Source organism: Pteronotus mesoamericanus, unplaced genomic scaffold (assembly GCF_021234165.1).
Source record: "Pteronotus mesoamericanus isolate MK-2021 breed Mesoamerican mustached bat unplaced genomic scaffold, CSHL_Meso_final scaffold_174, whole genome shotgun sequence".
NCBI classification, from domain to species: Eukaryota; Metazoa; Chordata; class Mammalia; order Chiroptera; family Mormoopidae; genus Pteronotus; species Pteronotus mesoamericanus.
In genome coordinates this window covers 17,846,549-17,903,541 of record NW_026555309.1, presented here as the reverse complement: position 1 = coordinate 17,903,541, position 56,993 = coordinate 17,846,549, and the positions used below count along the sequence as shown (strand labels likewise).

The window sequence follows — 56,993 nt, the reverse complement described above, 5'->3', positions numbered from 1 at the left end:
AGAAGCCAAGTGCCTGACGTATGCTAAGTGCTCAACCATTATTTACCATGACCTGCTCCACTTTACAGTTAAGGAAACTGAGACTAAAGAAGTCAAGAAACTTGCCGGAGGGGTGAGCTGAGCTGTTATGCTCCCTGACTCCAGGCTCCACGTGGAAAGCACCTGGTGTGATTCCTGGTTCACAGTAGATACCCAGTGCCTGTAGTGCCGGTCACTGGTGGCGATCACAGCTTCCTTCTAGTTCAGGCAGCCACCCTGGCGGCTGTCGCCTGAGGGCTGAGGCAGACTCCACAGGAACGAGCCCCATCCCTGAGACCACGTCCACCTTTCTTAACTGTTGTCCTGCCCCATGTACCCGATTCCGGCTGCAACGTGCAGCTTCATAGCCCGGTGCTGATGTGGGGCTTCTCGTGGCCAAGGGAAGTTGAATGCTACAGCGTGCAGAGCGGCCACAGCGCGGTCCAGCCTCCTTCCCGACCTGTGCATGGACTTCCCTTCCAGAGTCAGCTGCAGTCCAGGCGAGCTCCCACTGCGTCTGTCTGTGCCCCCCTGGTCAGAGAGCTAAGTCCTGCCCACGGGCCACAGGCCTGGTCTGAGGACCCCTAACCACTCTCCACACACACACTCCCCCTACACACATCACACACTACACACAGAGGCACACACATGCACACACACAACATACCCTCTGTGGGATCTCTGACCTTGCTCTGTCCTGCAGCTATTAAAGCACGTGTGTTCTCTCTCCTGCCAAACTGCGTGCTCCCTGAGGGCAGAAACCAAGAGAACATTGTGTTCTGGGCAGGGGAGAGGTGTGAGGCTCCCACCAACCTCTCCAGGGATATTTATCAAACTGGGTTGACTTGCTGGCGTGAAAGCCAAAGCTCCCAGGGAATCTTTTCTCGCCTGAGTGGGGCCAGAGGTGCTGAGAGAAAGAATGTCTTTGTGTCCCAAACACCCTTTTCAGGCCTCCCCCAAGAGAGGGAAGGAGAGATCGATCAACAAGGAGGACTTAAAATCTTTGCTTTTCTTTTTATTTTTCCATTTAAGTTATGTTTATTGTTATAATTGGCCCAAATATTTTAAGTCCCACAAAGATGTGTCATCTCCAGTCTCTGTAATGTCAAAATGCCATCAGGTAGCCTTCCTGAAGTTGCTTTTAACCTCTGTGTCAGCCATCAACGCCCACACTGCGGGCGCAGCACAAAGCCAGCGAGGCAGTAGGTGTAGTCACCCCCTCTCCCTGCCTCTCCCGTTTCTATATATATATGCAAACTAGTTATAAGACATAAAACAACTGTCTGTGTGCTCAAGCAAAATCTTGCAAACATTCTGCCTTGCTGCTCCCTCTGTAAACCACCCGAGAACGATGTGTCTCCAGGACTCTATTATCCTCAGAAACAGAGGGAACATTACCATCTCCCTCTGTCATCTTTGCTGCTCTTCACATTTTCTCCCAAAACCATTTTTTTTTTTTAGTCCTAAGCATAATATTTTTAAATAATGGTGGGGGGTGGGAATCTTCTTTAGGAAATGCAGCCTTTTTAATTTCTCAGCATGTAGATTAGTTTACATGTCCTTTCACTTTGGACACATGCTGTTTTGCAGGCTTTGTGTCTATGTGGGTCACTCAATATTTAGTACTTGTGCTGGAGCATGAGTCATAGGCGTGTGCACTCGTGTATGTACAGAGGTGTGTGAATATGTGTGTATTTGTGTTGATGCGGATGTAAGTACACACGCTGTGGTCTCGTAGCAGATTTGATAGTGCTCCCAGATGTGCATGTGTTCCTCACCTCTCCTTGCCTTTAGATTGGGGCAACACAGCTAGTTTTGGCCAACGAATTGTGAACAGAAGTGACTTCTGGGCCAGGACAGACTATGTGCCCAGGTAGTGGCAGTTGTTAATGGACTGAATGCGTTCCCCCCCCCCCCGCCCCCGGTCTCCAAATTCACATGTTGAAGCCCTAACCCCCAATATGATCGTATTTAGAAATGGGGCCTTTGGGAGGTAATTAGGTTTAGATGAGGTCACAAGGGGGGGGGGCGCCCATGATGAAATCAGTGTCTGTATAAGAAAACAGAGACCAGAGTTTCTCTCTCTCTCTCTCCCTCCCCCCTCCCCCCCCTCTCTCTCAGCAAGAAAGTGGCCATCTGCAAGCCAGGGAGACATTCCTCACCAGAAACCAAATCTGCTGGCACCTTGATCTCAGACTTCCCATCCTCCAGATCTGTGAGAAAGAAATATCTAGGGTTTAAGCCACCCAGCCTCTGGTCCTTTGTTATAGCAGCCCAGCCTGACTAAAATAGCAGTCTTCAAGAGTATTCTAGATGACATAGCTTTGAGGTGGAAGAAGACCACCCACCGCACGTCACACTGTGAGGTGAGGTGTAAACTTCTGGTGTGTTAAGCCATTGAGATTTCAGGGTTTATCTCTTGCAACACATCCCTTTATCTATAAAATTATATAGTTAATCCCAAGCGCACAGGGTGTTGTTAGGATTAAATTAGGTAATAACTGCTAAAAATCCTGTGTGCCTTCTCTCTCAAGTAACCCATTTAAATTAAACAAGTGCTGCCCTCGCTGGTGTGGCTCAGTGGATTGAGTGCCAGCCTTTGAAGCAAAAGGTTGCTGGTTCAATTCCTAGTCAGCACACATGCCTGGGTTGTGGGCTAGGCCCCCAGTTGGGGGCATGCAAGAGCCAACTGATCCATGTATCTCTAGTTCATTGGTGTTTTTCTCCCTTCCTTCCCCTCTCTCTAAAAATAAATAAAATATTTTTAAAAAATAAAATTAAAAAGTGCCTAAAGAACACATTCCACCTACCTGGCAGTGACTCACTCTGCCCTTGTCTAGCCTGGCAGACCTGTAAACAGATTACTACCTTCCGTGGCAAATGTCCAATTATTAGAGAGTACACAATAGGGAGGAGGGAGTGGTTAATTCTGGAAGATTCAGGAAAGGTGACGGTGGACTTGTTCAGTGAGGAGGGCCCTTTACTGCCTTTAGATCCTTCACCTGAGCCCTAGGATTCCCAGGCGATTCGCAGGCTCCACTTTCTGTTGTGGATGGGTTGCCCCGGCGAGCAGGCAGGGATGGGTGAGGGTCTGAGGAAGCATGAAGTGCTCATTTGCTCTTGGTAAAGAAAATATGTTTTAATTTTTTTAAGGCCATGAAAAGCTGTCCTGCTTTCTTCCTATTCATTTTAAAGGGAGCACAGCGTCCCCTTCTGTACCCCCACCCCCCACCCCCACGTGGGCTGCTAGGGAACCCGGACAGCTGGTCATACATGCCCCGGCTTCCTCAAGCCTCCGGCCTGGTCTGTGGCTAGAGCTCCACAAACACCTGTGGACATAAACCTCCTCCGGTTCCCGGGCTGCAGCATGGAAGGAGAAAACCCAAAGCCCTTTCTGCGGCGGCCGCTCTCCTGAGTTTCTCAAAACTCCTACCGACGGAGACTCCTCACTCGGCCGGGACCTCTGAGAGCGCCTGCGCCGGTCCAGGACGCCACCGCGTGGCCGTATGTGGGAACTGCACCGTCGCGGGCCGGCAGGGAGGCCCCTCTCTCTGCCATCATGACCGCCGTCATTCCCATAGTTTTAGGGAAAATGGGTCCCGAGCTGGTTATCGTCAGCCCCACCTCCTTCCCCTGCGAAGTCTCTCGAGTGGACAGGCAATGCTTTGATCACATATATTTTGGCCTCTGTCTTCCAAGAGCCTATCAAAGGGAGGTCCCTGTGAGCACCCCGAAGTTTTGGTTAAGAATGCTCACAGGCGTGGGTTTGAGCACGCGCAGGGCCCTGGCCTCAGTGAGCCTCAGCTTCCCTCTCTTTAAAATGCAGATTATGAAGCTCACAGATTTGCTGTGAGGATCAAAAGACATAATCCCTATAAAATGAGCTAAGGGTCTGTTAATGGCATAGAACAGGTGCTCAACAAGTGTAAATACAGAGCGCTTCTGCTTCTGCACTTCACTTGAGTCTTGTTCCGGAGACTGAAGTGCACGCCCGTGTTATTTCCATTTTATGGAAAAGCATCCTGTGGGTCAGACTGTGCGTCAGTGGCCTGCCCAGGGCTGCTCAGCGGGGAAGGGCAGGACTTGAAGTCAAGCCTTCAGGAGACCTGGGTTCGGGTCCCAGCTCTGGGACACGGCAGCTGTGTCACTGGGTGACTTCGGATGTGTGCCTTCCCCTCTCTGGGGCTTGGTTTCCTCCTCAGCAAAAGGAAGGAGGAGGCCCCAGGCCTTTCAGCTCTCAACTTGTCACTCAGCAGGTGAGCCTTTCAGACGCTTGGCAGGAAAGCTGCTCAACAGCCACCCTGCACAAGTCCATGGAAGGGGGTTGTCACCGTTTGCCCCCAGAGGCCTCTGGATAGGAGGAGGAAAGGACACAGAACCCTGGCCTGAAGGGTGACAGATGGAAAGAATAACTCCTCACTCAATCGCATGAGCAGGAGATTAACACTAATCCTCGCTGGGACTGAAGACTGTGCCCCGAGGCCCACACGAGCGACGCAGGCTGGGGAGCCAGGCCCGCTGATTTATGGGCAAGATTAAAAGAATTAAATGAGAGGAGACTGCGAAGACCAAACTGGGCAGAGAAGGCAGAGACAGCAAGTGCTTCGTGACGCCGTCCCTGCGTTGAGGAGACTGCTGTGTGGTGTGCCCACTCCTTTCTGGGTGGAGGGGTGGCTGTCTGCTTTATTGTTTTGTTTTTGGCTGATGTTTTAAACACGAGAGGGCCAACTGGGAGACGTAATCATGGCTTTTCATAAATGCCTGGTGATGGCAAGACAAATGGTCTTGGGTTGTGCTCGAATGGTAAATAACAGCGGCATATCCGGGCATAATTAAACGAGAGAAAAGCAAATGAAATCAATCTACTGGGGCTCCAGGGCTGTCTTTCCTAGGAAAACAGCAGACCGAGAAAGGCTAGAGACCCATGCCAGACCGCACACCGAAGTCCCTCATCACTCTCCAAGGGGCAACAAAACAGTACGTTATTGACCTTGAACTGCCTAAGGACAAGTCCATGTTTGATCCATGTCTGTGCCTCACCCCTCTGGGCCTTGCGCAGAACAGCTGACACACTTCCGACGGCCTGACCGGATGGACGGCGGAAGCAGAAGCCCGGCGTGAGGTCGGCGAGCTCATCCAGTCCGCTGAGGCCCAAACCCCGAATCCATGTCTTTCCAGAAAATTACGGAAGGTCTCTGAACCTCAGGTTCCACGTCTGTGAAGTGAATACAACAGTGAGTGTGGTTGTAAATATGACACGTCACACCACACGGAAGCCCTGACGTGTGCTGAGTGCCCACAGTCCCCTCTTTATTATTACCAATGACCAAATGAAGTTGTTGGAAACTAAAATTCCACTCCACTGGCCAAAGTGACGGAACTCATTTTTTTTCACACCTCAGGAGAGATACGTGCTGAGGAACCTCTAGTGACTGTGATGAGGGTGTGTCATGCTGGGGTTTGGGGCTCCCCAGTTGTCCCAACTGCCAGCTTGACTCCATGTCACAAGGCTCCCCTCATCCGACTCTCCACTCCCCAGTCCTCAGACTTGGGAAGTGTCCAGAGATTCAGCCTGGGAACGGGGTGGACATGCAGCCCCCAGCCACCCTCACCTCCAGCCTCTGAGTAGGAAGGAGAGGGGCAGAGCCCTCTGTCTGTGGAAGGCTGGCCCAAGAACAATGAAACCCCACCCTCACTGGCCCCTGCTGAAGTCCAGCTCCCCCTTGTTGCCACTTCCTTCCTTGTGGGGGTACCTCTGCCTCACTGTATTCACCAGAATGAGTGGAAACCGTTTTGGGTGCAAAGCTCTGCACTTGGTAAGAAACCTTTCCTACCTCCTCTCCTCTCTCTTCCAAAGGGACAGCTCTACAGGCCACCAGCAGACAGAAGACAAACAACTACTCATAAAGGCATTTTCAAAGATGGGATATTTAGGCTTTGCATGAGAGCTCACGCTCCAGAAGGACCTTCTGGGGAAACCTTTTTTCGTTTGGTGCCTTCTGCCACCTTGTAAACCTCCCAGCCTGGCGGGGTGCCCTGTGGCCTTGGGCACTCAGCTTTCGTCCCCTCACAAGGATAGGGGCCTCCACCAACTCCCCAGCCAAGGTCCTGAGAACGAAGGACTGGAGTGGCTTTCCCGACGGCCTCTCAGGCTTGCATAGGCGTCATGTAGATGGACAAGACTGACCCAGAGACATCCATGATGCCTGGTGAGGCCAAATGCAAACAGACACTCTGACTTTTCTCTGTAGACGCTTTGGGTTCCATCTCCCAACAGCAACACCCCGGAGTCAGGACCTAGCACCTCAGACACATGCACTGAATGCCTAACGGCTGAGGGACAGAAGCAAAATGCCAGCCCAGGCGCCACCAGAGCATCGCCAAAGTATGAGGCTGTGGGTGCAATGCAGGGCCTGGCAAAGTGCCCATAGTTACTCAAAGGAACATCTATGAGATGTTGGAAGAAAAACCAGAATATTCAGCAACCAGAAAGTAGCCTTGTTTTTTAAAAGAAAAGCTTGGCCCCAATCATTCATGACAGCAAAAAGAGTAGCACTCAAATTTGTGAGAAGTCAGTGGTAATAATATCAGAATATTAGGGGGGAAATAAAATCCCAAAGATACCTATTCTGGTGATTCTCAGATGTGATGCTACGAATGGCCTGGGCTGGAATCACAAAGGGAGCTTAACAAAAATGGCAGGTTTCAGGGCCACACCCCAGATACTCAGAAATTTGTAGGTGGTTTTGTTTGTTTGTTTGTTTGTTTGTTTGCAAGCTCCCCAGATGCTTCAGATGATAACCAGGTTCAAAAACCACTGACTCAGTCCCCTGCTCCTCCAGCACCCCTGGAATACACGTCCCCTGGGACCTTGTTCAAATGCAGGCCCCTTTCAGGTCTGGGGTGCACCCGACACCCTGCTTCTCTAATGCTGGACCACAGGGTAAGTAGCAAGGCTGTTCTCCAACCTGTTCCACTAGACTGAGGAAAGAGGAACCGAGCTGCAGGCGAGAGGCAAGCCAAGAGGGGAACCTCTGAGCACCTGGGGCAGAAGATGTGAGGGTTGTGGGTGAACAGAAAGGAAGCTGGAAGCTAGTTGGGCAGGACTGATGGGAAAGCCAGCCCCAGAGCCTGCAGAACATGTCCACGGGGTTGTTTTCTGACCAGATAGCAGTCCTGGGACTTGTTTCCTCATGATGGTTACATGCATGCAGCGAGCTATGTTCTCAACTGTGCCAGTGCCTACAAAATGGAGGGAGACCCTCTGCACAGATGCCCAGGCCGGAGAGCTTGCTGGCTGGCTGGACCATAGCTTCTCCCCACGTCGGCAAGATCGACTTTACAGTCCACATGCCAATTGCTGGCATGCACTTCAGAGAGCTCATCGCGTGCCTCTGGCAACTCCTACAGCTCCTCCCACGCGCACGCGCACGCGCACGCGCACGCACCTCTTGGCTCTTCGAAAGCGGCAACAGGGAACAGGCACCCTGCCTCCTGCTGGCTCTGTGCTGGACATCTTTCCTCCCATTTCACATTCCCTCGGCACACGTTTGTTCGGCCCTGGCCACAGCAGCCTGTTGGGAATAGGTGTAGCCTACCGGGAGGTTGCCTTAGCTGCACCTCCCGTTTCCACCCTGAGGGCTTCTCAGCGGGTCTTCCCGGGGATCCCGCAGAACAGACTCCGCCATCCTAGCACCTGTGCAGTCCTGGAGGGGCGAGGCAATACATGCTCCCAGGCGCAACCCTCGGCCAGTGGAAGTGAGAGCTGGTAAACCCAGGCTTCCCTCTTCCAGCCCCACGTGGACAATTCGGAGGAGCATCCACTTGTCCCCACGGGTAGCCAGTTGAGTAATGCACACTCGGACTGGCTTTCACTTCTTTCGCAGTTCTCTCTGCCCCATCTCCGTGCTTCCACGTCCTTAGATAACTTCCTAAATAAACGACCTGCAAGGAAGCTGTCCCAGGTTCTGCTTTGGAGGAAGCCCAAGCTCACACCTGCTTAATGCAGGAGCAGCTAGATCCTGCAAGGGAGGAGGAGGCTGGAGACTTTAGAGGGCCCAGAATGTTCCAGGCTCTCATTAAGCCAGCAGCCCCTGCCCAAAGCTCATGAAGCTGTCGGAGGACAAATTATATCTTGTCTAAAAAATACTTTAAGGTCCTGTGTGAGAGGTCGGAAATAAGAGGAAAGCTAAAAGAAATGAAGTTTGTTTAGCCTGGAGAAGAGAAAAGCAAAAGGTTAATAACTGACTTCCTAAAAATAAAAGGCTACTTCTCTGTGTTGACTGACAGGGAAGGATGGAGCTGAAGAGGAAGTTCGTCCATCAGTATTCTCCCAAGGGCGAGATGGCATCTCCGGGTGAAGTAATGAGCTCCCTGTCATTGGAGGTATTCAGCACATGATCGGTGAGCAAACTTACTGGGGATAATGTGGATAGGATTCATTCATTGGACAGAAACTTTTAAAGTTGTTTCTTCCGTAGATCCCTGTTTAAAAATCACACAGCCTTTTCAAACTAGGATTTTGGTAGGATGGGTCTGCCCCAAAAGAGGGAATACTAACTGATATGTAACCTCATAAACTCTCCCATTCCAACAACATTCACAACTGAAGTCTATTGTAGTTCTGAGGTTTTTCCGGAGCTGTTTTTTTTTTTCTCACGGGGTCTTGGCGCCACCTAGTGGCTATTTTTTGCATTACAACATATGCCTGTGCTAAAATAGTCTATTGTACAGTTTAATACAAACACCAACAAATTTGATTAACGTAGCAACAAGAATATATTAAACACAAGTTATGGGTTAGGCAAAGCGCTAGAATCTGAGGAACAACAGTAATCAAATAAGACAGTCTCCTCTTCAGGAGGCTCACAGACTAATGGAGTAGGCAGTAAACAACAAAAAATCATTATTGTGATGCCATCAGGAAATAAGCCCCCGTTGATGGAAAATAATGGAGGCAGGAGGCAGCCTCTCTGAGAATCATAAATTTAAGCCCGGAAGGATGGGATGAGAGGGAACAGGAGGGCAGGAGGCTTGGGAGGCTGGGGCGAGAACGTTCCAGGGAGGCAGAGCACAACTCCTGCCAGGTGGTGCAGGCACCAACAGCTGGTCTATTGAGCCAAGGAACCGAAAGACCAGCGTGACCACCGCAGTGAGTAAGGCTGAGAGGGGGGCGATGAGGTGGAAAGGTTCCGCGTTTGCAGACAGTTTCTTTAGTGAAAGCACGCGGATGGTCATGGAGGGTTCTCCAGAACCGTACCTGACTAAAGGGTAGTTTTTAAAAAGAGAAGGGAAATGCCATCACGTAAACGTGGCTGTTTGCACAGTTCCAGCAGGACCCTATCCACGGACATCCATCAGTGACAGCTTTGTGCCCCAGTCAAGACAACCTATGTCTGCTCCTGCCCTGCGTGGCTCCCGTTACTAAGAGGTTTCGGGTCCTTGGCTCATGACAATGGAACTTCATATTAAAAGGATGAAATAGTGGTTCTCATCCCCGGCTACAAGTCACCTGGGAGCTCTTGAGAGCCCCAGTGCCCAGGCCACACCCCTGACCAATTAAATCAGCACCCCTGGGGGCGGGGCCTGGGCTCCCGGGCTGAGAAAGCTCCCCCGTGATTCCAGCGTGCAGCCGAGGTTACCAAGAGCTGATCTGGAAGGATGCTCCCTGAGAGAAAACAAATGAAAACGACCTCATTTTGTACCCTAAGAAGTCAAGGCCATGTGAGTCATGAGCCAGGCTGTTTTCGTGGTAAGACCAGGCCGCTTCCCCAGATGGAGGCCCCACCCGGACCACCCAGCCCTGGCCACCAGGCTCTCCTGGAATTCCCCCCGCCCCCCAGCTGCCCCACAACAGACCCTGTGAGCAGGGCCTGGTCACAGCACAAGAGCTGTACGTTTTCCCTGGCCTTGTTACTCACTCACGCTTTCCCAAGGTGCAGGGGATCCAAAGAGCCAGACTCCTAAAGCCGCAGTCCCCAGCCCAAGTCACACATCCGATGGCCTAGGAGCTCCTGAGAAATCCTGGTGCTTAGGCCTACCCCGAGACTGGGGCCAGGCTCGGGCTATCAGGTGATTCTCACATAGCACTGTTGTCAAAGTCTGCCCCTGGGGTCCTCCATGCTCTGGGGTGACCAGAATCGCTACTGTGTAACTGGGATTGCTGCTCCGGGTTACCTTCTATCATCTGCTAGACAGCCCAGTCCTGGGCCTGGCATCTGTGCTCCCCAGGCCTCGGATTGGCTGGCCACAAGCAGACCAGTTAAGGCCACTCGGGGGGTCCACCCAGCCATCGACTTTCCACCTCACCACCTCCCACTGGCTGGGAAGAAGAAACTCACCCTGGGCATGTAGTGTGCAAGACAGCAATGCTGCATGGAGTACCAGATACACCTGCTAGCTTCCTATTTCTGGTAAAAGGAACATGAACATTAGGATTCCTGCTAATCAAGCTTCATGAGGAATTGGCAACATGCACTCACACCGCTCATTGTATTGTATAGCTTTTTATGTGGGCGACTACGGATGCTGTTTTCCTTAAAAGGAAACTACAACACACATCTCAAAGCCTAGAAGGATGTGTACCACAAAGGTACAGCGGTTACCTCTGGGGGGTGAGAATCCAGGTGATTCAGTTGTCATTGTCACTTATCTGCATTTTCTAATCTTTCTATGATGAATATGTATTATTAATGGAAAAATATTACTTATGTAAGACAAAGCAGAGGATCATCACACAAGAAAGAATCAATGCTGTTTTGCGCACAGCTCAGGGGCAGAGCTAGTCTCTGGGCATTCCACTGCCGAGCCAGCATATTGCGCGCTCCCCGACTTCGGGAACTCCGCAGTCTGGCCCCCTTGACCAGCAGGCAGGGGACGCGGTGTACTGCCCGTGTCCTGATTAGCTCAGCAGGCATCCAGTAGGAGCAAAATAAACACATTCCAGTATGTTCCATGAAACTAGTGTTTTCTGAATAGCTACTATGCAAAAAAAAAAAAAAGGGCGGGGAGGGACATCTGAGAAGGACATCTCCTTCCTGCACATCTGCAAATCCTCGACTAGACCAGCAGTTGTTGAGGATACGGCATACAGCTTTCCCCAGAGTTAGTTACCGTGGAACACTTTTTTCCAGGAATACATTTTGGAAAACGCTAGTCTACCTTCTAGTGCACAGTTCTGACCCGCCACCTGGAGTAGGCATGGCCTGTCCCTTGCAGCAGGAGTGAGCAGCAGGCCCCAGGTCCGGGGGCCGCACAGGGCGCGGCTCAGGGACTCACAGCACACTCAGGCTCCTGTCACCAAGCGAGCTAGGCCACAGAGGAAGTGGCTTAGAGCCTAGAAAATAAACGAGGAATGCTCCAGTAAATAGTCACAACTGAACATCAGGTGACAATTTATTGTTTACAGACACCACTAGGTTCCGCTATTTTTTTCAGTCCCATTTGGGTTGGACACAAATACGTTCAGAGGCATGGTGCGAGGGAAAATACTGTATGATTTTAAAAACAACAAACAAAAAAGCCCACTCAAACCCTGCTAGGAATTTATGGCAGGAAAATAAGGGACTGAGGGTATGAGTGAGACATACACGGTGACTAAAAGTTTATGATCATCTCATTTCTCTGCAAGTAAAGAAAAGCCACAATGACCTCGCCCTTCCTGGGGAACAGGACGAGACCTGTCCTATATACGGCTCAAAATGTCAGGCGGACAACATGACTGTGTGAAACTTTAAAAACAGCCTGTCGTTTTAGTCGGCACTTTGCACAGGTATTGTACTCTATGGCCACATTTCCCAAAGAATGTTCCTAAGAATACTGCTCCTACAAGGTGCTCCTGGCAAAAGGAGTCTGGCATCAAAAAGATTTAGAAAATATTAAGAGACTATGGACTACCCGCTTCCTGGAGATTCACAAAGCACATTATCCCATGGAAGCTTCTAGAAGTCCTTTAAAAAGAAATGCTTAACTGTGTTTAACCCAGTTTCGCAAATCAATCTGACCTTGGAATCTCTTAGGGGCTGCGGGGGGGCGGGGGTTAACATAGTTCATAGAACGCATTTTTTAAATACTCCTCTATGGCTTTGAGAAATTCCCTGTAGAAACAAAAAGCTCAGAAAAATTAAGTAAGGCTGAGGACCATGTGTTGGTCAACAATGAAGAGGACAGGGGTGTAAAGAACAAGAGACCCCCATTGTAATTCCCCCCTCACGCTTTCCCCAAAAGCCAAGCCTGCCTGAAAGGGGGCAGCGGTAAATGCCCTGTGACTTCCTCCTTTATGGTGTCAAATGTGAGGCATGCTGATGACAGACAGAAACGAACATGGCTAGATGAGGGCCCATGTTTCATGTACAAAGGCCAGATGTTTACAGTCTTTCCCTTTTCTGTAACAATCAAATCATTAAACCACCATTGTTGCTTATCACATGACTACAAAGTTTTAAAACAGACTTGACAGCCCTTTGTTTCTAATTAAAAAAAAAGGGGGGGGGGACGAGAAAACATTATTCAGCAGGAATGACACAGACCAAGAAATCATAACAGAACAGCTTTTGGCTGTATATGCCAAATAATTTCAAAGTATCACAGTGAGAACAGAAAAAGATGGAAATCAATGAGATTACTAGAATGATGTAAACATTTCATCTATTTGCATAGTACATAATTTTTTATTCTTGTTTCCAAAGGATGTCACATGATATTTCAAAAGAAAGGACAGCTGAAACCAAACCCTCCAAATGGGGGACTTGGCAAACAGCTATCATCCATGCCCTGCAAGGATGCACACAGGCATTCACACCTCAATAGCTATCCTTGCAAATCGATACTGCAGCGAGGCGGGGGGCCTCAGTAACACCAGGCCCCTCTCCGCTGCCAGCTGCCCGTGCAGCATATCCAGCAAGCCCGTCAGGCTAACAAACCCCAGGGCTTCCCCACAGCCCACAGCCATGGAAAAGTCTCCCTGTGTGACAAAGCCCAGGAGGACCCTGGAGCAGTGGGAAGTCACATCGGGGAGCGGGCCTGCCCACAAGCCCGAGGTCAGAGCTGGGTGCCCCGCGGCAGGGTCCCCCGCCGTCAGGCCCTCAGACATAGCCTGCCCGCGGTTCGGCCTCTTTTCTCTTTTCTTCTTCTCTTTCTGCTTCCGGATCTGGCTCTTGAATGGGTCGCTGTGCTTGGCTTCCTGGGGCCCACGGTAGAGCGGATCCTGACAGAGCTGGAAGAGGTCCTCCTTGGCCGGGACGCAGATCATGCTGTGCGGCTCCGGGCTGCCCTTCCGGAGCAGGGCCAGGCTGACCCACACCAGGGCCCGCGGGAAGCGGTCCAGGATGGGCAGGCAGGCCTCAGGGGTCAGTTCTTGCTGCCCCCTGCTGGGCACTCGCCCGGCTGCCCGACGGCCCCCAGGACGGGGCGTGCACCAGGCTGACAGCTGCTTCAGTGACGTTCTGCTCCTTCACATGTGAGGACATTTTGTTCAAGGAGAAAATAAGCAATTAGGAGGTTAGGTATTGCTAGAGGTAATTTAATTATTTATCCTCTGTGGGAAAGGATCACCTTTTTAAAAAATTAAAAAGAAACATTGATGCACTTTTGTAATCATAATTTACTTTTTAGGTCTCCACTATTCTGCAAAAGAAAGTCTAAATGTTTAAGAAGTTGAAGGAAGAGAAAAATAAGACAGTGGGATAGAATCTGGCTGTAATCACGGTGAGAGCATTGAAGAGGAACTAATATTTTGATTAGAATAGAAACTGTAAGGGAGTTACATGAACTGTAAAAACAGCCATGAAATTATGAAGTTATTGTACAGAAAAAATAAGTATTAGGGATCAGGGATGAGCACTTTTAAAAAAATCAGAGCACAAAATATGTAAGCAAAATCGGAGCACAGAATATAGAGTAATGGACAGGCAAAATCTGATAGCCTGCATCTATATTGATAGTGGAACACATTTTACATGATAGCCTCTATATGACAATATTACACTAAACTGATACAAACTGGCCACAAATTTAGATCATTCAAAAGGAATGAGAAAAAAATCTAAGTCCGTGGCTTAAAGCAAAGAACGCTAGCTCAGAGTTTGCAGGGCCCTTCATTTCCCTGAGATACGCTTGGGAAGGCCATGCTTTGTGAGCAAAGACTAAAGGAAATAGGTTGTTTAACATAACATAACTGTCTTGATTTAGGCCTACTGACGACACTCTTTCAAATCATTTCGTCAGTATCATGCCCCAAATCCAATGTGATTTTAGCTGTTTCCATGGGCCCTCTATGAAAGTCCAAAGACACACTTGGGCTTTGCCTAAAGCAACAGGGGTAACTTTTACAACCGGTAGCCTGGTCAGTATTAAAAGAGACAACCCAAAACGTATCCAGGAGTCGTGTGCACTTACCTGAGAACGCAGACGCGGCTGCCAGTGGCATCCTGGCCCGATACCCCCTCAGTCTCCGCCTGGACTGGACACTCTGTGTCCATTACTCCTGCGGGCTCACTGGAGTCGTGTAGGGATGTGTCCACTTCATCAGACGCCTGACGAGTTTTTTCAGACGTGGGAACACAAGGCACGTCGTCTCCTCTCAAGTCACTCTCCTCACCTCTCGGGGAGGAAGCTACAGGTGACTCCTCCTGGGCCTGGACTCTCGCTTCCCAGTCTCGAGTCAGCTGCTCCCAGGGACAGCAGAAAGGGGCTAGAGTGCCCAGCTTAACATAGTTGGGCCGTTTTGCAGGGGGGCGTCTAATGAAAACCAAAGAGGAGAGCCAGTTTTGAATAATTTAGGACTGGACAATTAAAATAATTATGGGTGTTATACAATAAAACAAAAACACGTTCTACTATGAAACAAAAACAAACATACAAAAGAGAGTTTTCTAAGAAATATAATAACGAAAAATAACCAACTCTACTGGCCAAGCTTTTCTGCTGCCTTCCGTTTTTGTTTTCACAGATAGTGCACCCACAAAGTAGCCCCACGTGGCCACTGCCCAACTCCAGGGAGCGCCATTCCCAAAGTCTGAAAGAAAAGGGTGTCCCTTGTGCAACGACACCCAGGCACATTTATAAGGTTCTCTGTTCAAATGGTACAGAAGGTGCGACGGTCAAGTTCTTCTCTCTCTCCTGACCCCTAGTGGCCCAGCCGCCTTCCAGAGAGACAGTAATGTTTCTCAAATATGCTTCCAGAGACATTTTATACACCTAAAAGCAGATACATACATGCTTCTTTTATTTTTTTGCCCATTTTATACACAACGGTGTCATACCACATACAGTCTTTTTGCCTGACTTGACTTTTTTCACTTAACAAAATATCTTGGAGATCATGCATATCAATATATCGGGATTTGTTATTTTGTAAAAGGCTGCACTTCTTGCCCTCGTCTAAGCAGATAGTCCCCTGTTGCAGAACAATCTGGTTACTTTCAATCTTTTGCTTCTACAAACAGTTACAATGAATGGTCTTGAACACACACAACTCCTGGACACGCAGGTGCTAAGGCAGAGTATTAGCATTTGCAATTTTGACAGATGGTCCCAAGCCGCCCTCCACAGCGTGATGCCCATCGGCCTTTCCAGGAATGTCTGAGTGAGGGAGAGCCTCTGAGAGACACCTAAACCAGTGAGAACCGGGTCTGCTCTGGTTCTCACTGACTCCATGAGGCAGGGAGCAGCCCAGCTGCTGGCCGTTCTGGGCTGGAAGGCCTCCAGGGAGTCGCAGGCTGTGTCCTCAGACTGACGGGCTCCCCGGGACAGGCCCAGACATCCCCTCCCCCACATACTTCTCTCTGTGTGCCGTGCCCTGGGACCTCACGTGTGTTCCCACATCCCAAGAAGGACAGCTGGTGAGTAAGTCCCAGGGTACCTGTCTCACCTGGAGACCTTTAACACGCTTACAAAATATATCCAACTTCACTAGTAAGCAAGAAAACAGCCTTAGTGCGGGCCTCCTTTTTGGATAAAAACCAGAAATCTTGTTTATGGGATTTTGCCTAAGGTCTGTGCTTTCCTTCCCCTCGAGCAGTGGCCATTCCTTCTTCACGCCTCCTGGGCCTCGGCCTGGGCCGACGTCCTCCTGATGCCCCAGACCAGTTTTCCTCCCCTTCCTCTTCCAAGCCCCCCGCTCTCCGGGGACTCACAGCACCCGGACACCCGCTTGCATTGCCGCCCTGCCCTCCCGAACTCCATCGCGACTCCTGTCCTTCTCCGTGACTTCGGCACCTGCATACGCCGTTCTTTTCATACCCTGGCCTCCCAAAAATGTTGGTCCTCATTTTGCGTCCTTCACTTCGCCCCACCTCGACCACCCATACCGGCTCACCCCTTCATTTTGGTCCTTGCTAATGCTCTCCACCCCGAAAATCTCCGTTTCAATTATCTTCCACTCAGAGGGAGGCCTCCCGTTTGCCTGTCCTCTGCAACAGTTCCTCAACCACCGACCCCTCCTATCCGTTTCCTCTGCCCTGTCCTCACTGCACGCCCCTGTCCCCACATCTCTCTCCTGATAAGCCTAGATTCCTTGGGTCACGTGAGCGTCACTCCCCCACATATACCCTCAGTTCCCTCCACTCAGCAAAGCCAATCCTGGTTACTTCCAACCTCCATCTTGCCTATGCCAGCCCCTGATTGGCAGAACACAGCTGGGGAAGAACACGCAAGTCCTGAATGGTCTTACCATAAACACAGGTGGACTCATTCACATTTCTCCAGTCAATTGCATCTTCTACTCTCCCGGAAAACTGTTTACACTGATCCCACTCTCCTCAGACCTCCGACAGCCTCTCCCCTCTTCCTACTCCTAGCTTATAACCTTGCTTCTTTTTTCACTGAAAAAATGGGCAAAGCCAGGAGAGTACTGCCAAGTCTGTCTGCCAGAGTTAAACCTACCTCAGTCTGTGCTCACACTGCAGCGAGTCTTGCCGCCTATGAAACTAAGCCTGCTCCTATGGAGTGCCCCGCTTTGAAATGAATAGAAAGTAAGATGGACTGTAGGGTAGACTGAGGGATGAACAGCAAAACGTGCCCTGGATGCCGCTCCTCATCCCTACTCTAGGACTTTGCTCTTGGAATTTTACTCTCTGTCCCTGCCCCTGGATCCCTCCTGCCAGCCAGGAAGCACACACTTCCATCAAGACTATAAGCTCACTGCACAGTGAAGGAAACCATCAACAAGGTGAAAAGGCAGCCCCTGCTGAATGGGAGGAGATTACTGGCAAATGATATATCCAACAAGGGGTTAATATCTAAAATATGTAAAGAACTCATACAACTCAACATCAATAAAATAAACACTACAATTAAAAAATGGGCAGAGGATCTGAATAGACACTTCTCCAAACTGGACATAGAGATGACCGAGAGACACATGAAAAAATGCTCAACATCACTAATCATCTGAGGAAAGCAAATCAAAACCATATCACCTCACACCTGTCAGAATGGCTATCATCAATAATTCAACAAACAAGTGTGGGCGAGGGCGGGGATGTGGAGGAAAGGGATCCTTCAGGCACTGCTGGTGGGAACGCACTCCGGTGCAGCCACTGTGGCAAACAGTATGGCGGGTCCTCAAGAAATTAAAAATAGAACTACCATGTTACTCAGCAATTCCACTTCTACCTGAAGAAAGCAAAGACTCTAATTTGAAAAGATACATGCACCTCGCCTGGAGTGCTCAGTTGGTTGGGCATCATCCCGCAAAGCGAAAGGTCACCAGTCTGATTCCCAGTCAGGGCACGTGCCTGGGCTGCGGGCTTGGTCAGGGCGTGTGCGGGAGGCAACTGATTGATGCTTCTCTCTCACATTAATGTTTCTCTCCCTCTCTTACTCCCTCCCTTTCTCTCTCTCTAAAAGTAAGTAAAATCTTAAAAAAAAAAAAAAAAGATATATGCTCCCCTACGTTCATTGCAGTGTTATTTACAACAACCTAAGTGTCCGTTAATAGAAGAATGAATAAAGAAGATGTGGCACATATACTGGAATATCACTCAGCCAAAAAAAATGTAATCTCGCCATTTGCGACAACATGGATGGACCTGGAAGGTATTACGCTAAGCAAAACAAGTCCGACAGAGAAGGGCAAACATGGTATGATTTCACTTATTTGTGGAATCTAAAAAACAAAACGAGTGAACAAAAAAAACAAAACCAAAACAGAAACAGACCAACAGATACAGAGAAACAAGCTAACGGCTGACAGGAAAAGGGGTAGGAGGAAGGGTGAAAAAGCTGACGGGGCCTAAGACGTATAAACGTCCCGTTATAGAGTGACTGAGCCCGGGGGTATGATGCGCAGTGCAGGGGACACAGTCCGGAGCACCGCGAAGCTCTGCGCAGTGCCTCGTGGTCATCAGACTTACCGCGGTGACCACTCCGTTAAGTGCGTAAATGCTGTGCACCTGGAACTAGCACTGCATATTAACAATATTGTAATGAAAAATAAGCCCAGTGAGGGAAAAAACAGACTTTGCCTGCCTTCTCCTGCTGTAGCCCCAGTGCTTTGAAAGGTGTTTGACAAACAATAGGCTCGAAATAATGTAAAGATGCATGTGGATGGCAATTCACAGAAGCACGCAGCAAAAAACCAGACATTACCTAAAGAGTCACTGATGAATTATAGTACATCTATACTGGGGGCCTGAGCAGCCATTCAGTCATATTTGAGCAAGAGCTGGCTAACTATGACTCACAGGCTAAACCTGGCCCACAGTCGGCTTTTTATGACCCGTGAGCTGAGAATGGTTGTTACATTTTTAAAGAGTTGGAAACAAACAAAAGAATAATATTTTATGGCACATGAAAATTATATATGAAATTCAAACTTGAGTGTCCATAACGTGAGCAGGGAACACAGCCAAGCTCATTTGCTTGGGGGTCTCCTGGGGCCGCTTTTGCGCCACTAACGCCAAGCCAAGCAGTTGCCATGGAAACTAAAGGGCCCACACAACCAAAAATATTTAGCATCTGGCCCTTTCCAGAAAAGTTCACCAATACTTGCTTTAGAGTCATACTTACTCATATGGGAAAACTATCCACTATATAGCATTAAATTTAAAAAGCAAAATAGTATATACAACCTTTTTTAAATTTGTACCTATGAAAAATTTGTATGCGTAAAGAAGTCTACAGGGTAAGACATAAGTATTATTGCCAATCATTATTTAACTAACACACAGAAGACCCTCAGCTACCTACTACAGGGGGCGTGAGGACAAGCAAGGCATGGTCGCTGAGTGCTCGTAGGCCAGCAGGCCAGGAGCGCGCCCGCTTGTTCACTCAGGCAGGCCTTCGCCCGTCCAGCCCTCGGCAGTCTGGAAGCCGGGCACCTGCAGCAGCCAACAGGAAAGCACAATCCTGGAACTCGCAGTCCAGGAACTACATTCAATTCCTCACTCATCCATCGGCCCACAAGTAAGTTGCTAAGGCCACTGTGCGCCAGGCACCAGCTAGGGGCTGCAGATGCCACAACGAGCAAAGAGTTTCTGTGCTTCCATGGGCCTTCAGTTTTGTAGGAAATACAGGTTCCCAATGTTAGCATGTACTTCACAGTATAAAAGGAAATAAAGCTGTTCCCTGTCCATTTCCCTGGTGAAAAAAGAAAAAATGCCTAGCTGGATAGATCCTAAAATGCAAAGACAGTGCTTCCCTCTCTGAATGAAAGAAATACACCAGTTTATAAACTATTTTACGTTTCCATAGTTTCATTGAAATCTCATATGTATTGTCTCTATGACTCAGTTTCCTTTTGGAGGGGGCAGGGCTGGGAGTGGGGGTCTACTAATTAGCACCTGAAATTCATGGCCCCAGTTTAGGTGTACACCATTACTGATGTCAGCAAATGATCAAGGAAAAGGTTTGTAACTTGGATGGGCCTGTAAAAGCCAGAGACTTCATGATGCCTCGGTGATGCTGAACTCAAAGAAAAGTCTATGAAAACCCCACATTACACAGTAAGTTACCGAAGCCATTCCAGACATTATTGACCAGTGTAAGCACTTCTCCTTCTCTTAAGACGTTACCAAACCAGAAGCCACTTGCTTACCTTTTGTACTTTTCAAGAAGATTCCTGGCTTGTTCTTCAGCAAACAGAATCCCAGCAGAGCAGTCTGGGAAATCACCGGGGATGTAAGGTGACTTTTTATACTGAGAATGCACTCTAGCCTCTTTTAATCCTCCCGCTCTTGCACCTCGATAGATCTGGAAGAAAGGTCAAAGAGATTCTGTCAATATGAAATTGCTTAATTGTTTGTATGGGGTAAATGAGAAACAACCTAAATTGTCGTCTCAAGAGGAAAGTGGATATATAAATTGTGGGAAAACGCTATATTGAGTTGTATATATACAAGTAAAAACGAACAAAATAGAGCTTCATCAATCTATGTGGAAAATTCTCAATGTTGATTAAATATAGCAAGTTGTAAAAGCATATCTACAGTGAGGAATATAAAGTTTAAAAACATGTCAAATATAGTTATTTTATTTTGGGATACAAGCTTACTGGAAGGAGCTATAAAAACACGCAGGGTAGTGACAAGCACCAAAACCAGGACAGTGATTCTTTCAGGACCGAGGGCAATGGAACTGGGGAGGGATGCGGGCGCTGCCAACGACTCTGTGATGTTTCATTCCTGAGGCGGGATGGTTCACTGTGTCAGTATCTATACTCTTTTGTAAGCTTGAAGCATTTCATAACTTAAAAATTAGAATTATTTAAAAATATTCCCACTCCCCAACGATTAGCTGAGTATTCCTCGTACTAGGCATCATCAAATCACCTGCATGGCAGCCCTGGCTGCTTGGCTCAGTGGATTGAGCGCCGGCCTGAGAACCAAAGGGTCGCTGGTTCCCAGTCAGGGCCCATGCCTGGGTCGCAGGCCAGGTCCCTGGTAGGGGGCCTGCGAGAGGCAACCACACATTGACGTTGCTCTCTCTTTCTCCCTCCCTTCCCCTCTCTAAAAATAAATAAAAAAAAAAAAAATTCCTGCATGGCTCTAACAGTTACATGTCTTTTATACTCTCTAGCTCAAAGTGGTATGTAACCAGAAACACACACACACACACACACACAATTAAGTTTTAATAAAACTGTTTAGTTAATAAATAGGAATACGTGGTCAGCACTCTAAAATGTATTCTATACGTCTATAAAAATGAGAAAATTATACAAATTGCTTTCAAACTGTAAGTAATTTCTTCAAGTAAAAAAAATATATATATATATATATATATATATATATATATATATATATATATCAACATTCTGTTGTCGCTAGCATTCAAAAATCAGGCCACTCTTAACCGCAGAAATTCACAATACGTCAGCACGACTTTTATTAATACAACCCTGGCTGCGGGGACTTTTTGAAGTGTCCTGCATGTGAGCACAGCTGGGAGGGCAGAACAAGAGCGCTCTATTTCTAAGCAGTGCATCAAGCCGGGAACATTTTCAGCACTTGGTGTTTATTAGGAATGTATTTAAAGGGTTGCGCAGATCAAAAAGTAACTTACAAATGGAATCCAGAAAGCCATGCCCCAGCCCTTTGGGAGCAGGACATCCCAGCCACTTCCCCAGCCTCGCTGGTCGTCTCCAGTCACTTTTCCCGACTGTTGGATCAAAAGCAGAGGTATCTTGGATTCCTGGGGACCTAAAACAAGCTGTGACCCAGGCACCAGCAATTCACTTCTCTTCCGGTTTAAATCCTAAAGTGGAAGAAAATGATTCAAGACAAACAACCCTAGTCTTCTGGGAGATTCTACTGGGTCTCCCTAAAAGCCACATTAGAAAGTTACATGCTCTTTTAAAAAAGCAGGAAAAAAGTGTTCTCAATAAATAAATGTGAACTATTTTAAGTACAAGGTATCCCTCCTATACAATTTTCCTCTATAGAAGTGCTGCGGTGGAAAATGCCAAACTATCTTAAATTTGGGCAAGAATATACGACATGATTCAAAGTTATAAAATAGACATCCATTCCAATAATTTCTTATATCAGGATTAACTTTCTATCTTGATACTTTGTTCCTTCATTTATTTTTGTCATGAAGTAAAAAAGGTACAATTAACAACTTCTCCAGAGGAGCAAGTGGAAAAACACCCTGGGCTCTTGAGAAAACTTTTCACCCAGTCCTAAGGACTGAATATGGAAGATGCTCTACATTATTTAAGTGGACTGTAGGGGATAGATAACACTCTTGCAGACTTTTCTGGTCAGCTGCAAAAAGAGATGAGCAGGTAGGTAGGGGAGAAGCCGACCCCTCAATTGAGAAATATATCCAAGAGACTGCTCCAGGCTACCGTCTACCTGCCCTTCGAGCCATGACCAAGCCTGGTTCTCCTTTTTATTCCCACTACCATCTACATGTTGGAAATTCCAAAAACCTATCTCTTTTTGGAAAGAGAGGGAGGGAAAACCTCTCTCCCTGGACACCTGCTCCTGGGAGTCCCCAAATTCAGTTCATCCAGCATTAAACTCACTTCCCCGCTGTATTCGCTCGCTTCCTGTGCCCCCATCTTAGCTGAATGGTGCCACAATTCTCACAGTTCATTCCCTCGTTCAAGCATCCATTCAAGCATTTACTGTTCATTCATTTACTCGTTCATTCAAATAAACACTGAGCGCCTCTTACGTGCCGAATGCTTTTCTAGAACTTGGGAATACAGCTGTGACAAGTCAGATCTGGCCTTGGCTTTCTTTTAGCTGAGCTCCGAAACCCAAACGAGACTGACTATCAGGAGCTAATCGGCAAGTTTCCTCCTTTCTCTCCACCCATCTTCCAATCAAACACTGAGTGCTGTCAATTTTGCCCTCTGGGAACGTGCGTTAAACCACACTGCCGCACTCCGGATCCCCATCATGTCCTACATTATGGGCTATTCCCAGGGTCTCTTTTAAGACCATCCAACAAGTCCTCTCTCCAGCTGCTCCACCCAAATCGCCACCCCTACCCTCATCCACCCTCCACTGGCTGCTGGAGAGAAATGTGATTATGCATTGGCCCAGCTTAACACCTTCCAAGGTACCCACGCTACATCTTCAGTCCAGCTTCTTAAAATGCCCCAAGGTCTTTTATGCTCTGGTACCTATTTATCTCTTCAGTTTCATCTCCTGCTTCCCCCTTAACTCCAAGCTACTGATCTACGTGACGATTCCTGAACACATCATCCAGTGTTCGGCCTGGGCCTTTGCACACGCTCACGTGTAGCCATCCCTTCTCTACTGCAGCCTTGGCCCTGGCCCCCAAAACTCTGGTTAATCTAACTCCCCACCTAAGAGTCGGCTCAAATACCAGCTCCTCCATCCAGGAAGCTTTCCCTAATTTCTACAGTCGGGGCTTAGTATCCCTTCTTGGGGCCTCCTTTATACCCTGTATGTCTTTGACCATATTGAATAATCATCTATCCCATCATCTAATATAATACCTGCTCCTAGTAGGAGCACAATCATTGTGAAGTTAAAGACAGGAGAACAACTACATTAATAAAGACAGAGAACACTTAAGGGAAAAAACAATAAAAGAAAAACATGTATTTAAACCATAAGGTTATCAAGAAAAAGTCTTTGTGTTAATTTTCTCTAGGAGATTATTATTTTCTAAGAACAGAAAAAAAACCATTGTAAATTGTTTGAAAATAAAGGTTAAGGCTACGGGATTCCATAACATGTGAAGTAACTTTTGTGTTCTCTCAAGTGATGAATTTCAACCTGTCTTCATGACTTTACCAATAATCCTTACACCATTAGTTACCTGATCCGAGATTTTATTCTCTGTGACACTCTTACAGATAGCTTGGTTCCAAATAAAGCTATGCGCACACTCCACAGGCACACCCTCCAGAAGCAGCTGTCTAACTTTCTCATTATCTAAGAGGGAAAAGAAATAGCCTTCAAACCACATCCGTTAGATCAATCAAGTCAAACTCTAAATGTGGTCAGCTGACCTTTTGTTAGAAGAAACCATTTTATAGGTACTTACTTCTCGAGAAGAATACACTTGACTAGACATTAAGTTATTCTTATAGTTGGTCTTATAATCTATGAAATAGAAAGCCTCCTATTTTTTAAACATTTATTTTTAGTGTAGAAGATGCAAATATCACATAAAATGGCCTTAAACAACCGCCTAATTCCACAGGTAAGATCATCAAAGTCGAGGAACCACTACAGAGGCCAACAGCAACGTGAACAGCTGCACACGCCAAGTGCTACTGAACTGCCAGCTCCAGGCCCGTCCTATCGCCCCGGCCCATGAGGTAAGACAACAGGGGCCATCCCTTTTTTCAGCCCTGTTATTTCAAGTCTCTGATAACCCTTTGTACTCAACTATTCATTCCCTTCTATTCAACATATCTTTCCATCCCTTTAAAATGAGCCTATTTTCTGTGAAATATATTATTTCATTCCTTTAAATAAGCACCATGCCAAACAGTTCTGTAGTAGGAAAGGAGGAGGAACTCTTCCAGTTATCAACGTCTGCATTGATACTAGGGAACGTCCTACGTGCAGTCATTTAATCATGAGGGGGTTAAAAAAAAAATCTTCCAAATCTACTTTTGCTGGACTGAAGAATTAAAAGAAAAAAGTCAGACAATTCATGAGTTTTAACTATGGTTCTAAAATGCCAACATAGAAAGGTTACTCAAAGGCACATACCTGCATGGGTCTGAGGACTGGAAAAAAATAAGTTGGAAGTGACTGGGCATAACGTGTCGGATTTCAGGGGAGAACAAAGTTAGGAAAAATTAAATTGATGAACAGATCTGAGAGGAAAGTTCCCTAACAGCAGCAACTGCTTCCAGCACACTGTTCCTCCTCTGCTCCTAGTAGATTTCTACTTCTACTCCTCGTTGCCCGAGACACACTGCTAACGACCAACAGTGTCTCGGGCAACGGGGCCATGTGCCGTGGGGTCCCGCAACCTGGCTGGGAGCGAGCAAGCTCCACTCCCAACCGTCTGGGTCCACCTGGAGCACGTCCCCGCGGAGCGCTGCTGTGGACCCGAGTGGCAGAACTGGGGCTTTATTCTGACTGCTGCAGACCAAAGAGATGGCTGAGACCTAGGGTGTGAAGGCACGGGAGTGCACAGTCTCATCTTCAAATATGCTAAAAAATAATAGATAAAAAAGGTAGATGAAACGTCCAGACGATGGAATATTATTCAGAAAAAGAAAGAAAAGAAAAAAGAATCCTGTCACAGGATTCATGGCCTCCCACCACTTCCTGGGGTCTGCAGGAAGCCCTGGAGCTAGGGCTCCCGGCCTCAAAGGCCTTACCCGGAACAGAGTCCTACCTAACACGGCTTTATCATTTGGGAATCAAATAAACCAAAGTCAGAGCCTTCAAATATACTCTATTTTAAATTAAATATGCATGCCCTGGCTGGTGTGGCTCTGTGGACTGGGTGCTGGCCTACAAACCAAAAGGTTGCCCGCTTGATTCCGTCAGATGCCTGGGTTTGCGGGCCAAGTCTCTGGTTGGGGGCGTGCAAGAGGCAACCTATCGATGTTATCTCCCGCACATTGATGTCTCTCTCCCCCTCTTTCTCCCTTCCCCTCTCTCTAAAAATAAATAAATAAAATTCTTAAAAAAAAAAAAATTGTCGACCTGTGGTCCTGGTGTCTCTGCTTCCCCAGGTACTAGGTGTCTCAGGGTTTAAAATGATCAATTAATTAATTAAATATGCAGAACAGGGGACCCCTTTAAAGGAACCTAGCTAAGCCAGTTAGGGATTTTTTCCTCCCACAAGCAGAAACAGGGAAGTCATGGCAAAGGGACTGATAACTGGGTGCTTATGAAAGTCAACTGAAGACCAGCGCTCTAACAGGGCTTGCGAACGCTGTCACCAGTAAAGCGATGATCTCTCACCTATCATTCTAAAGACAACTTGATTTTTCCCATGTTTTGGGTACACACTACCAAAGAGTGTGTAAAGAGAAAGCTTAAAACAAGCCAAGTAGCACCATGTAAGCTCAGTATTTTCTAAAACACATTCTTCTCTGGCAGACAAAGACTAGTTAAAATAAAATATCAAAGCACATTTGCAGATGTCAGGGAGAGCAAATGTTAAAATAGCAGAGAGTACAGCAGAAATTATATTTTTAAATCTCACCCAGAAAACCAGTTACTGACATAGTGAAATGCTGGGGTAATAAAGTTGAAAAGATTTGCAAAAGCACAATTCAATTCAAATGAAAGAACCAAATGATCAAGTAAACTTTTTCAAGATATCTGAGAATATGCCTCATCACTTCAGGATCTTCACTGAAAGAAAAAAAAAAACTGAAGCTAAGGAGCTTCAGAAAATTAATTTAAAACACAAATAGGTTTGTATGCTAGTTTCAACTGCCTCAAGAAGGAAGTCACATAGCACCCTGTAAACCACCATAGAGACTGCTGAGCCCAGGGCTTACGAGACTTCAGGAAAAAGAAATAATCAAAATGGCAGAAAAAATAATAACACACATTGAGTTAAGAGTCACAAGATGTATAGCGTACACCCCTGCACATTAAGATAACTTAATAATATTGTTAAGATGTTTTTTAGCCCACAAAGTGAACAACCAATGTAAACCAAGAGTCCTGATTTCATGTGTGATTTCGACTTAATATGTAGCCCCAACTCTCTCTTCCGTTTCTTCAGGGCATCGCTGTAAGCCTTAGCCCTTCCTCTTCCTAGTCGCTAACCCCCTGAGACAGCCAGACACAATGGCCAGGCCTTGACTAAGGGCCACAGGTTTTGGTTTCTGTTAAGCTCCGGATAACAGACTGGCCTAAGTCAGGCTTTAGCTCCTGAGCCCTAAATCAGAAGGACCCCCGGCCACATCCTTATGAAACAAGACTGAAGGCCACAGAAGCGGACCTCCAGACCTGAAGTAATGATTCACTGCCCTGACCGCACTCTCGACCCATCAGCAAGACCCATAACCCCAAAGGCTTTACTCAGGGTGACTTGTGATTTTTGCTCTATAAAACCCATTGTCTGTAAACCCTGAGGAGTTTCAGTTTCTCCAGTATGAGCCGCGCGGTCTGTGCTGTATTGCACTGTGTAGTAACTGCCCCTTTCTTTCACTGTGCCCGGTGTCAGCGTCATGGGGTATCTGCAGCACAGGGCGGACAAACTTTTGCCTGGTTACACTACTGCACTGTCAATACGTCTGACACTCCAGGGTCCCAGTGTTCGCCGCACAGCAAGCGATTCTCCAGCACCAGCTGGGCGTCCTACAATTAAGCTCAATTCTGACAGTATCTACATGGAGGCAGCGTCAGATCCCACAGGTTATGACACTTAGACATCAATGGGCTACAGAGTTGTTTGACCCAAGACCTGCCCCCCCTCCCCGCAACCCGTAATTTAATAATCTGCTAGAATGGCTCCCAGAACTTACATTATTGTTTTGTTTTTTAAGATTTACTTATTTATTTATTTATAGAGAGAGGGGAAGGGAGGGAGAGAAACCCTGATCAGTTGCCTCTCAAATGCACCCTGACCTGGGACTGAATCTACAACCCAAGCCTGTGCCCTGATGGGGAATCGAACCAGTGACCTTCTGCTTTGTGGGATGATGCCCAACCAACTGAGCCACACCAGTCAAGGCTGTTTTGTTTTAATAAAAGGATACAACTCAGGAACAGCCAGATGAAAGAGATGCGTAGGGCCAGGTATGGGGGGAGGTGTGTGGAGCGCCCACACCCTCTCTGGGCACTCCACACGCCCAGTGCCTCCAAGTGTTCGGCAAACCAGTCCTCTGAACCCCACTGTTTAGGATTTTTATGGAGGTTTCACCACAGAGGTATGATCGGCCACTGGTGATTAAACTCAATCTCTAGCCACACACCCCCGAAGGGGTGGAGATAAAAGTGCCAACCCCCTAATCACAAGGCTGGTTCCCCTAGCAACTAACCCACCGTCCTTAGGGACTGTCCAGGCGTCTCCTTATTAACATAATCTCAGGTGTGGTTGAAAGAGGCTTGTTATGAACAACAAAAGATGCTCCTTTAGCCCTTTAAGGCTCTTACCACTTAGGAAATTACAAGGGTTTTAGGATCTATATGTTAGAAAAGGCACATGTAGACAAAGACCAAAATATGTGTTTCTTCTGTTACGACAATGTCACAGTCACGTAACTCTCTTTCCAGAGCTAATTCCCAGTACACACAAGAAGATGGAAGAGTTCCTGACTCAAATCAGGTAAACTCTTCTTTGTGGTTTAAGTTGCACCGTAATTGGTCGGTTTAGTCTAAGTCACAACAGGCAGAGAAAGACTTCCATGTAGAAAGAGGAACCTCTCCGGGGAATGAGGTTTTTAGATCACTGTGACAGTGAGGTACTTTCAAAGGTTCATCTTTTATTAGCTGACCAGGCTCATCAAAGTACGTGTCTAACTTTAGTTTCAAACTGTCTTTCTAGATGATGTCACATTGGTATAATATAACCTCTTTAAAAAGTTTACTTCTTTATGTAGCTCACATGCCAATCAACACTTCTTCAAAGAAATTTCTTAAAACAGGTTTTAAGGAAATTCTACAATGACTAACAAGGTGATAAGCTCTTATAATAGAAATTAAATCATGTTTTTTGAAAAAGACTTGAATTCTCCTTGATTCATATTAAGATAAAAGCCTTAGAAAGAATTTAATATAAAACTGCCTCATCCCAAAAAAGAATTTGAGGCAAGAGAAGCTACGAAGAATTAAACGACAGCTTTAAGATGATTATGGTAGTCAACATTTGATGTTTAGTAGACACTACAACTTTCATGGCTGCACCAGACCATACCTGTATTAAGGAAAGGAAGAGGCAACAACTCATTGATTAATGTTTAGACTCCATAGTTAACTTACCTATATATCTTGAAACTCTCTCGTTAAATCCACTTCTCACATGAAGTCTGACAGAATAATTTACTGACCCCTTAATAAGCTAGCTAACTACACATGAAGGTTTAAAAAATTTTTTCCAATTGTTATGACACACACCTATATTATTTCCTCCAAAAATTCACAAGCTAATGTTAATGATTCTTTCCAGTAACCATATTTACATGACAGTAAATACAATAACATTGTCACAACTGCTGCAAATCCCAGACCAGATGAAAATTTCAGCCAATCCTGCCCACCCTCCTATGCCACTCCAGACAGACAGCTCCCTTAGGCCTCTCTGCTGAGTCTAAACCAAGGCATCTCACCCTTCAGCACCTGGGATGGCCTTGCCAGGATTCGAACCTGGGTCATCTGTATGGTCAGACAGAGGCTTCCAATGAGCACAAGACCAGCTGCAGGTGCACATCCCTTCCTCACATGGAAATTCTGAAATGCCAGGCATTTTCAGAGAACCCACCTGGCAGAATGACAGGTTTCACTAGGTATAGAAATAACATGAACACAAGGACCAGGCGACATGCTTCACAGCTAGAAGATACTCCCCCAACAGCATCTCCTCTGATCACAGTCACCTTGAAAGGAACCAGGTAAAAGTCGTCCTAATCTTCTAGAGATGAAGTGACCACAGGGATGCCACAAACTGAACTCTGATAATGGGACTACACTGCTCAACATAGTAAAAAAAAACAAAAACAGCAAAAACGGGTGTTTCAAAAACTTTACCTTGGCATTTTTCTGGATCGGGCAAAACTTTGGACCTTTTTTGTGGCAAATTTATTCGAGGATCCCCAACTGTCAGTCCCAGAACAGTACCTGCCGGAATTTCTGCTGGTGATGTTATTCCTTTAACAACAAACAAACAAACAAACAAACAAATCCAAGTTTAAAGAGAGCCATTCATAATGTATACATTCTTGCTTATATTTTCAGATTTTTCTAATGAAGCTTTATCTGGAGCTATTTATTTAAAAACATGCATTCCCTCCCCCACTGACACTTTTAGAGAATAAATGAACATGCATAACAAGTGAAGTTTCTTTCAAAAAAAAAAAACATTAATTTAACATTTCAGATTAACATTACAGATTTACAACATAAACTTTTATGTTTCTGTCATTGATAACTGCAGTAGCTTTACACACAAAAGCACTCATACCTAGTTAAGAACAGATTTCGGTTTAGTGCCTGGTATATGCATTTATCTGTAATATCAGAATGCCAGTTATTTAGAAGACTAACATCTCAATTGTCTGCTGTTTCATAAGCAAATTCAAATAGTGTTTACCCTATTCACTCTCTGACTGGCCTTCTTGCTGTATTATAACAAAGAGTTACTAGTTTAAAAACACATGTAGAGGGTTTAAATGCAAAAACGTTCTTTCCCCCCTTCCCTTCCCTTCCCACCGCTCCCTCCTCCCCCAGCACAACCCAGCGTCCCCGCCACGTACCTCCCAACAATTCAAAAGTGGCTTCTTGTCTGTGGTGAAGGGAAACACTATCAGGATCCTTACAGGTTTCAACCCACCACTGGTGAGGCGTCCTCTCTGGGTCCTCTCCCTCCTGAAAAACAACAACTCCAATGATGAATCACACCTAACAACTCTGGTATGGTTGTCACACTGCCCTCCCCCACCTTTTCCCTGCACGTGGGAATGAACATTTTAAAGGGGTAACCATGGAAATTGTCACTATTTTTAACACAGTAATTAACACCAGACCATTCTTCTAATTAGGGGCAAGGACAGAGTACTACACTTCCGCCAAGATTTCACACACTAAGGAAAAGATGCTTGGTTTTCAGGGAGACTGAGCTGCTCCACACTGAGGTCCCTGTGCACAGCGCCAACACGAGTGCCTTTTTCCTCTCCCTCGACTGCCAACCCCGTCACCACCAATTTAAGCAATAAAACCTTCCTCACCAAGGTAACACCAAACCAACGCCTTCTGAAGAAATCTTCAGCAAAAGCCTGTATTACGACTAGAGTATTCCTAGAAATTTTGGGTAAGTTACACAAGTATTTTACTTACAGTTTTTTCCTGAAAGAACCAGGAATTGAGCAAGGTTTGAGAAAAAGCACTTCAGGAATCACGTGCACGCCAAGGACGAGCACCAAGAGCTGTGATTCGCACTGAAGTTCATTAAAACAGGATGTGCTCCAAGGTTCTAACGCACCCTGTAGCGTGTATCACTTATCTCACAGATACGCATGCAGCACAGCTTAGTGGTTTCAAGTACAGGCTCTGGAAACAAACGTCCTAGGTCAAACCCTTGCTCTGCAACTCACTTAGATGGAGTAGAGCATCAGGTCTGCGCCAGCCACTGCGCTAAGCACTGGGGACAGAGTTAGGAACAGAAGGGACCCTGCCCTTGCCATCACGAAGCTCACAGTCTAATGAGAGACACAAGTACTGTATACACACACACACAGATGCTCACATACAAACTGAGGGAATGTGCAAGATGCAATATAATTTACCGTAGGGGTATAATTTAACTTGAGGGATCAGGAAAAAATGCTGCAGGCAAAGGAGATAGATAGCGAAAGCTGAAGAATGAGGAAAGTTTCGCCAAGCACAGAAAGGCGGAGGCAGAATGTTCAAGCAGGTGGGGGAAAAAGAGCAGGTGCAAAGGCTCTATGGGGGGTGGGGTCGTGAACGGAAAGGAGGCCAGAGCAGCTGAAGCGCAGAGCTGAGCGATGAGGCAGAAGGGCACAGGTGACAGTCACATGAAGGGCTTTGGATTTTCTCTCCAACACAATTCAAAAGCTTTTAACCACAAAGTAACACCATGCGAATGCATCGTTAAAAGATTACTTTCCCTCCTGAACAGACAATGGAGTGAAAAGGGAAACAAGGGGGGAAAGTTAGGATGCTGCTTCAGTACTCAGGCCGGAGACCGGGCAAGAGAAGACAGTGGTTGAGAGCGTGCAAGCAATGGAGAGAGAGAGAAGGAGCCTTTGTGTTTTACAGTATTTTCCTCCCAAAAGCTCAAAAGCTGTTCAGACCTATCATCATGTTCGACTGTGTCAAGTCTGTGAGAGGCACAGGCACTGAGAGGCTCATGGCACTGATTCAGCAGAACAAACAGAATGAGATCCCAGAGGGTCTGATTCCTAACCTCGCCTCTGCTTTCTAGACCTGTGCTGCCAACATGGTAGCCATGGGCGAGTTATTCAAATTTAATTTTCGGCTAATTAAAATTAAATAAAGGAACAAATTCAGTGGCTCAGTCCCACTAGCCACGTTTCAAGTGCTCAGTAGCTACATGTGGCTGGTGGCTGCCATGCTGGACAGCACAAAGGGAACAATGTCATCACAGAAAAGGCTACTAGACAGCGCGGCACTAGACACATTGCTCCTAACCTTTTAGGGAAACTTCAAACTCACCCCAGAAAATACATATCACACAAGTACAAACAAAAAAACTGCAGTACACTCTCAGGGGCTTATGGAGCAGAAGTTAAGACCCATCTACAACCTCACGAGGTATAAGAATAATTTGTACTTAAATGAGAACAAGTTAGTTTACTTACTACATTCATTTAGATTTGCTTCTCTAGGAAAAGGTAAGAGATGACAAAGTCCTTAATAATACTCATAGAGAAACAAACATTTCTAGGACATGGCCCAAGATGTTGCCTAATTATATGTTAGGTTTCACAAGTTTGCTAGGGAAGACACGACCGGAATAAACCGCTACAGTCACACTGAATCTTACGGTGTGGACAGAAGCAGCTTTTAGTGCCTCAGTTAGGATGGAGTGGGACAGCGGACCAATCAGGCGGAATCTGTTTATCTCCATCGTCAAATCACTGAAAGAGAGAAAAAGCCTTAAAATGGAAACTTCCATGACATACAATGTCTGCGACACTGGCCAAGACAGGGGGAGGCTCCAGGGAAAAGGCTTGAGCGACTTCAGCCTGTACCTGACGGCAAGGCCTGTGGCTGCAGAGACCCACGAACATGGCTGACGGGAATCTCTCGTTCCGTCCCCGAAAAATTTTTTAACTGGTTTAGCATTGTCTCCATCATCTTTCCGTTTTCTCTTCTTGCCCACTTTCTCATCGGGCAGTTCAGTTTGGCTTTTTTCTTGGGACGGTGTCGGAAGGGGGTCGGGGAGGAGGAGAGTTGGTGAGACGGCTTCCGTACACTGGCATGCTGCTTTTACTTCCTCCAAAATCTCCTACGGATGTATTTAAACATTTCACTTCTAAGTTTTTTAACTTAAATATGGTACAAATTTAATGTGGTTTAGTTTGTTATTTTTTTTCCTCCTTTTAAAAATGTACATCTTTCTTCCTTCACAAATTAAACTAAACTGATCATCATCAAAATGGTGTTTTGGTTCTTCAGAGTAGTGCATGGCACTTGGAACTTTTTAAAGGAAACTCTAAATGTCAAACTTTAATGAAAGCAATACGATTGCTCTTACAAAATTTTTTTTTAAAATGAGTTTAAAGTAATCTACCATATAACAGCAGTGGTTATACTAAAAAGAGAGAGAAGCTAAGTGCAGTATTAAAAATCTTCAGAATTAATCAAAATGACTTATCATCAAATAGGCTCTGACAAGCACCTTAGGCACCAGTGAACCTTCAGGCAGGTGGAAGCATCCATTCAAAGGCAACATTTCAAGCCACTTGCACAATAAGGTTGGTTTTCATCTCTACTTATGGCTTAGTGAAAAATGAGTGGTCACAATCTGCTTCATTTCGTATTCAAACAACTTTCCTCCTTTTAGTAAAATACCAAGCTACGAGCCAAACTTTCACACCATTGTAATTTCTAAAGTACTGATTTCCAACAATTGTCAAGAATGCAGTAATGAGTGATGGGGAAATAAACTCAAAGATCATACCTGTTTAAGAGTTGGGTGAAGCCAGATCCACAACTGCCTGCTCTCCGAAACATCGCCAGGGGTCCTCTCAGGCTTCCAAATAAATGTCACAGGCCCCAACATGCCTTGGGGATATTTATTTGCCCGGTAAAGCACGAGACTACCTTGGCGCTTTCCAGACAAGCAGTGCACTGCTGCAAAAGTCAGCCCTGACATAAACAAAAACAAACCTTCATGATTCTGAGTGTTGAGACCGTAGTATTATTTCCTAACAGCCGACTTGTTATTTGTTGTCTCTCTCTGCATGAGGGATGAAGTCTAGGTTTTGATCACTGCTTAGATCAACGTGGCACACAGTAAGTTCTCAATAAATATTTTACTGAAGGAGTGGTTTAATGAGTTTTGAGTTTCTTCCTGCCTAAATGCACTCAACCAGCATAATGGCTCTATCATTTTACACATGACAATGTTGGAAATGACTGAAAACCACTCCAAGCTTTCCTCTTATTAACATACTCATTGGCAACAAAAACTGTCTCATGAATTTTTATGTATGTTTAAATTCCCAAATGCATACAGCAGACACTTCTTCATAAAATGAATAAAGAGGCAAAGACAAATATAGGGCTCAGACTTCAAACACGTTTACCTGTGTCTATGCTACACATTGGAGAAAGTGCCTTTAGTATTTCTTCTTCTTTGCCCTTCAACTCCAAGCAACAGTAGTAAGATAAGTCCTGCACAAAGAGAGAAACTTCATTAAAAACTTGGCAATGTACATGAGGGAAACTGCGTGAAGCCGAAAGTCACATCAGAAAACTTGCAGAGTCCAAGGCACAGAACAAATTGCTAAAACTACCATTGCACAACTCAAAATCTGAAATCTGTCTATTGCTATTACATTAGCAAATATTCTTAAACCAATTTAAATCAAAATAAAAATGAATTTCCATTTAAGTTGCAGTGTCCTACTTTTTATAAAGAAAATCTGTGTTTTATCCCATATTCACATACAAATTCTAAGTAGTGTAAAAACGGCTGCCTCTCAGTAAAGGATTACTCTTCCCTGAAACCTACCTAAGGTAAAAAATGAGAGTCATGATGTTGCAAACAATCTATCCCATAGTTCTTCCATGCTCATATCATATTCAACTTTCACTCGGCAATGTAAAAGGAAAAATGAGAGGAATGAGAGTAAGACCTTACCAATTAAGTAATATGAAGAGAAATCAAACTGAGCTAGTATCCTCAGTATGTTAAAGAATTATAGCCCTGGCTGGCTGGCTCTGTGGACCGGAACATCGGCACATACACCAAAAGGTTGCGGGTTTGATCGCCGGTCAGGGTGCGGACGGGAGGCAACCCCTGGATGCTTCTCTCTCATGTCAACGTTTCCCTCTCCCTCTCCCTCTCTCTCTCTCCTCTCCTTCCTCTCTCTCTAAAATCAAATACTGTATTTTACTGCAGACAATGCACAACTTTTTGCCCAAATTTTTGAGGGAAAAATAAGGATGTGCATTATACATGGGTAGTACTAAGGATGCCCATTATACATGGGCAGTGCTAAAACATGGGATTATACACACATTATACACAGGAGCACATGGAAGGAAGAAAAAGAGACAAACAGTGGCTGAATGGATCAAAAAACAAGACCTTTACATATACTGTCTACAAGAGACTTTGGATCAGACAAAAAGACATACCGAAAGCAAAAGGATGGAAAAAGACATTTCACGAAAACAGAAACAACAAAAGAAAGGTGGGGTAGCAACACTTATGCCAGACCAAATAGACTTTAAAACAAAGACATATGCATCCATATGTTCACTGCCCCACTATTTACAATAGCTAAGATATGGAAGTAACCTAGGTGTCTATCAACAGATGAATGGATAAAGAAGTGGTGCATAGGTACAATGGAATATGATTCAGCTATAAAGGGGAATGAACTCTTGCCGCTGCCACCACCAAGGATGGACCTAGAGAATACTGTGCTGAATGACGTGGGTCAAAGACAAATGGCATATGATTTCACTTACATGTGGAATCTAAAAAACAAAATAAACAAACAAGCAGAACAGAAACAGACTCACGGATACAGAGACCAGTTTGATGGTTGTGAGATGGGAGGGGGGTTGAGAGGGTGGGTGACAAAGGTGAAGAGATTAAGCAGTGCAAATTGGTAGTTACAGAATGGTTACAGGGATGTCAAGCACAGCATAGGAAACACAGTCTATAGCAGTGTAATAACTATGTATGGCATCAGATGGGTACTAGGTTTCTTTGTAATAAATGCCTAATCACTGGGTTGTATAGCTGAAACTAATATAATACTGTACACATCAATTGAAAAGCAAATTACTTGAGAAAAATTAACAAAAAATCATTCAAACAGTGATTTGCTAGTATGTGTATTTTACAATTTTTTTTTAAAGACTACTGTTTTGATGATTCTGCTACACTGCTCTCAAGAGTAATCAGAGGATACTAATGGCTTTCAAAACTGGGCCAAGACTACCCTGCCATTGAAAGACAGGCCCTCTACAAAGAGCAAATTTCTAAATACGTACTGGAAGAGAAAGCAACCAAATCAATGATGGGGGCTGGGGAGGGACAACCAGATCAATATGAGGCTCTGAATCCAACTGTCCTCTCTAATAGTTAAAACAAACTTGCCAGCACCCCTCTGAATCATAAACATCCAGAAGAGCATCTGAACACCACTCGGGGCCCATAGATGGTTCTCAAATATCTGTTACTGGTAAATGACTGCTAAATGAATCAATGCTGAATAGGTCTTGAACATGACCATCAAAACCCTGCATGATCTGGTTACTACTTAGTTTTCCAGAACTAACCTCGCCCTAATATTAGCCTTGCTGTGACTCTCTTAATCTTTGTCACGTGGAATTTATTTCAGTTCTTCCCTAGCTGGCTTCCTTTTGCCTCCCCCACTCTCCCATTTTCTTATTCCTTAGAGATCTGCTCAAACATCACTCCCATGGGGAAGCTTTCTTGTTCCTCTGTTAAGAAAGCTCATATAGTATTGCATATACCCCTTACAATTGTAGAGTTGGCTAATTACTTGATTAATGTCAGTCTCCCCTGATACCTTTAGGCTGCTTCATCTCCAGCATCTAGCAAACTGCACCATGCTTAGTAATTTTCTTTTTTTAATGATTTCAGAGATAGGACGTTAGCATTACATGAACTATTCTAAAAGTCTCTATCAGAAAGGGTCTAACCAAAAAGAAAAAAACATATTGGAAAGCATACCTGAAGGAGGCAACGGTTCGTCATAGCTCGGTAGCAGGCTCTGTGGCTCTTGACTGTCGGCCTCTCCCCAAGGCAGTAGCCCCACCTCTTGACCATGTGAAACCGCTTGGCGTGCCAGATGTGAGTTTCTAACCATATGTTCTTCTTTTGTCTACGGTTAAATTCTAGCACCCGGTTGATGTGACATCTTCGAGCTTTATGGCATTTGTTTTTTGAATGTTCTTTTTTCTGATGCACTGCTTTCTCTGCCTATAGTTTCAAGAAGAGAAGCAGGCCCAGTTTGCACCCATTTCAAAACGAAGCTAAGAGTCAGACTTAAACTAACTTTAGATTACGTGGAACACATTATAGACCCCATGAGTTTGCCTAATTGTTTAGCTTGGTGATTTCTCCAGTGAAAGCAGAGAGGGAAGCACCAGAAGGAGTGAAGATTTTAGAGGTGAACAAACCTTAGAAGGAAACATGTCCTTTCACTTGACAGTTGGGCAAGCTTCATGGATTATAAAGATGAGATGTATATCAAATGTTCAACTCAAGCCTATTGTGGCTAACAGTGTACTGGACAGCAAGAGGGAACAAATCCTATACTACTTTTTTGTTATTATTTTTACTGCTTTTTAACATCTTAAGATTATAACTAAACCCAAAACTTAGGACCAAAAAATATAAAAGCGAGGAACACCTACGCATTTCATGTTGGTTAGGTACTGACAAGTAAATGCTAAAAGCTATCACTGGGAAGCAGACTTCACATTGAATCTAGAAACTGCAAAATTCCTGTACTCTTTTCACTCTTAATCTCTCCCATAGCCAAGCTAAACTTTTGTGGAAAAAAACTCTTCCCCATTAGTCTGTGGGCCCCTTACAGATAAGGACTTTACCTTGATGAATTCTAACTCCACGACCAGCATAGTACTGGTAGATAGCAGGCACATAATACAAAAATTCTGAAACAACTAATAAACACATGGGTAGCCTAGATAATCTCAGAAAGTCTAAGCCAAAATTTCTGGTGAAGGGGAAAATAAATAAAAATTAAAATCAAGCTCAAGTTTTCAAAACCAAAAAAGTCAAAAGGCAAGTACTAGGCAATGATGCTGCCTTTATTATTATTATATTTTTAACCTTCTAACGCTAAGCTGGCCACACACCCAAAATGCCGAGTTAAAATTGTTTATTTTGTAAGAAGGTCAGAATTTTATTTTAAATCTGACAGGGAAACATCAACTATTCAATACCATTAAAAGAAAGGAGTTCCAAATACTATATTTAAAAGGAGTTGTAATATCCAACCATCGCTTACTTTTGTGGATGAAAAGCAGGTAGGAGAGGGGTAAAGAGTTAAACCAAAATACGCAAAATGAACATGTTGGTTTTGGTTTTCATTTTAACAAATTCCCATTTTATTTTAGGAACTACTAACTAAGATATTTACACTAAGTAAAACTGATACCTCTTTCTGAGCAATCTCCTGTAACCGTCTCGGAAGGCGTTTGACGTTGTGGCTCATGGCCCTTCGTCTCATGTGACGTGGCAGAGTCTGGAAAACCAGCGAATTCGAAGACTTCTGAGTCACTGCTTTCAACATAGCGCTGATTTCAGCAGCTCGAGCCTGAGCAAAAGTAGAGGCTATTGAAGGAAAAGAGCACCATCATTAAAAACTAGTCTTGAATCAACACTGTTCCAGTACATCTCAGAAGGAAGGTTTGGAGAACACGTGCTTACAATTCATCCACCACCCTAACCCGCTATTAGATTTATACCAATAGTGGTTATTTCTATAAAGATTGTGAAAATAGTCTTCAACTTTTATTTTTTCACATTCTCTTAGACTCAGTGTCACTTTTCTAATAAAAAAAAAGTTTAAAGTCAAGATTACAAAAAGCTTTTTAAAACAGAACTACAATGCAATATAATCACAACCATTTTTAAGTAAAATAATCACACAAGAAAACAAAAAAAGAGTTCACTCCCGGGTTTCCGCACAAACAAAACAACAAAAAAATAAAAAACAAAGAAAGGAAACAAGGAAAAAAACTAAATTTTAACAATGGTTTTGACTCCAAGGATTTTCTTCTTAATATTTTCTGCTTTTTCCAATTATGTGACTATAACTAGTATTAGTTTTCTTTATTGAAAACTAATTTTTTTTTTGAAATATATAAGAACTTTATTTTTAAAACTTTAAAACTAGCAACAATTAGAGGGGAATCTTCTTTAACTTGATCTTTTCTTCTATATTTGAAAAGTATCTCATCTTTGTTAAAATTTCCTTGGCTTTTTCAAAATCATCTTGTTCAAAAGCTCTGCTCACACTGTCAGTCAATTCTTTCTGTTTTGCTCTGACAGTAGATTCAATCTCTTTCATGGCAGCTTCATTTTGAGCCTCTGCGAGCTTTTCATTGATATCCATTATTTCCATGAGGAATTGCCTGTCCATTTCATAATCTGTTCCTTCAGGAATCTCTACTTCATGGAGCTTTAGAAGGTATAGTCCCCTACTCAGGGGAGCCAGAAGGGTCTTATAGGCGTCATTCACCAGGGTCGAATGCTTCTCTGAGAAGTCCTTTTCTCTCTGAGACCTCTGGCTGAAGAAGTCTGGGTGAATTAGACGCTGTATTTGCTGGTACCTATGCTGGAGCTTTGTAGTGTCAACTCTGAAGGAACGGTTGCAGTCCATAAGGCTGAAGTGGTCTCTAGTGGGGTCAGGTGGCTGCAGAGCCCGGCACTGTGGGCAGAAGAACCCGTCCCCCCGAATGAGGTCCCCTGGGCCGCCGCAGTTCCAACACTGGGGGGAGCTGTTTCCTTTTAGCGACGCAGCATTGCAGCTCAGCGGTCTCCGTCCGAGGACCCCTGTTGGCCACAACCCCCACAGCCGGGACAAGGTCCAGGTCCTACCACCCCACATCTGGCCCGTGGCCTATTTCGCAGCGGTCAATGGAGAAGGGAAAACCGGGAAAACTGCGGCCGACCAGATTAGTACTGCTGATTGAAAACTAATTTTTTTAAGTAAATAGAGTGCTGAGGAAATTTAAGTGAATTCCCCCTAGAAGGTACAAAGAGGCCAGAAGGCACCCCTAAGGTGTGTACAAGGACTATGGGGTGATGAGGTAGCAGGGGTAAAAGTTATGAGGGAATCAGGAGATGAGGCTGGAAAAGATCCCAGATATAGCTGCCTAAAGGTCTAGGTTGCCTTTAGTCCTCACCCAAGGATGTGTTTATTGATTTTGGAGAGAGGAAGGGAGGGAGAGAGAGACAGACATGAGAGAGAAACATCGATCGGTTGCCTCCCACATGTGTCCCAACCGTGGATCGAACAGGCAATGCAGGTATGTGCCCTGACTGGGAATCAAAACCCATAACCCGCTGGTGTATGGGGCGACACTCCAACCAACTGAGCAACACAGCGAGGGTTGGACTGCCTTTACAGTGCATCTAATTTGCTTTCATCTTTGGAAAGTGCCATGTTGAGGAGTATAAGCTGCATTTTATACTTTTAAAAAGGGGAGGAGAGAAGATTTTAAGTCATAGTGGAAGAGTCCACAAATAAGGACTGTGAGAAGACAGGTTAAAAAAAAAAAAAAAAAGAAGAAGAGAAATTAAAGAAGGGAGAGCAATCAGCCCCAGTCCAAAGGCTAGAGGTGAGAAGGGCCCGGAGCACAATGAGGAGACTCAGGAGAGCGCAGGGCCAAGGCACAGAGACAGCATTACCAATCTGGCTGCATTGGAAACAAAGGGCTCACAGTACGATCCATCCTCACTTCTTTACAAATACCTACCTGTTATATACTTGGGAATCTCCTGAGATGTGCCTTCAGGACCTGCTTTCCATCCTCCCTTTTTTTTAAACATCACTTTGGAGGATGACTGCTCCCTCACATCAGGCTCCAGTGGTGAATAGTGGGTCATTTTGGTTTGCCGCTGTAGTGCAGTTCCAGAAAAAGCATCTAGTATATTAAAAAAGAAAAAAAAAAAAAGAAAAAGAAAAAAAAGAAATATGTTACTCTTATCAGGATTAGAGAACATCTGTTGGGTGAAAACAGTGATCATGTTTTCAATCCTATAACTTCCCTGTAACATGGCTGTTACTATCCTCCCTTTAAAGAGAAGGATAGTGGGTAGGAAGACGAATTAACTTGACCAAGGAGACGCAGCTAACTTCTTATATCAGCATGACACATCAAAGAACCCTGGACAGACCTGCTACAAGGGAATTTTTCTCCAGATAAACAGTGCAACATGGATTTTAAGTCAACCCTCCTTGAAGTACTATAGTCCATGTGACTTTGCATATTCAGTCTTTTATCATAATTCTCTGACACACTAAAATTGGGAGTCTGTGCTAAATTTGAAAAAGAAATAAAAGCAAAATCTCTATACAAATGCCTGAACATTCAAAGCATTCTGTCTTCAGACAACATCAAACCCTTGTCTGTGAATAGAGAGATCAGTAGAGAATGTTAAGGATTCCTGCTTACTTCCAATAAGGTGCTAATTATTAAGCCCCTATAAATATGAAGCATGTTACAAAACATGCCATTGCAAGGTGTGAGTAAGATAACATGTCAGACACCGCACACACCATTCTTTAAAGTGTTCCCAGAACATTCTTGGTCACCTGCTCGCTATCTTCCCACAATGGCATTTTCTGTTGCTGCCCAATGAACAATATTACTTTCGCATCATTTTATGAGGTTCTAAAATTAGCACACAAATTAAATGATGATGACTGCACTGTATTTTTATTTTACAAAAACAAAAAAGAGATTCAGAAGTGCTAAGCGCCCTGCCTGAGGCCCTCCCCCAGCTGGAAATCAACCCCAGCCCCCGCACCCCCACTGCACTGCCCACCCCCTGCCTCCGTCCTCTGGTCATCTCTGCAGGAAAACTGAAACGGGGAGGCGGCTGGAAATGTCCCCATGGGGTGAACTGAATTCTCCCTCGCTCTGCACATGTCTACGAATGACCGCCAAAGTGTCATGAGTATTAATTTTAGGGTTACAAACTTTTGCGACTACGTGACTTTGCAAATAATAATGGTCAACTGTATCTGTTGTTACCTCAACTCATTTACTATTTAGATGATGACTATCAAAAGGTGCTGACGAAAGCAATTTGCTCCAAATGGGAGTGGAAAGGACATTGTGTGTCTTACCTAGTCTTTGAGCTCGGAAAGGTTTTCCGCCTCCGTTAGGGTGCTTTGCACCCCTATCAGCCACAAAGCCAGAGGATAAAGTCACATTGGTGGGCTGGTTTCTCATTTTCTTAGCATGTTTTCTTTCTTTTGCATTAGACATCTCTGGAAAGAAATTAATAAATTTAGAACAGGAGAAGGGAATTTCCATTCAAAAATAAATATAATAAATATTCATGCAATCGTATTGAGTCCAATACATAATAAATCTTTATTATAGGTGGATTAATGATATAAAAATGGTATCACAATATTGTAATCAAAATACTGATTTACAGCAGGAATTCATAACCAGAGCAATCTCTAGGGGAGCCATAAATGGTCTAAACACCAAAAACATGATTCAACAGAAAAAAATAATTCTATTGTCAGAAGAGACTGTATTAGTACAGTCCAGTTTACACTGCCAACTAAAGTCATATACCCACGGTGACGCTGCAAAAAGTCTGTTGAAAGAATGAAAAATGTGGTTAGAGGTACGATTTCCTACGCCATGATAAAATTAAATTAGTGAAAACATTTAATCAAAATTCTTAGGTGAAACATGAGCCACTGGAATCAATAGAACATAGAATACACTATTCTGGTATGATAACCTCTACAAAAACTGAACATAAATTATTGATGTTCTCATTTCTACTACTGAGATGAGGCCAGCTGCACCTTTAATTTGTAACAGCAGAAAGATTTCAATGTGAAGGAAGGATAAAGGACAAAATCCTGGAGGAACCTGATGAGTTTACTCAGTAATTCTCATTTCTCAGATTTGACATCCCTCTTTCTTTCTCAATAGTTTCAAACACCTGTTTTCTATTTTGAAATAAAATTCCCTAATAACATAACCTACCAGACATATAACTTTTACCAACACATGCCCTACAATGTGTGCCCTAACTGTAAAGAAAATAATTTTAATAATATGTATTTTCTGTACATAAATACTTCACAACTGCAGTAGATGACATGAAAAAAATGAAAAAGCTGTGAAAGTTCTTGAGCCAGAAGTAGAAAAGCCAAAACCTTAGCAGCATGTTAGGGCCAAATGAGGGGGAATAAACAGGATTTTCTTACAGTATTGCATTTTAGAAGCAAGGTAGGACTGGGGTCTTTTGTGTTTCACTACTGCATCTCCAGCACCTAGCCGGGTACCTTGCACAAAGGGCTCAACATATATTTGTTAAATGTACACGTGCACGCATAAAAGAAGTGAAGCGTGCTATAATGCATTATAAACAGAATTAAAAATATTTAGCCAATAACCACCTCTTCTGACACAGCGTGACTGAGCATCGGCCACGAGACCAGCCCGGGGGCCATTTGCGGGCTCAAGACCACTGCTTCCTTTTTGAAATCTGATCCCAGTCACTAGGGTTCAACTCACATCAAAGGGGAAGGAATAAAGACCTCTAAAAGCTCCAGAGGCAGCGGAGGATGGAACAAGGGAGGGGCTGGAAGGTGGAAAACGCTCAGATCTCAGCGCGGTCGTCCCCGGAACGACCCATCTTACCGCTTTAGGGCAGCGATTTTTAACCAGTGCACCCCAGGAATTTTCGAAACGTGCAATACCTGACCATTTGCCCTCTTTTGACTTAGGTTGTCAAATAAAAAATTGACAGCAGACAACACAATAGCTCCTGCGTGAATGAATCAAAATTATACCTATTTTTGTCAGATAGGCAAAAAATAATATAATTTTGGTATGCCACAGACTTTTAGTAATTAGGTTCTGTGTGTCATGAGATGAAAAAGGTTGAAAATGGCTGCGTTACGATATAAGGCGGGGTTGGGGGTACAAGCCAAGTCCCAGAACGGCCTCCCTTGGGTGTGGCAATATAGCAAAAAGAAAGACTGAAGGAGGTGCGGGGCGGCCAGAGCCCAGGAGCAGGAAACAAGACAAAAAAGAGAAAAAGGAGGATCTGAGGGAGAGAAGACCAGAGCGGGGGGGCGCGGTGCGCAGACCCCAGATGGGGGGCCACACACACTCTCCTAATGAACACCAGCCCCTCAGGACCTACCTGCCTGACACTCGGAGTCCCAGGTCAGAATCTGCCACACTCTCCTCCAAAACGACGTTTGCTGCGAGCGAGCGGCAGGGCGCATGCGCAAGTGCAGCCGCTGCCTCCACGTGGCCGGGAGCCCGGCAAAGACTACAACTCCCAGAGTGCTGAGCGAACCACCCCCGGCACGTGTTTCTGTAGGGACTGTCCTGGGCTGGTTAGTAGAGGGAGACGGGAAAGGTGCTGGAGTACTGGATCGTTCTCTCCCAGGGGCCCGAAGAGAAAACGATTAGTCATGTCGTCCTTAATCCGAAAGGTGATCAGCACCACGAGAGCCCCAGGGGCCATTGGTCCCTACAGGTAACTAGGCACGTGAAGCGCGGGTGGACCCCGGGCATGCGGAATCGGGTTCGGGACTGACCAGCCGGGATCACAGCTGGGGTGGGCTTCAGGGTTCCGCTAATCTTGTCAAATACGCTAGGAAACCTAGCCCAAGAAAGGGGAAAACGCACCTGAAAACCAACAATGAGTTAGAAGCGCAGTAGGGTGGGGACCCTGCGCTCCGGAGGAGTTTCCCCAGACTTGGGGTTTCTTGCTACGCCGCCAGCCAGAAAGTTCTTCTGGTTAGAAGTGGTCTATTTCAAAACTTTTTTCTCCTTTTTTATTTTATTTTTTTTGCGGGGGGCAGGGGGGTGTCGGGTAACAGTTTTCTCGAGTTATAATTCACATACACCCAAAATACAGCCCTTTAAAGTGTACAGTGCAATGATTTTTACTATACTCACAAAGCAGTGCAGCCTCTGCCACTGTGTAATCTCGAACATTTTATCACCCCGTCCACCTCTGCCCGTAGCCCCTTACAACCACTGCTCTCCAGTGGGTATCTATGGATTTGCCTGTTCTGGACATTTCCTATAGTAAATGGAATTCTACAATATGTGGTGCTTGGTAATTGACTTCTTTCACTTTGCACAACAGTTTTCAATCTTTTTCATCTCATGGCGCACATAAACTGATTACTGAAACTCTGCAGCACACCAAAAAAGGAGTTTTTTGCCAATCTGACAGAAAACAATAGGTATAATTTATTCATTCACACCAGGCAGCTGTTGTGTTGGCTGTTGTCATTTTCTTATTTGACAATCTGAGGGAAGGAAGGTCAGTGCCCCTGACTAAATAATTAGGTATTGCATGTTTTTAAAATTCTTGCAGCACACTGGTTGAAAATTGCTGACTTAGCATGTTTGGCTAACCCTCTTTCAACTCAAAGGAGTAAACCCCATTCACAGATGCTTAGCAAATCTCTGCACATCTACTCAAGACACCAGTTTTTCCAGCACATATACAAATGTTTTGTGGTTACGAATTCATTTGCTCATGCTTATTTCCCACTAACAAAGTCCAACACAAATCATGATGAAGGTCATTTTTAAGATTGCCCCACATGCTCTAGCTAAATATATGTATACTGGCTAGAAAATCTATCCTGCGTACATTTCCACTTTATGGGAACTGTTGCTAGGTAGAAAAGTTAATTCCTTTTTTAAAAGACTGTATTTTCTTACAATGTTTCAGCTTTAAAACAATTGGATCTTAATATGCATTCTTGTATTCTTTTATTTTCCTAATACAATTGTTGTTTTTAATTCTTCTCTAAAGTATATCCTGTAACCTTTTTTCAACTTTTTCTTTTTAAAATAGTCTATAATGTCTGTTCTCTGTTAAAAGGAACACCTCCACAGCTGAACACTTGAACTATGACAGACATGTATAGAGTACCTACCATCTGCCAAGCACTTCAAGGGACACAAAAATGTACAAGAATCAAAAAAGAAATATTTTCATTCAGTGCCTGCTATGGCAGGCACTAAGAGAACCACCTTCTTCTCTAAATCCCATCCCCATTTTACAAAAAGAAAACAAGTTCAAAATGAACTTGTCCAAGGTCAGTCTGTAAGTAAAAGTGACAGCTGGTTTTGAATAGGTCCTAACTTCCCCCTCTATACTACACTGTCATGGAAAATAGCACTTATATGTGGCAGAACAGTAACTGTTATAGCAGGGTTAGAGATAAAATGGAAAGGAAATTAGGGGGCACAGGAGATGAGGCATGGGGATGGCAAAAGAGGAAAAGAAATTGATGATAACTTGGGGCAGAGGAAGAAAAAGATTTAGGAAGTCTCCTTGTGAGACATAGTCCTTGAATTGGGCTTTGAAGGTTGGGTTTGCCATTTACAATACTGTTGTAAATTTGATTTTTAGAATATAGTTCACCCTTGAAAAATATGGGTTGAGCTGCATGGGTCCACTAATGTGCAGCATTTTTTAATACTGTAAATGTATTTTCCTTATGATTTGCCTAATTACCTTTTCTATACTTTATTGTAAGAATACAGTATATAGTGCATGTACAAAATAGGTGTCAATTGTCTGTTCTCAGCAAGATGTCTTTCAGTCAATAGTAGGCTATTAGTAGTTGTTTTGGGGAAGTCAAAATTTAGATGTGGATTTTCTGCTGTTGTGGGGGCGGGTGCCCCTACTTCAGCATTTTTCAAGGGTCAAGGTACTTTGTTAAGGACTTCAGGAAATCATGGGGTGAAGGGCATTCCAGGGAGAGGGGATGACTTGAGGCATAGAGGTAGAGGAATACATGGCATAAAGATTTTTGGGAGGAAGTTTTGGTAATCTTAGTACCAATTTTACTCTTTTTTTTTTTTTCATTTGCCAAATCTTTGTACCACCTATATTTTAATTTACTTAACACTTTTCTTTGAGGTGGCTCACTTTAACAAATTTAAAAAGGAACCTTCACAACAGTACTCTAAATAGAAAGCAACCCAGTAGAAGGCAACAGTAAAAAATAAATAAATAAACTCAAGTAAATAAACAACTATTAAATTCTAGCTAGATCCTGCAGTTGGCTCAGAATCCAAGGCCTGCATTCTCTTTGTTAAAAGTGACAGGTTTCTTTAGTTTCTTTTCTAAACATGATTATTTTTACCCATGTCATCAGAGGATTGAAGCCCTAAATGCTAGTATTCATTGGTGCTTCCGCAGCCTCAGGCACTGTCCTAGGTGCTTTGGATGCAGTTACTATCCCAGTCCCCATTTTTCAGATGATGGAAGAGAATTGAAAGGGAATCATTTTCTTACTGTGATTCAATGTTTGCGTGTGACATACACTTTGAGAAACACTGGTTAGGAGTTGGACTTTAAATTTTTTTGTGTTGCCTCTTGCTAAAAATTAGCTTTTAGCAAAGTCTGGATTGTGATGGTTTCCAATGATAAACTAAGAGTATAAACTTTATTTTGTATGCAGTGAGGAGCCATCAAATGTTTTTGAAGAGGAAGTGACATGATCAGATCTCTTTTAAGAACAGAGTTCTGGTAGTAATTTGAGAAGACATTAAGAGTAGTTAAGGGAACATTACAATAAAAGTAAAAATCAGTAATCTTTTTACTTCTTCTGCCCAGTGGTTTTACCTCAGAACAAAAGTGACCCTTAACAAAAACAAAGAAATTATAGAGCCTGGAGCCTACACCTTCCTGGATTATGCGCTTTGTCCAAGAAAGCAAGCATGAGACTAATACCCCTGGTTGACTCGGAGATGGGTCAACTGTCATTATAAAGCTGCAAGCAAAAAAGAAGGCAGGCATTGTATGAATGTGCCAGTATGACAAAGGAAAACCATCAGCCAGCTTCATTGTGGGGAGATTTTTCAGGCCATTGTGCAAGACTCTTGTGCTTTTTGTGTATCCAAAGTGGTACTAATTTTCAATATTCTGTGAAGGAAGAAACACATTCCAACTAACTAGTGATATCCTGATAGAGTGAATTAGGCATGTTTTATAACCATTGGAAACGGTGTGTTTTGTGCATGGAGTTTGTAGTTAGTCCACTTGTGAGAATTCTGGGTCTTCTCCAGGAGGAATTCAAATGTGTTGAACTTTCAGTCCCTGGCATTGAGATGGATGGGGTGTTGTCACTAATTAGCTAATCAGCTCAGCACATTTTAGGGACACCCAAGGACAGAACCTTGAGAGATTTCAACATCACGGTGCTATTACATAGCTTTTCATTTTGTTAGCACACCATGCAAATAGTCATACAATCTTGAAGTGAGAGTCCATGTGGCATAAATTGTGATGTGAGAACTATTTCTAGGATGTTTTTGAAGAGTGTTACTACCCTTTGACCTGAAAGTAGAACAATAACACTTTTAAATTTTCTGGAGCCTGACTTGTCTATGGCTAGTAGGATTCTTATGCTCAGGAAGGGTCAACTATCCAATTATTTTTGTGAACAATCTCTTCTAATTTATAAGAGATAACTCACTTAGCTCAGATACTCTCACAGTTTCAGGGCTTGCTTTTAATTTTCTGAGAATAAATGAGTTCCTTTTTATGGTTAAAAAAACAATTGTTCAGTGATAATGCACATGGGTTTGAACTATGGGGAGAATTAAAGGTACTTTTCAAAGGGTTATGGGTAGCCTAATTCTACACAGAACAGTTAATAGAAAGCGTTAGCTGATGGTACTGTTCAACCTGAGAAAAGCAGACACATTAACAAACTCAATAGCTAATCTATTTGTGGGCCAGGGTAAAAGTCAGATAGTGGAGAGGAATTCCTAGACTTTCTAAATCCTGTTACCAAGTTTAAATTTACCCTCTTCAGTTCTCCAAAACCCACACTAAAAACCAGTAGGTCCTCCAAAAAAGATACTTTACTGACAGCCAAAGTTGTCTAAGCTACTGAGTGGTTCGTGAGGGAGCAAAACATTGACAAGAAGCTATTGTGTTCCCACTATGTGTAAGGATTCACCTAGGCCCCGCACAGCCTGAGACAGGAAGACGCTATCCCTGCCTTTGAGGCGTGGCGGTCTGGCACACCCCGAGATAGGCAGGATCCTGCGCCTGGTATAAGAGAGGCTCCACCAGAGAACCTCATGGGCTACGCATATATAGGAAAGAGAACTTTAAGTCCTTTGGTGGACTCAGCAGATCATTAATCAATCAATAAGGACTTAGAGCTCTGGACATATTATACACTTCAACTAACATAATAGCACTCTGGAAACCTGAGATGGAGAAATAAATCTTGTTTCAGAAGTCTTTGATTCCAGTAGAAAATAACTTATTTTCAAGGCTCTTTCACTTTTTTCCTCCTCCTGTTAAACACATTTTAAATGGCAAATCTGAAAAGACAAAAAGGAAGATTCTCAGGTGTCAGGAACAGAGAAATCAAATCCAAGCCAAAAGAATGAGCTGATGTGAAAAGCCCTTGAGGATCTGAGACCCAGATACAGGCCTTAGGAGCTGGGGTTCTAAATTCCCACTTGAAAATAGAAAGTGATGTCTTAGGTGACATTCGAGGTACTGGAAGGAGACCCCTCCCCAGAGCCTAGAAGAGCCACAGAGAGAAGCTGGTGAAAAGAGGACTAGAAAACTATCCACCCTGTCAAAGCAATGAGGAAGTTTGCTGTATGCCATGGGCCTTGTGTTGTACAGCATGCACAACACATCAAAGGCAAAGAGAAGACATTACCTAGAAAGGCAAGACATCACTGACAGACATCACATTAGCAATGACCAAGGCGAGAGGACCATGCAGAAATCTTAAAAGTGCTGGAAAAACTAACTTCTAATTCTACAGCCAGCTAAATTCTATTTCAAAAGTGAAGGAAAAATAGACATTTTCGGTTCCAGTCAAAAAATTTGTTATTAAGCCCCCACTGGGCTAAATATACCTCAAGTAAGGAGCGTGTGCAACAAAAAATCGTGTAAGTAAATCTAAGTAAGCCCTGACTGTAAAGAAACAAAATATACAGAGATGGGGGTAGGGGTTTGGGAGAGAGATTAAGTGAAAACACAATAGAATTAAAATGATAGGAATAACAGGAGGGGAGAATTGAGTTAAAGAGTCTGAAGTCCTCCTCGTACTATTCAGAAGAAGTTGGATAAACTTGAGAATTTAGAGCAAATATGTATGTAAAAATGCAAGAGCAATTACTAAATTAGGAAGAATATAAGTTGCCTTTCCTCCAAGCCAGAAGTTTAGGAAATAAGGAGAACTCAATACTTCGTAAGTCAGAAAAAGAGAAGGAAAAATCAAAGCATGAGATGTAGAAAAGTTGAGAATAAGATAACAAATAACTCTTAAGTATATGAGTAAATACATTATTGTAAACAGATTAAGCTCTCCCAATTTAAAAAGGATGCTTAGATTAGGAGGAACGTTAAATTTAAAAGAAACAAAATTAATTCCACAAAAATCAACATCAATTAGAAGGGTGCTAGTGTTTCTCTTCAGTAAAGTCTAATACAGTAAGCAGAATGGTTTTTAATATGCCAGTGGCTTTAACAGTCCAGTCAACTGCTACAGCGTCGTGAACACCCTGATTCATGAAGTTATGTGAGCAGCAAGTGGAATCAGTTCACTAGTGCGTGGAGACCTGCTTGTTGGAGAATCAGCGAACTTCTCTGCAACAGAAAACAACTTTATACTCCCACTTCTCAAGAGAAGCTCTTAACAAGCAGTGATTCAAGGGATAAAGTGTGACTTTAAAGACCTTGGACAAGACTTCTTTCATGATCTTTGACACAGTCTTTGATGCTAATGTAAAAGCAATGATTCATAGCGACCTATGGGCCTCCTTCCCTCCCCAAAGCTGCAGAACCAGATGTATGACCAGGCACTCCAGCAGTTTCAATGGCAGTCCACTTTTCACGGTTTTCTCTCTCCGTGGTCTTCACAGTTTCCACAATGGGTTCACAAAACCAGAATTTTTAAAAAGATTTTATTTATTTATTCTTAGAAGAAGGGAAGGAGAAGGAGAGGGAGAGAAACATCTTTCAGTTCCCTCTTGCATGCCCCCAGCCAGGGACCTGGCCCGCAACCTTGATATGTGTCCAGACTGGGAATCAAACTGGTAACCTTTCAGTCTGGACGACACGCAACCTACTGAGCCACACCAGTCAAGGCAAAACAAGATTCTTGATGGCATCAGCATGCTTTTAAAGGATAAAAAAAAACTAGCTTCATTAAGAAACATCAGAATTTCATTTGGTTACATGCTGAAAGAAAATGGCATAACTTTCAATTCCTTTCAAACCTTAATTTGAGAGACTACAGAAAAAAAATGCCAGTAATACTGGAAGAATAATATCACCTGAAAGAAGCCCTCATTGTTCTGCTCCCGGGCACAAACCAGAGTTCAGAGAGCTTCACCAAGGCCTTTCTGATCCTATTAATTAGCTCTCAAGATTTTGTAAAATTAGGCTTTTGTGTTGGGAAAAATCCAAATTTAGGGAAGGTTCCAGCCTTTCCAATTAAACCACCTTCTTATCAAAAAAGTTCACACTTGTCCAGTATATTTTTCTGGCTGGGAAGACAGAGAGCTTCTTCAGCTTTGTTGGCCTCTGGCTTCTATTAGCAAGAACCTTGCCAGACAAGAAAAAGCATGACTTTGTATCTGTCCCTGCATACTCAGTCTTTAGAGTAAGATCAAAGGATACACAAGGTTTGTCCTACTTTTTCATTGTATTTTTAAAATATTTTTCCATTTAAACTACACTCTGCATAAATAGAGATGGCGTGGTAAATTTTCCTTGATTCTTAAACATGGGAAACTGAAATATCTCCACATGTGTAGTAACAATGATAAATGCACATAGTCAAACAATACACTTTATTTGCCCATTTTTATTGGGTTAGTTTTCTTTGTGGTATTGAGTCATAAGAGTTCTTTATATATTCTGGTACAAGTTTTGTGTTAGATATATGTTTTGCAGATATTCTCTCCCAATCTGTGACTTGTGTTTTCATTTTCCTAAAGATGTTTTTCAATAGGCAACTTTTTAATTTTACTGAAGTCCATTATTATTTTTTTTAATTTTGCACTTTTGCTTGTTGTAGCCTAGCAAAGAAATCTCTTAGCAATGCATTTTATATTTATATTTTATCTATACACTGGATTTCTGTTCATTGCAGTCAAGCTGTGTTAGTGGACAGGACCATTTACGTTTCAGGACAGCTGGGCTTGGACCCTAAGAGTGGACAGCTTGTGCCAGGAGGGGTGGCAGAAGAAGCTAAACAAGTAAGTCCCTCTCCGCCTGTGAAGTTTTCTTCTCTACTACTAAGGAGTATTAAAAATCCGCTTGGGTGGTTTGTTTTGAGAGATTACCAGATACATACTTTTTAAGTTACCTACTGATTGGTTTAAGACAATTGTATGTCAGTAGAAAGTTGGAAATTTAATGAATCATTTAACGGGGGGCGGGAGGAGGAATCCTTCCAAAGTGACTTTTAACCTGAATTATTGGATATTGACTAAATTTATTATGGTATCCATTTCATAATATATCTTTACATCAAATTCTGTTATATACCTAAATTATTTACATACTTAAAACTAATACAATATTTTATGTCAATCATACTTCAGTAGAACTGGGAAGGGGGGCTGGGAATTATTGAAATCAGGTAACATCTTGCTGCTTCCATGAGGAATGGGAAATTTTTTTTTTCCGGGCCACTGACTTGCACAAACGACCCCCTCACTGCAGAATTAAAAGTCAATACCTCTTAGAGAGAAATATCAAAGATTACATGAGGTATTTTTTCTAAGACTGGGGAATACAATCTAATCCAATAAATAGAATTAAGTTATAATTTAATGCATTCACTGAGTCATTTGGAATATCCAAAGACAGATAATAACCTAAATGGCCATCCATAAAGAGCTAGTTAAATGATGTAAGTGAATTGCTTCTTGGCTTTCCTCCAGTGGAATGAATCTTCCTGAAATGTGGTGAGACATTTTCTTCTTTTTTGCATAAAATGATTGGGTCAAAGTCTTTTCCTCAGTGCTAGAATGCGTGAAGTTCTCAGTGCCCAGTAAGCTGAAACAATAATTTCTGGGGTTCCTTATGCTGTCACTTCAATACCATAAATACAAGCTAGCAAGCAAGCATCAAAACATGTTTTCTTTTAAGTAATATTTGATTTTAAAGAGTTCTTTTTCCTTTTTCTCAAAAAAAAATATATGTATGTATATATGTATGTATGGCAGTCTGGCCTTTAGAAAAACATAGTTTTTCATCCTGTCCTTACCTTATTTTTTTCAATTCATTCTTTCCACTTTTACTAGTCACACTATAATGTTTGATGATATTTTTTATTTAAAAAAAAATTAATCTGCCCTGGCTGGTGTGGCTCAATGGATTGAGTGCCCTCCTGCGAACCAAGAGGTCACTGGTTCAGTTCCCAGTCAGGGCACATGCCTGGGTTGGGGTCCAGGCCGCCAATCGGGGGTGTGCAAGAGGCAACTGAATATCCTTACATTGATGTTTCTCTCTCTCTCCTTCCTTTCCCCCCTCTCTAAAAGTAAATAAAATAAAAAATCTTTAAGAAATAAAAATAAAAAAATGAAATAGACTTCCTCTAAATAGGTAATACATAGATAGGATAAAAAATTTCAAAAGCTATAAAAAGCATATACAGTGAAAAGATGTCTCCCACCCTTATTCTGTCCTCCCCAGTGTCCTTCATCACCGTTTCTTATCTATCCTTCCAGAGACAGTTACTGCTTATACCAGCATAAATGCATGTATCCTCAAAACAAAAATTTTTTAACATATATATATGCTCATACGCGCACATACAGATGGTAACATTGTGCATGCTGCTCTGAATCTTGGTTTTATTTCATCATGTAACAATGTATGTTGTAGACCTTTTCATATTAATTTAGTTGTATAGATCTAGTGTGATTTATCTTATATTTATTGAGAGGTGGCCCAGAAAGAGGTGAATTTCCTAAAAAAGGGAGAATTTTTCTGCAACAGAAGCTATTTACGGAGGTATTAGCAAAAGACGATCAATGAATTGAAGCTTTACCATGACATCAGCGCCTTAGGCCTTCCCTGTCTTGCTCCCCAGGCTCTTGCAAACATTGGTGAAATTCTGAAGGCTGCAGACTGTGACTTCACTAATGGTGAGCTGCTCGGCGTTACTGTAATTTCTGTTGGATAGTTCTTTGCTCTTCTTTGAAGAACGCATGACATCCAGTAATTTGTCATGCCACATCTTCGTTGCTTCTTCAAGTAGTTTTAATTTCACTCCCATTTTAATCAAGACAGTCATAGAAACATATACTGTTTGTTAAGTAATCTTTTGGATCAGACCAAATAGCTAAGCCTAATGACAATGTATGTATCTTCTAGTGGTAAAAACAACTGTTTTGCTGGCTGACATCAATGACTTCAGTACTGTCAATGAAATCTACAAACAGTGTAAGTAATCTGTCTTCATTACCATTTTCCATTTTAAAAGAGGAATCTATTAACGCTAATGAATGTGCATTATGAATTAAGTGTGAGAGGAGGTGTTAAAGAAGTGGTCATAGATGTTATCCTAAAAGAATGGGTAGTCTGATGGGACACATCGAGTGTGCCTCCATGAAAAAGATCCTGGGTATTTATACTGTATTCCCTAGAATGATATACAATAACCCTAGGAACCCATTTCCCTGAAGCTTAATCTTGCTATACACCATTCTCGGGCTTTAAACCCTCCTAATATATATATATATATTTTTTAACACAGATTGTATTTTTGCTATGATATGGCCTAGCCACCGTCTCTATTTTGGCTCACTCAGAATCATTAGCTGGTTAGCTACTTAACATTTCTATGCCTTGGTTTCCTTATATGCAAAATGAGGGTTGTCGGAATGCTTAAATGAGTTAGTATACAAACCCATTAGAGCAGCTGCGGGTATGTTGTAGGCACTCAGTAAATGTTGTCTCCACTTATTAGCATTGTTGTCTTAGTGGGGCAAATGGGCGTCCCGACTCACTGGTGAGAGGAGACAGAGGAGTGACGTGGAAGAAGCATCGTTCCTCACTCCGCCCTGGAGAAGCGGCCAGGGACCCGAAGTTAGCGGTGAGAGCGCCCGCCACAACTGCTGGAGATGGGCAGCTGTTTCCTATTTAGATCATTAGTTTCTAGGTATAACTTTAAAAACAAAACTCCTTTCATATCAAACAAGATCAAAGTATCAGAGTACGTGAGTATTTTCATCATTTTTCCAGAAAGCGAAGACATTTTATATCATAGGAGTTGCATGGCGAAGTATTTTATCAAGCAAACGTGAATGTAAGCCCCTTTTTCTCAATGTTGCTTGTATCTAAGAACTGAAAAATCTATGAAGCATTTTCCAGTCTTGATTATCCAGTATTGAGTATAGTACAGTATCTAACACTAAAATTAATTTTTTTTTAAATTTAGATTTCAAGAGTAATTTTCCTGCAAGAGCTGCTTACCAGGTTGCTGCTCTGCCCAAAGTAAGTACACTTTAAGATAACTAATGCACACAATTTTTAATTTCTGCATTGTTTTCTGAATATAACATACTAAGCAATGTAGCAGGAAATTTCTAAAAGGAAAATAAATAGTCCCAGCTTTCCAGGGACTTAAAATCTAAAAGGAAACACCTAATATTACATACATGGGAGAGAAAAATTAAGAAACTTAAGAAATTTTAAAAATTAGTGTTAAAAATTCAGAAAATTAAAAATTAAGGCCACACATGAACACAGCACAGAGTGCTTAAATTGTAAGAAAAAAGTAAAATAGCAGCTCTACTGTTGTAATGTTACTTAGAGACTATAGAAATCGAGCTAGATTTGTGAGTGGTTATTTTAATTATTTTAACTGGTGGTTACTTGGAATTTTCAATGTCATCAAACTTACTAAGATATTAGATACAGAAGGAGCTCTGAACTTGTAATCACAAGATGTGGATTTGAACCTCTACCATTTAGCTTTGTGTCCTGGCACAGGTTAAATAACCTTTCTAAGCTTCAGTGTATCAATCTGTGAATTGAGGAGAGAACACCTGTCTGTCTACTAGAGCTTCTTTGAGAATCACGTGAGCCAATGTATATGAGCGTGATTAGCCTGGTGACCTGGTAAAAAGTTTAATGTTAAAGATGCTGTCTTGCTCTATGTTTTTAGTAGGCATTGTGGAACTCTCCTAATTTTTAAAAAATGATCTCAACATCGCTTCCTTATTTTCCTCACAGGGAGGCCGTGTTGAGATTGAAGCCGTCGCTGTTCAGGGCCCTCTCACAACAGCTTCCCTCTAAGTGGACCGAGTGTCATTTAGCCTGGAATTTTCACAGTGGTTTTAAATTAACATCTTAATTTTTATAATCAATGTTGGAAAGTGTAAGACTGACTAAAATATCAGAAATATTATGGAAATGCCATATAATAAGGGGAATTGAATGTGAATTGAAAATGAGATTAATCCAGTTACTAATATTATAAATTTCACTTATGCACTCATATTACTAGATGTGAGGAGAAAAAGAGAATATACCTAGTTCAATTAAATCCTTTTAATTTAATATTGTGAGATATTTCATCCTCATGTCAGATACATGATTCAGCTTTTACCTGAGTAAAATTAAAGATTTAAATGTGAATGGTAGAGGTAAAGGAGAAGAAAGTGGACCAAAATTTTATACGATTAACATTTTTCTAATGGAAATAAAATAGACATGCAGATTTTCCTTGATGTGATTCTGTCCACTTATTTTTAACAGTTTAATTTCTACACTGGAGCACATTACCTAATTAAAGATGGAGACCATGACGTTAAAACACCAACTTCTTTTTTCTCAAAGCTTTTTTCTAATTTCATACATCTTTACACTGTTGTAATCAGACTATGTGTAACCATTTTGTATTTGTACTTTAAAGTCCTTTAACATTTTTAGACAAC

General features: G+C 43.5%; 3 protein-coding genes across 3 annotated transcripts; 1 reads left to right on the top strand and 2 right to left on the bottom strand.

The window, feature by feature from the left end:
* Positions 1 to 12,811: 12,811 nt before the first annotated feature.
* On the bottom strand, positions 12,812 to 44,387 carry POP1 (POP1 homolog, ribonuclease P/MRP subunit). Its single transcript, XM_054590308.1, has 16 exons — positions 44,218 to 44,387; positions 42,164 to 42,307; positions 40,788 to 40,955; positions 38,462 to 38,637; positions 37,009 to 37,257; positions 34,379 to 34,466; positions 33,751 to 33,938; positions 32,819 to 33,075; positions 32,611 to 32,704; positions 30,341 to 30,452; positions 29,616 to 29,735; positions 23,758 to 23,873; positions 21,520 to 21,711; positions 20,054 to 20,208; positions 14,413 to 14,754; positions 12,812 to 13,466 (listed from the first exon to the last, which is right to left on the bottom strand). Exons 1-16 carry the CDS (start codon positions 44,300 to 44,302, stop codon positions 12,812 to 12,814), a joined length of 3,141 nt encoding a protein of 1,046 aa, XP_054446283.1. The 5' UTR covers positions 44,303 to 44,387.
* LOC129084236 (iron-sulfur cluster co-chaperone protein HscB-like) lies at positions 39,153 to 39,942 on the bottom strand. The gene has a single exon (XM_054590310.1). The coding sequence runs from the start codon at positions 39,914 to 39,916 to the stop codon at positions 39,209 to 39,211; it is 708 nt and encodes a 235-aa protein (XP_054446285.1). The 5' UTR covers positions 39,917 to 39,942; the 3' UTR covers positions 39,153 to 39,208.
* Positions 44,388 to 44,399: 12 nt separating the features above from the next.
* RIDA (reactive intermediate imine deaminase A homolog) lies at positions 44,400 to 56,781 on the top strand. The gene is made up of 6 exons (XM_054590311.1): positions 44,400 to 44,559; positions 52,193 to 52,298; positions 54,143 to 54,197; positions 54,427 to 54,495; positions 55,493 to 55,548; positions 56,290 to 56,781. The coding sequence occupies exons 1-6, from the start codon at positions 44,495 to 44,497 to the stop codon at positions 56,350 to 56,352; spliced, it is 414 nt and encodes a 137-aa protein (XP_054446286.1). The 5' UTR covers positions 44,400 to 44,494; the 3' UTR covers positions 56,353 to 56,781.
* Positions 56,782 to 56,993: the final 212 nt, after the last annotated feature.

Coding starts and splice junctions, on each gene's coding strand:
- LOC129084236 (XM_054590310.1), bottom strand. CDS start 39,916: ATGTGGGGTGGTAGGACCTGGACCTTGTCCCGGCTGTGGGGGTTGTGG.
- POP1 (XM_054590308.1), bottom strand. CDS start 44,302: ATGCGCCCTGCCGCTCGCTCGCAGCAAACGTCGTTTTGGAGGAGAGTG. Junction 42,308..44,217: donor GGACTCCGAGTGTCAGGCAG/GTAGGTCCTGAG, acceptor ATTTCTTTCCAG/AGATGTCTAATGCAAAAGAA. Junction 33,939..34,378: donor AATGTGTAGCATAGACACAG/GTAAACGTGTTT, acceptor TGTTTATGTCAG/GGCTGACTTTTGCAGCAGTG.
- RIDA (XM_054590311.1), top strand. CDS start 44,495: ATGTCGTCCTTAATCCGAAAGGTGATCAGCACCACGAGAGCCCCAGGG. Junction 44,560..52,192: donor GGGGCCATTGGTCCCTACAG/GTAACTAGGCAC, acceptor TGTTCATTGCAG/TCAAGCTGTGTTAGTGGACA. Junction 54,496..55,492: donor CAATGAAATCTACAAACAGT/GTAAGTAATCTG, acceptor TTTTAAATTTAG/ATTTCAAGAGTAATTTTCCT.